At 36.5% G+C, this 60,948-nt stretch overlaps 3 protein-coding genes and 1 pseudogene across 6 annotated transcripts; 2 read left to right on the top strand and 2 right to left on the bottom strand.

Annotated features, from left to right (window-relative positions):
* Positions 1–3,538: 3,538 nt before the first annotated feature.
* On the bottom strand, positions 3,539–16,383 carry NDUFB5 (NADH:ubiquinone oxidoreductase subunit B5). 2 transcript variants are annotated; one of them, XM_016128020.2, is made up of 6 exons: positions 16,220–16,375; positions 10,627–10,715; positions 9,521–9,587; positions 8,666–8,727; positions 7,567–7,673; positions 3,539–4,203 (listed from the first exon to the last, which is right to left on the bottom strand). In XM_016128020.2, the coding sequence occupies exons 1-6, from the start codon at positions 16,341–16,343 to the stop codon at positions 4,083–4,085; spliced, it is 570 nt and encodes a 189-aa protein (XP_015983506.2). In that variant the 5' UTR covers positions 16,344–16,375; the 3' UTR covers positions 3,539–4,082. The 2 variants fall into 2 exon arrangements, with proteins under 2 accessions (XP_015983506.2, XP_015983507.1); XM_016128021.2 differs by lacking the exon at positions 7,567–7,673 and having other exon boundaries at positions 16,220–16,383.
* On the top strand, positions 4,801–4,919 carry LOC118602607 (annotated as a pseudogene).
* A 132-nt stretch (positions 16,384–16,515) lies between the features above and the next one.
* On the top strand, positions 16,516–31,248 carry MRPL47 (mitochondrial ribosomal protein L47). Of its 2 annotated transcripts, XM_016128018.2 has the most exons (7): positions 16,516–16,636; positions 19,307–19,452; positions 19,991–20,051; positions 23,035–23,131; positions 26,066–26,196; positions 27,334–27,429; positions 30,917–31,248. In XM_016128018.2, the coding sequence occupies exons 1-7, from the start codon at positions 16,539–16,541 to the stop codon at positions 31,038–31,040; spliced, it is 753 nt and encodes a 250-aa protein (XP_015983504.1). In that variant the 5' UTR covers positions 16,516–16,538; the 3' UTR covers positions 31,041–31,248. The 2 variants fall into 2 exon arrangements, with proteins under 2 accessions (XP_015983504.1, XP_015983505.1); XM_016128019.2 differs by lacking the exons at positions 16,516–16,636; positions 19,307–19,452 and having other exon boundaries at positions 20,019–20,108.
* A 233-nt stretch (positions 31,249–31,481) lies between these two features.
* On the bottom strand, positions 31,482–49,982 carry ACTL6A (actin like 6A). Of its 2 annotated transcripts, none has more exons than XM_016128017.2 (14): positions 49,796–49,982; positions 44,746–44,822; positions 44,409–44,583; positions 42,573–42,673; positions 41,630–41,727; positions 40,030–40,124; positions 39,641–39,747; positions 39,456–39,545; positions 38,383–38,444; positions 37,982–38,096; positions 37,754–37,834; positions 35,836–35,931; positions 33,269–33,355; positions 31,482–31,961 (listed from the first exon to the last, which is right to left on the bottom strand). In XM_016128017.2, exons 1-14 carry the CDS (start codon positions 49,818–49,820, stop codon positions 31,881–31,883), a joined length of 1,290 nt encoding a protein of 429 aa, XP_015983503.1. In that variant the 5' UTR covers positions 49,821–49,982; the 3' UTR covers positions 31,482–31,880. The 2 variants fall into 2 exon arrangements, with proteins under 2 accessions (XP_015983503.1, XP_036075090.1); XM_036219197.1 differs by lacking the exon at positions 49,796–49,982 and adding an exon at positions 49,221–49,243.
* Positions 49,983–60,948: the final 10,966 nt, after the last annotated feature.

The raw sequence follows: 60,948 nt of genomic DNA, 5'->3' as shown, positions 1-60,948 counted from the left end.
CTCTCCTCAGCTTGCAGATGGCCATCTTCTCCCTGTGTTTCCACATGGTCTCCCCTCTGTACATATCTGTGTCCTAAACTCTTCTTAAAATACCAGTCATATTGGATTAGGGCCCACCCTAGCCACCTTAATTACTTTAAAGGCTTTATCTCAAAATACAGTCAGTCATATTCTGAGGTACTAGGGGTTAGGACATCAACATGTGAATTTTGAAGTGACACAATTCAGCCCATAACACAAGTATCAACACAGAGATCTCTCTATATATGCATATATGTGTACACATAAATAAACACAAATATATATTAGAGATACACACATATACTCATATATGTATATAAACCCACATGTATATAAACATGGAATTTTTTCTGAACCAATTGTGGGTAAGTCACATGTCATAACACATACATCACCATTACCCCTAAATATGTCTATTTTCTACCCTTAAATATGTCTATTTCCTCTCATTGCTACATAATTATTTTTAAAGGCTGTATCATAGTACATCAAACGTTTAGTGTTAATAATTAACAAACCATTTTCCTATTGTTAAGTACATATTGTTTGTTTTTTCATTATTATTTATGATTAAGAGTTTATTATATACAGCTTTTTTGTTGTTGTTGATTAGTTCTTTAAGATAAATCCCTGGATGTGATTATTTAGGTTAAAAATAGAAAAGGGATCATGTCTCTAGGTAGGTTCTGCTCAAATGTTTTCTAAAAAAAAAAAAACTATGGTATGATTCTGATAAGAAATGCTGAATAACTTATGCTTTTATAACGAACTAAATACCATGCTAAGTGCTATCTTTAGCAATATATAATTTGAAAAACAAATAAAAATGTGAATTATTTAAGGAAATTATAATGGATACTTTAGAGGATAGTTTTTCTCACATTTTCCAATGTCAAAATCTTAATAAAATACATAAATATTTTTCCAAAATGTGGGCATGTACCTGGAGGACATGAGATAATTCATCAGCTCATGACTGAGTTTTGCCTTTTCAATTCTCCATTTGATTACATGCAGAAAAGTCCCCATTCAGTACTAGTATGTTATTAAAACCAGTAATCTTTTAAAATTCTCCCTTTTTAAAGAGAGAGCCAGGCCTTAGGCTCAGAGCATTGGGAAAGCAACAGAATCTGGGCAGAATATAATACATAGTTATATTTGTGCTTATCTTTTATGACAAGGGACTAATTTTCTATTTATAGGGACACATTTCTTTTTAAAAATCTAAGTTTAAAAGTGTAAAAGGTCAATTTAAAGAACATTTTAAGCATTCATTATGTGTGAAGGCAAAAACAGATATAGTTAAAACTGAGATGGACTGAAATTTGAGAAAACAATTGCCATAAGGAGACTGAGTCCAGGGAATTTACAGCTATCTCCTTGTGCTCTCCAGCAGAGCGTTTAGAACAGTATGGTGAGTTTACATTGTAGTACGCTTGACTTTTTCCATGATTTGAAAGTTTTAAAAACCTTGCCCATTGGCTCTAGTCTACATCTAACTCCATTACTCCTTGAAATCAGTAAGCCTGAAGCAGATAGTATGAGATATTTAATTTTCTTGAAAAAAGAGTGGACCATTTCAATCTTTATTTGAAAGAGAGACGTCTTTATCACCTATTATTTACCAGTGTAGTAGGCATTTTATATGTTGTCCCAGTGATCTTCACAATAGTACTGCTAGATAAAGAGCATAATCCCGTTTTAGAGATAGGGCTCAAAGTAGTGAAGGATTTTTCTTAAGAGAGAAGGGAAGATTAAATATAAAGTTCCTAGTGTAGTGTCTGACACATGTAGCAGGTACTAAATAAGATGGTAGCCATTATTATTGTCATATAATTGGCAAATTCAGAATTTAGTCTGAAATCTGCTCAATTCAAGCCTATGTTTTTTTATAGCACCATGCTAGATCCTGTACTGTACAACTGTAGAAAAAGACAAGACAAAGATAACCCAAAACAGTGTTAAATCCATGTATCATTCACTAACAGATCTTTACTAGTGTCTACCATGTTTCAGATGTTATGAAATGAACTTAACAGCCATCGCATGTACCTTGAGGCTGGCTTGGGATCCCACAGGTCGCTACACTGATCTGTTCTTCCGTTTTCACACCCAAGGCATATAGTTTCTGATTTAATGTCTATCATCTATGCTAAAGCATAAACTATAAACTCTCTGGGAGGAAACATGTCTACTGACCGCTTTATCTCCAGTATGTATTTTAGTGATCAATATAATGAGCTTAAATATTTCAACTAGAAAAAAAGCTTGCATAACAATCAGTACAATCTAGTGATAGCCAGAGGGGAGGGGAGTGGAAGAAAGGGGTGAAGGGTTATAGAAATACAAATTAGTATAAACATATGTATTTAAACATTAGCTTTATTAACCTTTCCAAGAAACTTTCAAATTAAAAAAAAAAAACAAACCTCAATTTTATACATTTGATCCCAGCTATGTTAAAAAAAAAAAAAAAAGACTGAAGGAAATTTCTCAAATTTCTTTATGGGTGGTGGGATTATCACTATTTCTTATAATACTTTCATATTTTCTACGGTGTTTTTCTTACACTTATAGTAGTAGAAAGCAGAAAATAAAGTTAAATCTACCAATGCCAAAAAAACCCTATAGTCTAAAAAGAATGAATATAAACATCCAGATGTAGCATCACTTGCAATTACCACTTATAAGACCTATCTGCTTCCACTCTCCTTACCTCTCTAAATGGTTTGTGCAAGCAGGGGCTTAGGGACGGCATGCTCGTCTCTCAAATCCTATGGCAGAATTGAGGTAGTTATTAGATTGCACAAGAAATCTTCAGAACAAAATCTGGAGGTAGCTGGGCGAGGCCGCCCTCTCCTGGGGAAATAGGAAAATGTAACCACCCCAAAGGATCTTGTCTGGATCATAAAGGGCACTCAAAAGATATTCGCTGAAAGTAATAAAAGTTTAAAGCTAAAAGGTCATTTTGGAAGTTGAAGTGTAAATGTTTATTTTTGTAAATCTTGCATATGTGTTTAAAAATCTCTGAGCCTCAATTTCTCATCTGCGAAACACAGAGAGTAATATCTCATAAGGTTATTTTGAAAATAATGTGAAAAAATGTAGTTAGTAGTGTTTAGCAGACAGTATTTAATAAATGACAACCATTATTTTAGCTTTTACTCACATTTCATAATCTTTGCAGTAATTACTTTATCAGTGGGACAACTTCTCCAGTGTGTACAAAAAAAGGACTTTAAAGAATCTTAGAGATTGTAGTGCCATGAGGCTACTAGGCTTATTGAAGGGATCAATTCATGAATTATATGAATGTCTAACCAGTATGCTGTACACCTGAAACTAACATGATAATATGGAATGTCAACTATAATTGAAAAATAAAAAATTTTAATTTAATAAAAAAGTAAAAAAAAATCTTAGAGATTGTAAGAAAAATACGTGAGTGTGTGTGCGTGCGTGTGTGTGTGTGTGTGTGTGTTTAAAGAACAAGAGATGGCTAAAAACCAAACTGAGATTTGTTCACTGAAAAACTGTTTATTAAGGTGTTAATATTTTAAATAATTTGTTCAGTATTTGTATAATTTACAATTCTGGGTTGCCCCTGAATAATCCAGATGTCTACTATACAGACATGTATATAAACTGCTTTATTTCCTGATACTTAACATAGACTCCCCTAACTTCCATTTATCAGACAAATAAAACATTAACCTTTCAAAGGAACTCTTTTGAGTTCACAAATTCGTATTTCTCTGAGTTTTTTTACATTTTAAACCTTCTTAAAAGAGGAAGCTGAAACCCCCAAATCAAAAACCTTAATCTGCCTTTCACAATGTACACATATATCAAATCATCATGATGTACACTTTACATATCTTACAATTTTGTCAATTATACCTCATAAAGCTGAAAAAAATTAAAATCACACACAATAAAAGCCTTAATCTGAACCAACTTTGAGAAACGGAGCAATGGAAGAGGATCTTTTATTATCACACTGAGCAAAAATACAGAATATATTTATTAATTCTACACTTTGTATTTAGAGAAATAAAAGATTAGTTGTCAGGACTTGCTTTTGGAGAATAATCAATAAGTTCTTTATCAATGGTTGGATAGTGATACCAGGGACCATCGCCTCTCATACGCATTAATCTTCGTACTTCCAACTCCTTTAAGCTGTAACAAATGAAATAGCAATATTGTGATTCTAGCATTTCCAATGACAAATTTGATGAATTAGCTCTATAGAGAACCACCACTAAAGGGTCTTTTGCTTTATGTAAAATATAATGTCCCTCCACAGATCCATGTGTACACATGTATCTGATATACACTTATAAGCAAAATTTGGGACTTGTTTTTGACTTTTATTATTGTGCTTAAATCGTTAGCCAAAAATATTGTTTTTAATCACCAAAACATTATCTAAATTGTCCCTGCTCTTTATCTGGACAGATCACCTTCACTCCAATAGTGGTAACTGCCTGTCTTCTTGCCTTTTAGATGTTATCAGTCATTTACAGAATGCCCACTATTATGGCCATATGCTGTGCCAAGTGTTAGGAATTAAAAAATGAACAAGCCTTCTTGGAGGAGCTCACATCCCCTTGTTTATACTGGCTGTCCATCACCATTAGAATAGAAAACCCTTGAGAGTAGGAATGGTATCTTATTCACCAGCCACCAGCATCATACTGAGCCTGGTCAACATCGAACAGGCAACATTTATAAAGAAAAGAAGAAATAAAAATCAGGATTAAGAAAAACAGTCTCATCTATGGCCATGCTACCCTGAACAAGCTGGATCTCGTTTGATCTTGGAAGCTAAGCAGGGTCAGGCCTGGTTAGTACTTGGATGGGAGACCACCTAGGAAGACCAGGTGCTGTCGGCATAAAAAAAAAAATTAAAAAATAAGGGATTGTATGCTGACAAGGTCCTTGCAATCTATGAGGTCGACCAAGGTGTGCCTCGCCTAAAATAAAGAAAAACATTCTTCACAACCTAAATAATCTCTAGTCTATAAAGATACTTTCCTCTTCCATATTCAAGCCTCTGTACAAACTATCACATATTCCTAAAATAGTCCCTCTATATCAAACCTTTAACTTTCCATTTTTACATATCATTTTTTTTTTCATATGACTGGAAATTTATCACAGTTAAAGAATTCACTTTATTAACCTTAACCAGCTTACTAGGTCTATCTAGGAGAGATTATATAACTTTGTGATTATATATCTGAGAGAGCATATTTATCTTTTATTTAGGATTAAATATCATCCTTTTCCTTTTCTCTCTTTAGAATGTAATTATCCTAAAATGCAAGTAATTAAAATATTCATCAAAGGGACTGGTTAAATAAATTATGGTTAACCCACATGATGAAATCCTATGCACCTGTTCAAAAGAATGAGGAAAATCTATAAATAGTAACAAGAGATGATATATACTGTTAAGTTAAAAAAGCAAGGTAAAAAATGTGTAGCATCTTCTCATTTCATTAAAAAACAGTAATCATTTGTGACTATATATATGCACAAGGTATTAAAAATCTGGAAGACCAAAAATAATAGTTATCTCTTGGGAAGTCAATTATGGGGGATAGTTCCTTTCTATTTTATATCTTTATTTTATGCTTGTTTTTCAAATACCTAAACATATCCTTTTTAAAAACTGTAAGTACTCCCAATTCCACACTCACACTGGTATCTTTGGGGATAGAAGCCAGAGTTTTGTTTTTGTTTTGGAACTGTTTAGGATCTCTATATGTCTAAGGAATTCTGGGATCCTGTTTTTTAACTGGAACTCAAAGGTATATGTCTGAAGTTCAAAAAAGTCCAATGTTACTAAGTATGAGTCATATTGTTGTCCCATGCTCTTAAATGCTTAATGACAATTCTATATATGGTAACTATAAATACATATAATTACAATCTAGAAAACAAGCCAATCATATGTTCGTTTAATCATTTAAATATTTTTCGATATCATAGCAATTTGCATAAGCTACAAAGACTAAAACAGAATGAATAAACAGCAGATCAATTGTAGTCTGGGATCATGACTAGGGGATGGGGATTGACTGGAAAGAAAGAGGCTCACTAGGTGACTGAGATGATCGTGGCGGTAACACAGCTATATACTTTTGTCAAAAACCCACTGAACTTAATGGGCAGATTTGATTGTATGTAAACCTCATTCCCAACACCAAAATGAACCTCGGATAGGATCAAATTTAAAAGTAGCAAAAGGAAACATGAATGACCATGTAAAAAAATAATTTGGACTTATATATTTACTTATTTAATTACTATCAGAGATCTATGCATAACACAAAATCCCAGAAGCTAGAGAAAGAGACTGACAAACCTGACAATAATTAAATGAGTAAGTACATATAAAGTTAGTTAGGCACTAGTACACAGTAGTGTTCAAAACACATTAGCTGCTACTACAGTTTTGTTATCTAAAACATAAAAATACTTCTACATTGCAAAACATTCTACACTGTCAAAAACAAGTAAGCCAGGAAAACATTTACAAGAAAAACAAACATTAAGTAAACTAATGTACAGATTAGTAGAAAAATGGGCAATTTACAGAAAAAGAAATATAAACAACCAATAGATATATGAAAACACCTTGACCTTCCAAAAATCACAAGATTAAAATAATGAGATAATATTTTTCAAATATCTTATCAGCAACAATGTGTAGGTTTGATAAATTCCATTAGTGGGAAAGGTATGGAGAAATGAAGATTATTATGTATTAATGATAGAAAAGACAAGTGGTACAATTTTTTGGAAGAGTTTAGCAATACTCATCTAAAATTTAAAAAATAGAACAATTGGCTTATCAATGCCACTGCTAGAAATTTATATTCCAGATACATTTAATAAATATGTAAAAATATACGGACAAGATAGTCACCACAGCACTATGCATAATATCAAAAAACTTTGAAAGAACCTAAGTACTGACAAGAAGATGCTGGTTAAAAAATTCAGGCACATTCATGCAATGAAATATATGATGCAACCTTTAAGAAGAATGGAGTATACGGTATTACAGAAAGATCACCAAGATATATTCAAATGAAATGAAGACGAGGTGCAGAAGCATTTATAAGAGGATTCCATTTGTATTAATATATTTAATGACATATAAAACATTTTTAATACACAAAATTTTTTCTGGAAACATATATAAAAAATTGTTAAATAGTAGTCACCTCTAAGGATGAGACTGGGTGCAGAAGGAAAAGACATTGGGGGAGAGGAGGTAGGAAGAAAGGGCTGCCCTGCTCTTAACAGAGAAGCATATTTTTAAAAAGAATTCCTCCTAATCTAATAGATATTATCTCCTAATAGTTTCCTAGTTTCAGCTCAGTCTCTAGTCAAAACAGGCTAATTTTCACCCCATCTTCATTCTTTTACATAGAGCATCCTATAGTGTTGAAATAGTTTCATTAAATTTTTCTTGTGATTTGCGACCATAGTAAAGGATTTTCTTCCCTGCTTTCCTCCCCTTTTTACCGAAAGTCAGCCTTTTCAGCTTCAATTTGAAGAATAGCCATTGTTCTTTCATAATTCTTTTCAGGACTGTCATAGAAAGTTCGAGCAATCCATCTTGATATAGGATGCTACAGGAGGAAATTTGTTTAAAATTAGTTTCTGATTAGTATTTTGCTTTTCCAGTTAACTATTCTTTAAGATGACTATCGCAGGTAAGCCAATAACATTTACTATGTGCCAACTACTTTATATATATTTTAAATAATTTTAATCCATTAGGTGGATACTATTTTTGTCCCCATTTTATAGATGAGCAAATTACACAGTTATACAGTTACTAAGTGGCAACATCTGGACTCAACCAGGTCTGTGACTCTAAAACCTGTGCTCAGTTTCTAAAGCAGCATTTTAGAACCAAACCCAGGGTATGGTAATCCAAAAATGAAGCTCTTTCTAACAGTTAGAAAAGATAAAGTAACTATATGGATTACCTTAAGATTTAATAATGAAGTACCATTTTCCTAAAATATAATTCATTCAGATAATAAAACATGATAGGATATACTCTAATCAGGGCGACTCTCTATATCACTTTGGTAAAGGGTAACAGAATTAATTTTGGGTTTTAGTAGCAGTGACAGTGTAGTAAAATGACTAATTAACAGTGCAGTCTTTGGAGACAAGACTGCCTGGGTTCAAATACTGACCCTATTTCTTGGATAGGTCACTTAATCTCTGTTAATAGTACCTTTTACATAGAATGAGATATCTGCAAAACACCATTGTGCCTGCTACATAGTTGGTTCTCAATAAATGACAGCTAGCACTAGTATTGGTAACATCTTTCCTACAGCATTGAACTTGGAATAAATTCTGACTGTTAGTCTACTAGGTCAAGAACATACTTCAGTCATCCTTTAAAAAAACCATAAAGCTTAAAACAAGAAAAAAATGTAAAAAATTAACAAAAGAAGCTGCATGTTAAAAGTGAACATAAAATGTATTCATCTACTTGACATCAAAAACTGAATATAAAACTATATCTTAATTGCTGAATTAAGACATCCACTGCATAGACAAGATACCTAACAGAAAGTAACTTTTGGTGACTTATACCAACCTTGTAATATTCCCAGTGTTCTGGGATATAGCCTTCTGGAATTTCTGCTAACTCGGCTTCACCTAGTAAGAGAAAATAGTCATGTTCACTTTAGTATCAGGAGTATATAATATTAAGTCTTCACTATTTAAGTAAGAAACCAACTTCTTGTGGTTTTAAAGAAACCTTTTATTTGTATCAGCAAAGATATTTAATATTTAAATTCATCTCATTCTGGTTGAAAATCCATTCATTAGATATTTTTTAGATATCTTCTATATGTAAGGCATTGTCTATAGGTATTATACAACTTTCCTATTTCATTTTTATATAGTATAACAAGACATTAAAAGACATATTATTCCTTCTAGTTTTCCCTATACCAACAAGACAAAAATATTTAGAATTCAAGATGTCAGAAGTACTTTGAGGAGAATCTCCGATGAAACCTAATGTTTACTGTCTGTCATTCACGATCCCATTCTTTGTTAGAAGATTACAATTTATATGTTCTAGGATGGATTTTTAAAAACCCTGCCATCCCTCAGTCTCTCTTCTACCTCTGTTCCTTTTCTTTTTCTGTTTTCCTTATCCTGCCTTGTCAGAGCTGGTTTTTGGAAATGAAGAGGAGTAAGAAGACAAGGCTTTCTGAAGCCTTTTATGTGGCCTCTACAGAATCAGTGACATAAATGTTTTAGGAGATAAAGATGTTTTAAAAAGTATCATTGTACACTATAACAAATTAAGATTTATTTTAAAATAAATTTCCAGCCTTATATTTATTTTTTAAAGAACTTTTCCTTATCCACAATTTTTGTTTTATTAATGTATATAGGTTTTTAAAATTACCAATTTGGTCAGAAGAGAGGGACTTACCAATGAATACATTCACCAGAGTTATGCCAATTGCTACTGGAACTCCAGTCAAGAAAATGTAGAATTTCTGTTAAAATTTTAAAAAAAGTTTTCAGATAGACATTTTGTAACTTTCTTTCCCCACTCTCAAATTGCCCTTATTGTATGATTTCCCCATATTTCTAGTAAAATAAACTTGCCAAATTGGAGATACAGTATCAAATTATTTATTTCTGTGATTTTGTTTCTCTACCTTTTAGATGCCTATCTTTAGCACCAAAAATGAAAGAAAAAAGGATTAATTGTATAATAAAATACAGCGGGCATTTAAATGATTTTTCACTTTTCAGTTAAAGCAATGTAATAAAAGTTAGAAATTTTTGTATTAAGAAGTGTAAAAACATCAGGGTGATTTCAACCACTGTACAGAGTTGGTCATGACTAGAAAAGTAGGAGCTCTATCAAGGAGATAGAGGTAGGCATTAAGCACAATGACAGAGCAAAATCTAGAGGACAGTCCATGCTCATATGGTAGGTGACAGTGTTAGGAACCACAGGTGAGAGTCTAGACAATCTCCCATCTTCTAAGCCTCTACTTTTCGTTATAGAATTGAGTTAAAAATGTACAGTCAGTAAAGTATCCTGCTTCACTCTCTCAAGTCAATGTTCCTGAATATAGAAATTTCAAAAACTCATATCCCAAAATAATGGAGTTCCTTATTTAAAGAAATACTTCAATGAATTCTTTGATAATTTAAAGAATATTTTAATAATACAAATCATTATCCCCAAATGAATCTGTCCTTAAAGTTTTAGAATTTATAGATTTTTAGGGGAGAGGGGGCAGGCAGGGAACATAAATTATATTTCAAAACACCATAATTTTGAAAAGAAAAAAATAGCTCAATTTTGACCTCCAATGAGTATAAATCCCTTTTATGAAGAAGAAAAAAAAAGGCAACTAATTTAAAAAGAAATTCAGTAACAAATCAGACCTTACTACAAAATCTCAGTATCTTCTGAGAAAACAAATATGAATTTATAAAATAAAATCTTTTATAAAATGAAAGGTGTTTTCTAAATAGGCTGAAAATTTCTTCCTATTTACATGAAAATTTCTAACTCACCAGTAAATTCAAAAAACGTTTGTCATAGAATCCAGAAGGTTTGATGACAAACAGTCTTTTCCCATGATCTCCACTGTGTCGCACAGGAGCTGGAATATTAAATTACTCTGTTTTACACAAGTTTCCGATAGGTATATACTATTATATTCTGAGATAAAGTCAAGATTGTAGGAAAATGCACATGCATAAATGTTTAATACGAATTAAGGTAAAAAAAATGCATGCTTTCTTATTTAAGTACTAAAGGCAAGGCAGAGAGATTATCTTTAATACATTGATGTACTGTTCCAAACTTTAGTTTTCCTCACTTTTAGTCAACGTTAAAGTAATATCCAAATAATCATATGAATTTGTTTCGACAGCAGACAGGAAGGTCAGATATTCTTGGTAGGCTACTTTGTTTTCCACTACAACAAATATTTGCTAACGCTGCAAAAGAAATAAATTTAGATTATGCCATTCCATATGAAGCAAAAAACACTAGAACTTGCTGAAAGTAAAGATATTTCTTCAACATATATCCAGCAGGAATTTGACATTGTTACACAAGTAAACACTCTGCATATCTTGGTAAAACCCTTTTGTGAGCCATTTCTGATTACCAATGTTCTCTTTAAATCCTCCCCCAGATGATATTTAATTTAAATGTACTTGAAATAAAGTGAGGCAAAGTTTCCTTTCTGAATCTTATTTCTTACCCTATTTCCCTTCCTTGGAAGTCTGGAAGGATCACACAGGCATTCTGCTACAGGAAAGGCTCTGACTGATACTGAGAAACAGGTTTACTATGTTTCGGCTGTGTTACTACACTCTATCCTTTGTTCACACTTAAGTGACTAGGATGCCTTCTCCGCTCCTGAAATCTGTTCTTTAGGACCAGATGACATCTTATCCTCCAGGAAACCAACATTCTTCCTGACCAGATGAGATCTCTCCTACCTATAAATTGCTGAATATTCTACAAAGGTACACAATTGCTTTCACTCTCTCCAGTGAAATAAAAATGTCTTAAAAGCAGGATCCGTCTTCTTAATTTTGGTATCACCTACAGCAGTTTGTAATGAATTCAGGTGGTTATTCACAAAAGATTTAGAAGCTAGCATGACGTTACTACGTACGACGCATACTACTAAGGCTTTTAAAATAACAAGATAAGAGAATTCAACAAAGTAAATAGGTATTTCAGCAAATCATTTGAAAGACAGGAAATATTTTATAGACTACATGAAAAACTGGGCTGGATAATAGTATAATCCACTCATTAATTCAGTAATATTTAAGTACCTACTATTTGAAGGTCCTATGCTAGGCCTACAGTCTAAGAGGGATATAGATCCTGCTGGAAGGAAGAGAAACTAAACAAATAGATAAACATAATTATAAATCTATAAGAACAATGGAAAGAAACAGGATGCAGTGTCAGAAAAGAATAAGCCCAGAAATAAAGTTCCTATTTAGACAGGATGGTGGGGGTGGAAGCTGAGAGGAAAGGCACATTATAAGCTCAGAGAAATAGTAAGTTAAATTAATTTGAAATGGGTAATTGATTGACTGATTACACCCAAAAGGGGACCATTACTTAATGCAGTAACCTGCCAAAGAGTTTTCTCCATAGCACTGAACCTCTCCATAGGGTCAAGAGTTCTATAAATAGCCTGGATGGTGGCATCCCTGACAAAGACACAGAGCTACTGCTTTAAAAGTGGCTACTACACTGATGATGAAACGGGATACCCCCAAAATTTTCATACACATTTACAAAAGGCTGAATCTAAAAGGATTAAATATAAGTGGAAAGTCCTGCCTGGATCCCCCAACATGGTTACCAAAAAAGGCAAAGGTAATCTGGTCTTAATCTGATGTACTAGAAGTACAGGGTCAAAACTGGAGGAGCCTCTCACCCCTATCTCCAAACTACACCTCCAGAAGTGTGTTTGTCCCACGTACACTGTTAGACAATCTCCAACTTAAGCAACCAGGATGAAAAACAACTTGGAAACTGACATGTTAAAACTGAAAGAATTGAAGCTGATTGGCCCACAAAAAAGACGTCTGGGTAGAGACCAGATGAGAGTCTTTAAATAGCTGGAGGGCTGTCCCATGACAAAGGGTTTACACCGTCCTGTGTTAACCTGAAGGGAAGAACTAGGATTAATAGGTGAAAGTAATTTCAGGCTTAATACAAGGAAGATGTTTTCAACAATTTAATCTTTGAAAATAAAACTGGGCCAACTCCCCAATTCCTCATTACGATGTTATTCAGGTATCCATCTTGGGATATAACAAGGACTAGCATACTATAGGGGTTTGGCCTATAGGATTTCTAAGGTCCTTTACCTCGAAGAATCTGAATATCTGGCCTCTCTTAGAAGAAGGCTACCTTACCACCTCATCAATCTCAATGGTTTCCTCCCAATCTTGCCTTCAGGTTTTTGCATTTACTTTCCCCTTTGCCTGGAAGCTTTTCCCCAGGATCTCTGAATGGCTGCCTCCACACGTGTTCTTCAGGGCTAAGATCAAATGTCACCTATTCAAAGGTGTCTTCTCTGACTATCCTACCTAAACTGACCTCCCACTAACTTACTTTAATACCGTCTTGTTACAGGAACCTTTTCTTGTGCTTCGCTTTCTTGCACTACACAGACATTGCATTGTTTTTACAAATTGAAGGCAAGAGCTTTCATCAGCAGATTGTGACTTGCTTTATTGAGATACTTGCTTTAGTGCGGTAGTCTGAACTGAACCTGCAATCTCTGCAGTACGCCTCTATTTCTTTTAGAACAATGAGCACTAAGCCTAATTATTTTGTTAAAGTCCATCAGGTCAAGGATTGTCTCATTCAGTGCTGTATCTCCACAATCCTTTAGTGTCTGCCACATGGTAGGCGCTCTATAAATATTGTTGAGTTTTCATTTCTCAAGTTAAATTAAATGTTGGTAGATCTTTCCTTAGTCCCCAAAAATAAATCTGAGAAGAGATGGTAAACTTCCAACTTTCCCTTTCAAAAATATAGATGCATGCACAAACACTCATACTGCACACATGCCACATGGAGAGAAAGATATAAAGACTAAACTTGATGTGGTTAGAAACAACTGATTATGAATGGCACTATAAATATGGAAAATGCAACAAACCAAAAAATTATAGAAGACTGATCTAGATGCATTCTAGCAATATTAATGCATTTTGTAATGAGAACTGCTTGTTTTCTTTACATATAATTTCCCTATTGTTAAACAACAATTATTCATGACATTTAATGTGGTAGAAAACTTTTATTACCGCTGTTCTAAAGTACATTTCATACCACTAATGTCTTTTCAAATATGAACGCTCATGACTTGTTGATATAGCAGGGCCACATTGCTTACCAATAGGGGTGACTGTCAGAATTTCTGCAACTCAGACCCTTCTGCCATGAAAATAGGCATCTTCCACCACTCTGTAAAGCCTGGAATTTCTAAGTTTAGTATTCATTAATTACATGGAACGAAGGTTTCAGTAACAATTTTTTAAATGCAAATAATCTCGGGAAAGTTATGTTTTTGGCAATTGTGATCGTTGTGAGGATCAAATCACGTACTGTAGGATTTTTTGTGTCTCCAAGACAACAATCATTTTATTTCACTCATTCTCAGACTATTCCCAATTAAGGGTACCACCAACTAAATTAGCCAGTCTAACAGTCTCAGTCATCTTCTTCGCATCTACCACTCAATCATCACTTGTCAAGGCCTCTTGATTCTAAGTCTCAAACTTTCCACGCCCTCTTTACCTCACTGGTTGAAGTAATCAACATCCCCTATAAACCATGCAAAATTCAGAAGCATCTTCCTAAAACATACTACTGATGTAGCTCTTTTGCTAAAACACTCTGCTGCCTATCCCAAGAGGTCCATATTCAGATATATCAGAAAACACATCTTTTACTTTTCTGTTAATTATACCTGTTAAAACTAGAATCCAGTTAAAATGCCCCATCTTCCATGTCTGAATTAATTCCACACTACTTGTTTATATAATTTTGATATCATTGTTTTTTAAAACGAAAATATCATGCATCAGCCTTGAACAATAAAGTTCCCTGCAGGTGAGAGAAGAACTTAAGCTCATGTCCGGAATCCCTTGATATGAGACATTTAATTAAAAAAATTTAATTAAATAAATACTTTTATCTGCTTGTATTCTGAGAAAGGTTTACACTGAAGTGGATGAAGATAACATGACAGTACTAGACATTTAAGAAAAATGTGGCCACAGGGTTCTGTAAAAGGCCAATGCTAGGTGCTCTAGTTTTTTCCCACTCACTCTTCACAACTATCTTATAAAGTAGGTTAAAATTATTCATTCTTATTCTGTGTGTATGTGTGTGTGCGTGTGTTTATGTTCTTATAGAGATAAGTTCATTTTATTTCAATATGACATTTCTAGAAAGATGCAAAATTGGGTAGAACCCCTAATCCAAGGGTTCTAAATACTCTTCAGTAAGAAAGAGATTATTTTTATTTCCTGGTCAATAGGATATAAGCCCATTTACAATAAACATCCCCTTTTTTACAGATGAAGAAATACAGGTTCCAAGCAATTAAGTGTCACCACTTAGCTTCCAAAATGTGATGAGCCAAGGTCAGGCAGCTACTGAACTCTGAAGCCAGGTTTTGAACCTAGTCGCCTAACTCCAGAGGAAACAAAACAAGTTACTCTGCTGGAGCTCACACTCTGAGGAATAGACAGAAACAATTACAGATTAAAAACTTTCACTGCACAGCGACAGATAGAGCTTCACCTGCAAAACCTCTTTGAAAACAGGTACATAGCTGAAACATAGTAACCCTCAGTACAGCTATTAGATCATTTACTGCTTAGAGGAAACGGCTCAGATTATCTGCAATGATCCTTTAGAAACTCCAAGAATGGAGAACGGTGTATAAAAGGGATCCGGGGGTGAATTTTTACTTCAGTTACTCTCCAGCCATGCATGTTAAATACTATCCCAGGGAGTATTTGAAGAGGATACCTGTAACCAGAAATGGCTTACAAAGGGATTTTATCAAGGAATGTCGGCAAAGCAGTGTTGTAACAGGTTGAAATTCCTGCTGGAAATTTGGTGAATAACACTGATCCTTTCTATCATATTCTCAGCAAGTCCTGATGCATAATGCCTCATCGTGAGCCTTTTCACCTATCTATGCGTTACTGAGCATCACTCGGCTCCTCAGCAACATGACTTCATATTTTGTGGGACTAGAGCCTAGTGCATGTGGGAAGTACAAACTCCGGTACCCAAGAGTAATGGGTCTCAGCTCTTTCCCTTTCCAACCTCAGCTTCATTCTCAAATTAGCACCAGTTGGGTTGGCTGAATTGGTAGTGTTTCACGAATGCTAATTAATAATTTAAACTCGATCGATACGATTACTTCGGGAGAACCCTTAATCCCCTCACACAGCCCATGCTCCAGCTCTCTTCTCAAGCCCCAAGCCCGCAATTTCTCTTGGCTCCCTCCGGGTCCCACCAAGGTCACCGGGGAAGAGTCCTCTATCTCTCACCCCGCTTCCCCTGAGAGCGCTTTCTCCCAAAGCCAGCACCCACCGACAGTCTTCGGAAAGCCTCGCGTGAGGAAGCCCCCTAATCCAAGGCGAGTGCCAAGGCGGCGGCCAGTCAGAGCGGCCACCGCAGTGACCGAAGCCCGCTGCAATAAACTCATGGCCGCCATGGCTACGACGGCAATAGGAAAACCCAGGGCAAGTAACGGGAGCCGAGAGAGCCAATCTACCAATGAAAGCGAAGGCGGAAGCGAGCCATGTTAAGTGAGGGCAGAGGCTGTTCCTGTCCTCTCCTCCCATCGACTGAGACATAGGAAGTGACGCCATTATTGGCGGAAACGCAGTTTCCTTACTTATGCGAAAAGATGGCTGCGGCCAGTTTGGCCGTTCTTTGCAGAAAAGTCTCGGTCGCCCTGAAGGCTTCCAGGTCGTTAATAAGTCATCAGGTCCCCGTTAGCACTGGGTAAGTGATGTGAAGAGTAGGTTTGTCCACCTCTTCAGTGGATCTTGGTTGGTTGTGTAGATGCTGAGAACAGCTCAGGGATGGAAAGACCGCGGGGTTGGCTGAGCCCGAACCCACCTCTGTGAGGCATGAATCAAACGACCTTGGAGAAGTAGCTCACCTGCGACATTTCCGTTCCTTCCTCAAATATATGATTGCCACCTACTGTGGACTAGGCAGTACATGGGGTCTTTGGGTACCCAGTATTGAAGTAAACCTAGAGATAGAAAGCATCTTATTTGGCTAAATCAGTTGGGAAAAACTTGACTGAAGCGCTTTCGGCTATGGAATTGAAAGCTGCATCAGGTTTGGAGGATAAAAAAGAAGGGGCTTTTGTACTTATGGAATCTGTCACGAAGAGATTGTTTGGGAAATATTGCATGAATAAATGAAAGTAGCCAAATGAACGAAGAGTCGCCCTTGCAGTTGTGAGAATGGAACACGCTGCGCACGGTGTTGATCATTTCTGGAAAATTAGCTTGTCTTCTGGACAGACCTACCTTTTATTGGTTTTCACTTTTAATTATTTGAATTTTATAAATAGTTGCATAGGTCAGATATTTTTCCCCAAAAGTAAGTAATCTATGTGCTCCTAAATGCAGCACAATTATTAAACATTTATTTGTCACAGTATTATTAGTTACGCTAACTTCACAGATTAGCAATATTTTTTTTTCATTTTGCAGTCTCAGAGGTTGTAACTTGATCAAGGTGGCAAACTTGGATCAATTGTCTCTTCCATCTCATCTTTATTCCTTAGAAAGTAATTTTAGATTATTATTACAAAATGAATATCTGTTCATTTGTAGACACTTTGGAAAATAGGGTAAAGTATTTTGAAAAAGAAAATAAAAATCAACTGTAATTCTACCACTCAGAGATAAACAGATTTCCTTCCCTTCTTTTTAGCTTTACATATGCACACATACTTGAATTTTAAAAATAAAATCAGGATTATATTTACATATATGCATTCTGTACTCTACTCTTGTTTCCCGAACCTTTTATTTTTAGAAGTTTCAAACCAACAGAAAAGTTATAAGAGTAATTCAAATAGTAAACCATATACTCTCCATCTATATTAATCTTTCTCATTTTGTTACACTTTCTTTATATCTATGCCTTTTTTTCCTGAATGATTTGAGGCATGTCAGAATTGCAAATTTGACACTTTATCATATATTTCCTAAGAACAAGAATATTGTCTTAATAACCACAATACTCTAGTAATCACACTGGGGAATTTAATTTTGTTACACTACTATTATTGCACTACTATTATCCAGCAGAGAGCCCAAATTTAGATGACCTCAATTGTCCTGGTAATTTTTTTCTTTCTTAATATTTTATTCAGGATCCAATCAACAATCATTGCAGTAGTTGTCATGTCTCTTTAGTCCTTTTTTTTTTTTAATTAAGTTTATTGGGGTAACATTGGTTAATGCAATTATATAATTTTCAGGTGTACTCTATCATTTGACATCTGTGTATTCTATTGTGTGTTTACCACCCAAAGTCCAGTTTCCTTCAGCTACCATATATTTGATGCCCTTTACCCACTTCACCCTCCCCTTAAACCCTATATTTGACCCCCTTTACCTTGTCTACTTCCCCTTTCCTCCCTCTCCTTCCTCCTCCCCCGCCCCACTGGTAACTACTACTCTATAGTCCTCTGGTAACCACTAGTCTATAGCCCATATCCTTGAGTCTCTGTTTGTCTTGCTCATTTGTGATATCATGTGATTTTCAACTTTTTTTCAACTTTTTCTGTCTGACTTATTTTGCTTAGCATGATTATTTCGAGTTCCATCCATGTTGTTGCAAATGGCAGTATTTCATCTCTTAGGGCTGAGTAATATTCCATTGTATATATGTACCACAGCTTCTTTAGCCAGTCATCTATCGTGGGACACTTTGGTTGCTTCCATGTCCTGGCCACTGTCTTTAGTCCTTTTAAATACAGAATGGTTCCTTTTTTTTTTTCATGACTAACATTTTTGATAAGATCATCCTTTTTAGAATATCCTTTCATTTGGATTTGTCTGATTATTTTCTCATAATTAGATTCAGGTTAAGTATTTTTGGTAGGAATACGCTTGTGACACACTTCACTATTGTGTTTTAAATTATTTATCCTGGTCATTAAATATTCTTTAAAAACATGAGTTTTAAATTAACTGCATAAAAGATTATCTTACAGATGCACAACAGTTTTTTAAAACATGCCCCAGTAGCATATTTATGTTATCAGTGTTTTTATATCACAGGTAATGCTTTAACAGACAACTTATCAACTCCCATCTATAATTTCATTAGTTGAAATTTCTAAATGCGGAATCAAAATTAACTTTCAGAATGTTTTTAATCTAATCATATACCCACTAGCAGTGTATGAAGGACCTACGGATGTTGCCTTAAAATATAATTATGTAAATATGAAATTGTAGGGTATCAAAATTTACAATGCAAAATTAAAAATAATTTCTAAAGCATTTTGTAAGTTTATTGTTTCTGTGCAGAAACATGAATACTTTTTTTAACACTGTAGATGGGGAAATTATTTCATTTATTGCTTATAAAATCCAAATGTTATGAAACATTAATCACTTGTTTCTTTGTGTTCAATTGTAGGTTTTCTCTTAATCTGTTGCTTAAGGATACACCAAATGGCACATCTTTACACCAGTGTAGACTACTTCATACTACGTTGTCAAGAAAAGGACTGGAAGAATTTTTTGATGACCCAAAGAATTGGGGGGAAGAAAAAGTGAAATCTGGTGAGATATTTGGGTTGATTGATATTAAATACGTTATTGAATTGTCCATCATTTTGGGATTGTTATCCAGTTTAGGAATTACTTGGGCATTTTCTTTTTCAATTTCCTATGGGAATGTCTATTAGCAAAAATTAAAAGAACAATATAATAGTAAATTGTTTCTTAGCAGATTGGCAAAAAATTTAGAAGAGGAGTGGGTTGAAATTATTCACTAAGTTGTTTGGGTTTGTTTTAGATTTCATTTTTTAGAGATAATGAAAATTAATTTATAATGATATAAAGTATTTTGACATTGGACTGTGAAAATACATTCAATAGTAATACTCACATTTTTTAATGTTATTGCCAGTTTCATTATTTATATTTTCATGTATTCTCTAATTTATGCAAACTTAATCCTAATTATATATTATACTATAATAAAATAAAGCTATTACACATTTTACAGATAAGGAAACAGGTTTAGAGAGGTTAAGTAATTTGCCATAGGGCACATAGCTAGAAAATACTTCATATTATCAATTTATCATTTTAATAGGTGCTTCATGGACCTGTCAGCAATTAAGGAACAAAAGTAATGAAGATTTACATAAACTTTGGTAAATATACTGAGTACATTAACATCTAGTTCGAAGCAGTTACAGTATTACAATGAGGTATAAACCTTATATTTATGTGATATAAGAAATTGAGTAAAGCAATTTGTTTTATAGTATTGTAGATGATGTATAAGATCATTGAAGATTTTACAAATATGACAGGTCAAATTACACTAAGACAGATGTATTAGAATTCTCAAGTAGTTGGGGGTTTAGAAATTTTTATTGTAACTACTACCAGTCATACTAGCACCTTTAAACAAACAATTTCAGTATCCTAATGAAATGAGGAAAAGTTGGTCACGTTTAGGCCTTTCTTTTTATTACCTTTTGCATTGTCTGAAATCTTTGTCTTCTTTGCTTTGGGGAAGTGTGTTAGAGGATGCATTAACTGGGAATTTAGGTTGACTTTTCTGGCAGTTTCTCCTGATGAATTAGAGAGGGTCAAAAGGATTTAAGGCAAGATTGTATTTTTAATTGGCTGTATATGTATATTTTTTATTAACATATAATTGATATGACATTAGTTTCAGGTATACAGTGTAATGAATAAATATTTGTATATATCGCAAAATGATCATCACTGTGAGTCCAGGTAACATCCACCACCATACACCGTTACAAATTTTTTTTCCCTTTGATGATAACTTTTAAGAACTACTCTCCTAATTACTTTCAAATATGCAATATAGTATTATTAACTGCAGTCACCATGCTGTAAATTACATCCTTGTCACTTACTCAATTTATAACTGGAAATTTGTGTTTTGACCTCCTTCACCCATTTCACCCATCCCCCCACCCCACCCCCATATTAACTGACTATATTTAGCCCAAAGATATGTTATGTTTGGACTTTACTATGTTTTTCAAATTGGGAAATTTCACACAAAAATAAGGATTTCTGGCTCCTCTTAATCAGACCTCTGATCTGGCAGCACTGGACCTGCATTCATACATGGCACAAACTGGCTGGGCTTTGTAACCACTTTCCCATCCAGAAAAGAGCAGCACATACCACTTCTTACCCTTCCTGTTCTTTCACCAAGCCCACTTCACTCATAATTGTTATCTGGCTATACTCTGTAGTGAGCATTTAAAGTTTTAGCCACTTATTTAAAGGATTATTTATCTTTCATGGCAGATTAAAGAATTGTAAAATGTTTATAAAAACCACTAATATTATAGGTTTATCATGCGATACAATAAGAAATATATATTTAGTCTTTGTCTCCATTTACTGATACATAGTTCCTAAATCCCTTGTTATTTCCTGAGTGATAGGAATGTTTTAAGTTCTAATTAGGCAGCTCTTGGAAGATGCTGGATAGCTGCAGAATGGAGACTGTCCACCGGAAAGATCAAGACATGATTCAAGGGTGGTACTTTCACCCTCACTACCACCCTCACCTCTGGAGAGGGAAGAGAGATTAGGGATTGAGTTCACCAGCAATCGGTGATTTAATCAATCATGCCTGCATAGGGAAGCCTCCACACACACACAAAAAAACCTAAACAATTGGGTTTGGAGATCTTCCAAGTTGGTGAACACATGGAGGTGCTAAGAGGGTGGTGTGCCCTGAGAAGGCATGGGAGCCCTGCACCCCTGCACACATACCTTGCCCTATGCATCTCTTCCCTTTGGCTGTTCCTGAGTTGTAGCCTTTGTAATAAACCAGTAATAGCAAGTAAAATGCACTCCTGAGTTCTGTGAGTTGTTCTATCAAATTATTGAGCCCAAACAGGAGGTCATTGGAACCCCTACTTTTGAGCTGGTCAGTCAGATGTATGGGAGCCCCAGAACTTGCTATTCATGTCAGAAGTGAGGGACGGTCTTGTGGGACTGAACCCTTAAATCTGTTTAATCTGGTGCTAATTCTAGGGAGTTAGTGTCAGAGAGTTGAAGAAGTGATGTTGGAAAAGACAACACATACTTGGTGTCAGGAGGGAAAAAACCTTTCATTTGATGTCAGGTGTTACATGCAAAACAGCACATATTCATTATAGAAAAATAAGTTGTATTAAAAATAGATTGTATAAGTTGTACCTAAAGCACCGTTACTATGAGTTATTGGTAAAAGTATAGTTAGGGCTGTTTCAATATTCATCGTGGCAAAAACCAAACAATTTATCTTCTGCCACTGCTTTACCCCCAAATTGTCTTCTTCAATAGCATAAAGCACCCTAATTCCTTTGTCTCCTTTTCAGTGCCCTCTTCATTCATTTCCTTTCTTTCAACTCTAATTTTTAGTCAAATAGTTACTCACAAAACTTACCCCCAGTTCAGCTTTGCCCCTCAGTACCTTGGATTACGTTTGCTTTGCTTTCCTTTCCAGCCTAATAAATCCCATCTCTGGGAAGCTTTCTTTGATCATGTTAGCTAGAAGAGATGGCTCCTCTCCCACCTAATTCTTCTGGCACTAGTTTCCAACCATTCAGTACACCGCATCACATTGCGGTGTCAGAGGCAGCACAGTAGAGTAAAAGTAGAATGGGTTTTGCATACAGGGAGTCCAGGATTTGAATCTTAAATTAGCTATGTGTGCCAGGATATTCTACTTCTCTCAGCCTTAGTTTCCTTATGTAGAAAGTGACAACAATACCAGCTTCAAAGGATTGTTCCCAGAATTAAATGAAATAATGTACATAAAGTATTTAACACATTGCCTGGCACATAACAGGCACTAAATAAATGTTATTTATGATCTATCTTCTCTCTCCACTTGGAATACAAGAACTATATTTTATGCTTTTTTATGTCTCCTGGCACTTCATACAATATATGGCACATGGAAAATTTATTGAACAAATGAATAAAAATAGATATAGCTCTTTTTGAAGGATTATTCTTTGTAAGGATATTATGTATTTTGAGATTTCTAAAGGACTTTTGAGAACAGATCATTAATTTCGATGTCAAGAATCACAACTTTATCATTGTTATCACAGAATAGCATCACAAGCTTTGTGTTCTTTGATACAGGTATGTCCTACTGAAAGAAAGAAACATGCTTCTAACTCTAGAGCAGGAGGCCAAGCGACAGGTATTGCCAATGCCAAGTCCTGAACGGTTAGAAAAGGTAAGGCTTGTGGTTGGCCTGGGACTGTTGTGTGGGATAAAGTTTGCAGGAGTGAGTGTATGGTTCCTGTATTTCTTGTCAAGTAAGTTTCTTTTTTTTCCTTTTTTTTTCTATTTTTGCTTGATTTTTAGTAAATTTAAAGAGTTGTGTAACCATCACTACTATATAATTTTAGAACATTTTCATCACTTCAAAAAGGAATCTCATACCCATCTGCAGTCACTCCCCATTCCTACCTGTGACCCCAACATATGTATAGACATATGTTTTTATTTCTCTGGGTAGATATATAAGAGTGATATTGCTGGGTTGGCTGTTTTAGGAAATAGCCAACTTGTTTTCTAAAGTAGCTGTATTATTTTACAGTTCTGTTTACAGTTTAGCCACTTCCTTGCCAACTAGGTCAAATTTTATTTATGCATTTTTTTATTATGATAAAACACATAATGTAAAATTCACCATCTTAATCATTATTAAATGTATAGTTCAGTAATGTTAAGTATATTTGCATTGTTGTGAAAAGGTCAACTATTTTTTAAATTTGGTTTTCTTCATCACTAAAAAGAAAAATCCCTTGGGTTCCTTATTTCAACTTTAAGAGGTAACCAGTTGTATATATTTCCTGTTTATTCATCAGAATTTTTCTCTGCATGTAGAAATGTGCCTAATTATTTTCACAAGTTTGGTTGTACTTCGTATACTTTTCTGAAACTTGCATTTTCCACGTATCTAGTAAATCCTGGATATCTTTTCATATCAATATATGTAGGTCTGCCTTTTCTTCATGACTGTACATGTTTAACATACTTCTTCCATGTGGGAAGTTTTATGTTTTATTTAGTTATATTTATCAGTTTTTTTTTTACATTGCTTTTGAGATCAACTCTTTATTGATTTTTCTGTGCCATAGTTAGTAATCAGTGAGAAATGATCTCAGCTTTTTGTAGTAGCTTTAAGTCTTACTTCCTAACCTCAGCTGTGTTAGTTTCCTTTCCCCACACCACTCACAACCATTATTCCCACATTGCCGCTAAGAAAAGACAATGTCCCTAGAGAGAATCAAAAAGTACAGAATAAAATCTCATTTACTCTAATTGCGAAGAAGGTTGTTCTCTTAGTGAAAATTGAATTACATAACATTTTTTTTTAAATGTTATTTCGATATAACATGAGACTGACAGAAAAGCTATGAGAATAGTACAAAGAGATGCCTTTTACCCATATTCCTCATAAGACTTTTTTACCACATTTGCTTTATCTTTCTCTGCTTCCTTCTCTACATAAACATATTTTTTTCTCAGCCATTTGAGAGTAATTTATCTACATGTTTCTTTTTCTGTAAATATTTCAGTGTATATTGCCCAGAAAACAAGGATATTTCCTTACATAACCACCGTACAATTTTCAAAGCAGGAATTTAATATTGATATAATACTATGATCTAATCCCACAGATCTTATTCAGATGTCATCAGTTATCCCAACAATGTCCTTTATACCAAAAGAAAATCCTGAATCATGTATTTTCAGCTGTTGTGTCTCTTTAGTTTCTTTTAGGCTAGATATTCAGTGTTTCTTTGTGTTTCACGACTTTGACATTTTTGAAAGGTATAGGCCAAATTAGATTTGTATGAAGTGTCTCGTGATAATCATGATGATTGGCAGAAATATCATAGAAATGATATTTTATTCTTCACAGTGCTTCATATCTGGAGGCATGGGGTGTTGATTTGTTTGTTACCGATGTTAGCATTGACAGTTTGGTTAGTGTGGTGTCTGTCAGGTTTCCCAACTATGTAGTTATTGGTTTTTCTTTGTATCGAGATCATGTAAATATCCTGTAACTCCTCAAACTTGCACTCACCTGATTTAGCATCCATTGATGATTCTTGCCTGAATCAATTATTAGTATATTTGCTAAATGTTAATTTTTTAATCCCATGATTCATTTAACATTTATTGGTTAGCTTTCTTCTATAAGGAAGGGCTTTCTCCTTTCCCTATTTATTTATGTATTTATTTATTTATTTATTTATTTATTTATCTATCTGTCTATTTCTCTCTCTCTCTCTCTCTTTTTCTTTATTTCTTTTCTCCTTTCCTTTCTTTCCTTCATTCCATCCCTCCTTCCTTCCTGCCGTTGTGGACTCATGGATTCCAATTTTAAAGAATTAAAATCCTTTAATATCGTTTTTAATTCGCCACTGTGGGTTCCTCCAAGTTGGCCCCTGTGTACTTACCATTTTACAGAGGAACCCTGGTTCCTTTTAATGGATAATGGTATATTTAGAAACTAAGATCTGAGTGGTAGTTATCTTATTGCTACATAACATTTGTAAAGTAATATGATTTTATTTCATGTATACTTGTTAACTCTGCTGTTAAGAAGAGTTATGTTTTATAGACTCTCAAGTGTATTGGTTGTTTATAAAGAGCACATTGTTTATTTAATGAAAAGGCTTTTGCTAGAACAGTGCTGTTAAAAGTTTTAAATTTCAATAATAGATTTATCCCCTCTCCCTGTTTTAAAATATATATTTAAGAGGTGAACTTCAGCACAATAGATCATATGTCGTACTTTTTGAATTAGCAGAATCCAAAACATTAAAAATTTTCTCCAGATAAAGTGACCATAATTTTTTTAAAATATATGTAGTTTTCTTGATGTTTTCTGACATACTACTAAGGAAAATTTATTAAGAAAAAATTTTTTAAAGAATTATTTTCAATTTGATAGCAATTAAACTTTTTAAAAATTACTAAAAGCGGTACTACAGACACCTATATATGCATACCTGTGCCAAAAAGATTTTTAGGAAATATTTGACAGAATGATTCTTTTACAGAAATATTAATCATAGGTTTTCTGTAGCATGGTCTTTACATGTTTTCTGTTGCAGGTGATCGTTGAAATTATATCTTTCTGTTCTCTTAGGTAATAGAATCTATGGATGCATTAGATAAAGTTGTCCAGGAAAGAGAAGATGCCCTAAGACTTCTTCAGACTGGTCAAGAAAAAGCTAGACCTGGTGCTTGGAGAAGAGACATCTTTGGGAGAGTCATCTGGTACCTAGCTTATATTGTGGCTTTTCTGAGATGAGAGTGGTAATCCTGTGCCTCTTCCCCTATCCCATATCTTTTAATAAAACTCTCACTGTAGATGTATTAGATATATTAGAGATGTATCTAATATAAGCAGAGGTCCCCAAACCCCTTTGGAACTCCAGGATATGAATGAAGGCATTGCTTCTCCATGATTCAATTGTGTATAGGTTCTTTATAACAGTGGTCCTTAATCTTATGTCCTTTATCCTCTTAATGTCCTTTATGTCTTCTTAATCATATGACCTTTGGAGAGTTTAATGAAAGTTATAGATCCTTTTCCTAGAAAAATGTATATGTATACATGTAATTCAGAGAGTTATAAATGCTATGAGGCTAATTTTAGGACACATACCTGTCTTCTATGTCCATTAAGAACCTGGGACTGTTGAAAAGAAGTTTTCAAGGGATAAGGCCACATAAACCAGGCTTAGTTTGCTCTCACTGCCATCAGGATAAGCCCTAGTCCAACTTAGGAGACAGTTTAATCTTGTCTTCTATGTCCAGTTCCCAAAGTCCTGTCAGACCTAGGGAAAAGATCTGATAATAAACATTATACTGAGGTATAAATAATAGAGAAGACCCAGTATATTCTGTCTCTGCCAGCGATTTATTTACATTTGGGTTGAGCTGCCAAAAGGAAACATCATTAACAGAATTTTAAACATTGGTCAGCAAAAGGGGGAAGACATTTCGGGTGGTTGGAGACCTTCCTTATGCTCTTGAAATTATATCGCATAATAGTGCTTACCATTTGATGGGTTTTTTTCATGGAGTTTGAGGTGGCGGGGCTGCTTGGAGCCACATTTAGGGGAGTAACTGCTGTCTTTAACCATTGTAATCCAATACAGAAAACAGAAGACTTGCCAAAACATCTGACTAAATACTTTGGACTGTTTTATTTTCTACTAATTATTATTTGGATTAATACTGTTGAAGTCAGTTAGGAAAGGGATGGGATGAGGGAGAAAATCTTTCAGTTTTAGACTCTCTTATAGGGTTTTTGTTATGCTTTTGATTTATCGAAGATATATTTAGGCCAAAGAAGGTTAAAACTGTATCTGTGTAAAAATGTACTAAAAGTATTTACTTTCTTGGCAGGCACAAGTTCAAGCAGTGGCCTATACCTTGGTACTTAAATAAAAAGTACAATAGGAAACGATTCTTTGCAATGCCCTATGTGGAACATTTTGACAGGTGAGCAAAAGTACCCTGGCTAATAATGAAACATCTTTACATTGGATGACATACAATAAGCTTTTACAATAAGTAAATATATATTCATTGTAGAAAAATTAAAGAAAGAAAATTAAAGTCTTATATAATCTCACCATCCAGAAATAGCTTTTTATTAACATTCTAGTGTAGATCCTTTCACAAGTTTTACTGTCTTTCCATTCATCAGTCTATATGTAAGTAGGTGATAAAATCGTTTATAATGTTAAAAAGAAGGTCCAAAACTTAAGTTGTATAAAATGTGAGCTCATCTTATTGCAGGGTTGATGAAATCAAAAGGGGCTAGAGTGAGAAGAGCCTGTTGCATTATATCTGAACTCATGTTGTCCTTCGGAATGGTGATCTCCAAATATTTTCTATGGCAAATTATTCCCTGTATTAAGTATATTACGGAATAGAAAACATAGGTCTTCTATTAAAGTAGAGAAGTGAAGTGGTCCCATGAACCCAAACTAATTCTAAAAACTAAATTTAAAAAAATTGAATGGCTATTTTAAAACACTGGATCCACATCTAGAAGCAGACAGAAGCCAAGGGAGAGTTTGTTCCCCAAAACTGCAATTAGAAGGGAAAAGAATTGCAAGTTTGTGGTTTCCAGGGCAAAGGTGCCATTTAGCTCCATGGCTGTGGCTTCCTCCCTCTTCCCCACCCCCCACCCCCCTCAAAACAACAACAACAACAACAAAAAACCAGGGACTGGGAAACTGCAGGGTTGCTACCTAAAGGTGCTACAGGTCAGAATTCAAGGCAGGAAAGCAGCTGGACATTTAAAGGGAAAATCCCAGCAGGACCAGCACCACAGCTTTTAACAACTGCTTTGGATAATATGTTCCACTTTCAGCAAGAGTTTAACAAAAACTAATATTCTCCTCCAGAAACATGTATCTATACCAAAAAATCAAGAACACTTTTAAAAAGCAATTTAAACAGAAATGAACTATATCTTTACACTGAGCTTTAAGATATTTTAGCATGTTTTAGAATCACACTTAAAATTTTTTATCTACCCCACCAGACCAGCTGCCTCTCCTCATTTACTGTTCTAGCTAGTGTAATGTTGTGATTTATAATTAATATATATTCGATCTTTGTCCCCGTTTCTGTCATTAAGCTCCTAAAACTCTTGATTCTTAAGTGATGAGAGCGAAACAAAGGTATCTTTTCTTATATTAATTATAAGAGTTTGGAAAAGCACTTAAAGAATAGTGGCTGATTGCCAGGGGAACCAACTTTGAATAGCTGATTGAAACTTTCAGTCCCACCCTGTTTTCTGGGCAGGGGAAAGGGACTAGAGGTTGAATGAGTTACCAATGGCCAGGATTTCATCGGCTGTGTCTATACGATTGAGCTTCCACAAAATGAAAAACCCAGCAGGACAAGTCTTAGAGAGCTTCTGGGTTGGGGAACACCTGAAGATTTGGGGAGAGTGGTGTGCCTGAAGAGGGCTTGGGAGCTCCACATCCTTTCCCCATACCTTGCCTTCTGCATCTCTTTCATCTAGGTTTTCCTGAGTTGTATCCTTTTATAACAAATCTGTAATGTAGTGAGTAAACACGTCTCCTGAGTTCTGTGAGCCACATAGTAAATTATTTGAACCCAAAAGGGGGTCGTGAGAACCTTTGATTTATAACCAGTTGGTCAAAGTCCAGGTAAAAACCTGGACTCGTGACTGGTGTCTGAAGTCCAAGGAGGGAGTATGTCAGAAGCTCAAGTGACAGCCTCCGAACTATCTCTGGGCAGTGGTAAGAATTGCCTTGAATTATCGGACACCCTAGTTGTGTGGGATTGCTTATGGGATTGGATCCAGAACACTTTTAGCTGCAATATTTCCATCCTAAGTTGATACTAAATGTCATTTTTTCATCACCTGTACCCCAAATCAGTGAGTCCATGATTTCATTCTTTCTGCAAAATGTCTCTAGGAGCTGTCCTTCCTACTTCCACTCTCTGCCCTTGTGCAGTCCCTCTTCATCTAATTGAATTGTTGAACATCTTCCTTAGTGAGTTCATTCACATATTGCTTTCTGACCAATTTTCCTCAAACCTTTTTATCACATCAGTGCTATTCAAAGCTTAAAGCAGTAGCTTCTTACCTATAGGTTAAAATCCAAACTCCTTCCCACCCACTGTTCTCACAATTTACTCTTAGCTACTTATCCATCATCAAAGTCAAACCTTTCTCCTTGTTTCCTAAACATAACTTGTTCATTTTCTCCTCTTTTGCAGCTCTTGTTGCTAGAGCTGTGAAATCACCTACACACATTTTAAGACCCAGTTCAGATGCTTAAACAACTGAAGAACTCTTAACTGCACTGGCTGCTTCTCTCCAAGCCTAATTTGACCCTTCTTCCTCTTAGTAAGGTGAAGCTATAAGTAACATCCTTTAAAATAATGTATGAGAACTTATGAATCAATTGTTACTTACAGGTCTTATGCATATTCTCGTTATTTGATATTTGAAACCACCATTTTAGCCTTACCTTCAAAGCATGCAGCACAATCTTCTGAACATCCTTTGGAATAGCAAACCTTTATTCTTTGAGATAAGCTATTTCTTGTAAATGGCTAAAATTAAGTTGGAGCAAAGATTGATGAATAGAGTGGGTAATCTGATTGCAACTTTGTTTCGTCTTAATTTATACTTAATTCACAAAGTCGTTTGTTTTTTGTGTATACACGTATTACTGTTCTCACCCCAAAATAACCCCTTTCTCAAACTTCCGTGACGTCCCCCATGGCACTGGCATATTATTGTTATTCAGTATGTCTCTCGTATTGTTAAATTTTATATACACTTATGCCCACTGATCAATAAACTATCCTTCAAAACATCAGCTTCAGCACTGTAGAGGCTTCACATCCATGAATTATTTATTATTCAGTTTCGACAATTCCTGCATGACCCCAGAGGTCAACATAACATAGCTGAGGCAAAATGCCTCACGTCCTGGAATGCTGATGGGTAGAAGCAAACTCACTTGAGCGAGTGTGAGTCTAACTAGCACCTAAGCAGCATCTTTAACCATGGCTTCATTGCCTCTGTTGTAGGGGAAATAATATGCTAGACTCAGTGCTATTTGAAATTAGGGAATTTCCCAAAGTCTCAGGATATATCTCAGGATGTCAGACATCTCACGTTCAGTAAGATTACCACTTCTACCATAAGGTAGAAAGACCAGTCTGTTACAGGTTTCCAAGATCTGTTCATTCTTTCCAGTCAGGAAATACAAAGGAAAATTGGTGCAGGGTTACATATGCTTTGGATTTCACGTTTATCTTTGACTTGTTCAGGCTTACAGTGATTATTCGGGTTTACTATACATGACACACCGAAGACGGAGACTGGCATGATTGAGGCCTTTAAGTCATTGATTTGGACATATTCTGATAGTATTTGTAAGAGAGAAATACTGCTGTATAAATCGCTGTTCTGCTTTTATTATTCTAGACTGAGACGGGAGAAACAAGCCCGCATTGAAGCAAGGAAGAAAACTTTAGAGAAAAAGAAAGCAAGACTTCTTCAGGAAAAGTTCCCACATCTTTCTCAAGCTCAGAAGTCAAGTCTTGGCTGAGATGTCTGAACTCTTAATTTACCAAACATTTGGTTTTTCTTAGATAACAGTCTGCATGTGATAGGAACTATGTATTCAGTGGTTTATAAAGAAACTGTTTTTAGTCAAACGTCTGTTTTAAGTGTTAATGTGGCATGCTAATTCTGGAAGTGGTCCTGCTTCTACCAGATTTTTTAAAATCAAGTATAAACCTTAGATTAAATCCCCATTTTATAAACTCTGATGTTTAAGCTGACTTTAAAGCACCTGCATCTTAGAGTGGGAAAGTAAGGTCAACTGCTAGAGCAAAGACAATTCAAGTAACATTTCACTACTATTATTAATAGGGTATAAAAGTGGTGTGGATACTGCTGTTAATAAACAGTGAGCACTTTCACTGAAAATAATGATAAATACATTTAATACTTGAAATTAAGTCATGACACAGTAATCCAGAAAACATATTTCTGGAATGGCTACTAATTTTTATTTAATTTTGCAAGCCTAAGGTAAAAGGCATAGGCAGTAAGTTTTACTTGTCAATAAAAAGCAATTTTACCAATCCACTGGTAATTAATATACTAAACAGAGTTGGAAAGCATCTGAATAAAAAGCAAAATATTTAGACAAAATAGACATTTATACAAAATTATAAAATGCTTATAATACGAATAAGTACATTTCGAGGAGAGCACAAACTTAATTTATAGAGCCAGTTAAAGCCTTAAAAAATTTAAGTGGAAATTGAATTATGCAAAAATGTATAAACATTCTACAAAAGATGGTCATTCTTTTCCTGAGTATACTAAAGCTATGACACGTAAGGTGACACAGGAAGGCAGAGAGGTGTGGGGACTCTGTTCAGGGGCATTTCCTTTCTACGCACTGCTTCCCTCCTTCTTCATATTCTTGTTTGGAAATCCACATCTGTTGAAAGGTGCCCTGTAAAATGGAATGAAAAACTATATATATTGTGCCTTTTTATTAGAAAATACTTTTTCTTTAGGATCTCTATTTTCACCTCTCCTACCCTTTGAAGAAATCTTAAACCCTCCCCCAAAATAATTTTCCATTACTCCCTTATGACGGCTGTCCTCCAGAACCCACACGCTATTTAGGATTAGAAAGAATATTATCTTTCTATACCTGTTACTCTGTCATGAGGATAGAAAATCACTGTGAAAGGAAGACAGAGGGTTTAGCTAGGCTGACTTGGTGCCAGTCTAAAGCAACAATAGAAATTGTTGGAAGGTGTGATCCTAACACAGTTGAGGAGATTCTAGAACTTGATTAATGGTAACACATAGAACTCAAAAGAACTCATCAGAACCAGGATGAACATTTGCAGGCGCTCATACAACAGCACACAAGCACTTTACCAAATAAACACAGAGCGTGAAAGGAGAAAAGTGACCAAAGGAGGAAGGAGCCAGGGCTACCTTCATAAGACATGCAGGAGAAATCCACTCCCTATGAGTAACTGTGCTCAGGTGGGTTCATACATGTGATCTAGTTTTGACCTAAGATCTGATAAAAGATTTAAATAGGTAATATATAAATATTACACACACACACAGAGATACACAGAGTTACCAACATTTCATGGCTTTAATAAAAGTTTTAGCATAAGTACTTGGTAACATTTACTTTGGTTACTCTGAGGTGAAGGGAAAATTCTCCAGTCGAGAGTACAGATAAGTACAAGGACTTTTTCTACTGATTCAGGGCATGCGCCAATCTAAGCAACATGCAAAACCCAGAACCGTGATTTCGTCATTTGCCAGAACCACCAATTCCTGACTTCATCTACTTCAACAGAACCTGAGAATGAATAGTTTAATTTTCAAGTGTGCTGTAGGGTAAGTCCAGTGCGAAGGAGAGTACTAACAGAAGAGGCATGAGTGAGTTAACAGATTCCCACCGTGTTTAAGAGTGGATACTGAAATTAGGCTGAAAATATCCAGTAATAAGGTAATGACGCATTTTGTTATGTTAGAACATGTAAAACTGGTATTAGTCATTTGAAAGGTACAAAATACAAAGACGAATGATACACTGGAATTGCTTTTAGTCTTTTTAGAAATGCAGAGTTTTCAGTGGTACATATTTTTCAAATGTCCTAAATTTACTTACATATGAAATGTAATTTATACCATTATAATGGATGTAGTACATAACATTCTATGGTACACTGAAGTTAAATCAGTCAATAGGAATCTTTTAACTATTCTGCAAAGTCCTTTACTCACCAAAGAAGCTAGAATGGAGCCACCAATCCATGAACTAAACCTCCGTTCTACTGTTGTATTATTTGCAATCAGTTTCAACCGCATACTCTAAAATAAGGAAGAATATCTATTATTTGTATGATCAAATAAAACAGGTGATGCAACTTAGAAGTCAACTGTGACAACTTAATGCCTCTGGTTTAAACACTGATTATGATATTTTGCAATAGCTAGGCTAATTGCAGACATAAGTTGAACTGTATAGAAATACTTTTTAAAATACTTTATGGTCTTAATGTGTAATATTTAATTAAAAAAAAATTATATAAACCTTACAAAACTGCATACCAATGAGAATGGCATTCACAATCTATATCCTGTAACAGCAAACACACTACATATGGTAAGTCAGGTATGGTGCTAAGTGCTTCAGATACAACTTCATTTCCTCCAGAAGCAAGTACAGTTATGATCCCAACCTGCCACCCATTCAGGTGTCCTCCTCAGCTTCTGACTTCTCCTTTTTTAGGCCTTCATGCGATCCTAACTCCTCCCCATCCTCCAATCCCTCTCCAACTTAAAAAATAAAACACAGACATCAGATGTAAACTAAGTTTTTTATTCATAGTGCTTTCCTTCGAAATCAAAGTTGTCTTGAATTCACACTCTCCTGATAAACGTTTTTTGTTTTGTTTTGTTTTGTTTTGCCTCAGTAATATTCCTTTACCACTTTCTGTATCAGATTTTCCCCCCAACCTAGGAATTTCCTTCTGGGGATAGTTCTCGATTTGCTTGATACCTTCCAATTATTCTATATATAAACATATAGTTTGTGTCTTTTTCACAGTGAAAAAAATGTGTGTGGCAGGTGGTGCTGGGAACAAGAGGGATGAACATGGGTTTTTGTAGGAAACTGGTTGGTATCTATTACAATGGATTCATTTCCCTGTTATATCATTAATTTTTTACTGCCTCCTAAAGGACACAGATAGTAGCTAACTGGTCTTGACCAGACCTTTGACAGCCCATGTCTATATTCAGTATTCTGGAACTTCCTATGAACTCTAATGATTCATGCTACAACTAAAGTATACTCATGCTACAACTAAAGTATCTCCAAGAATGTAGTAAACACAAGGCAGGTGTCAATCTTGTGCCTGTATCAATATTTAAATAATATGATAATAAGAATGAGGCATATTTATAAAACACAATTACAAGAATGTGGCATATGTAAAATATTTCTTTATGTGAGAAACCAAAGAACTACCAAATATACAAACTATTAGGGCCTATGTAACTCCTAATAAGTTTTTTACATGTAACATTTAGTGCAGAATACCCTGAAAGTCATTACTTGTTAGAAGTTTTAAAATCCAAAGATTATGGCTCTTACTCTGTTATCAATGTCACATGTAAACTACCTGCCCCCAAACCAGGTTCTTCTAACCTTTTAAAAGTTATTACAACACACCTGTGATCTTTTCAAAACAAACATAGCTCTTCGGTTCTGTCAAATTTGATCCTGTAACTTCACTATTAATAAGCAACATGACGTACTGATTTGTGAGCTGTACGCACTGTGTTCCCCAAAGATACACCTGAAGTTCTAACCCTGGTTCCTGTGAACATGACCTAATTTAAAAAAAGGGTCTTTACAGATGTAACAGATATAAATTAAAACGAGATCACAGTGGAGCAGGGTAGGCCCTTAGTCCAATGACTGGAGCTAGTATGAGAACAGACCCATGAAGGAAGAATGTCACATGACGACAGAGACAGAAACTGAGTGTTACAGCTGCAATCTAAGAAATGCCAAGGATCGCTGGCAAACCCTCAGATGCCTGGAGGAAAGGAGGGAGGATTCTCTTCTGTAGGTTACAGAGAGAGCATGTCAGACTTCTAGCTTCCAGAAATAAGAATAAATTTCTGTTGTTTGGAGGTGCCCACTTTGGGATACTTTGTAACGGTGACCCTAGGAAACTAACATTCATCCATCCAACCAGCGTCATCACTCTCCCCACTTCCGGACATGATATGCCAACCACTTTGAGATATCAGAATATGACATCTTCACTTCAAATTTTGCATGTGGTTCTCCCTCCACCTAGATGTCCTATTGTGGATTACCAAACAGTGGAACTCCTATTCAGACAGCTTTGTGAAGCTTTCCTGTGATTCTCCTAGGGAGTTAAGTGCTTACTCCTCAGTGTCCCCACAAGGACCTGGATCAGACATGCTGAACCATTTTGCACATTAGTCATATCTTTTACATGTCTGTCAATCCTAACAGACTGAGCCCTTGGTGGGCAGGGACTATATTCTATATCCCAAGTGCCTAGAGGACTATTAAGTACTTAAATATAGAATCAATGAATAAAATGAAATTCAAATAGTACAAGAGTATCTAGTAAGATGTTATATGTGAAATGTGATAAAAAGGGATATTAACTTTACTGAAGTGATACTGTACCAGCACACTCAACACATTATCAATTTACTGAAAAGCGAATCTTATCTATAAAATGACACCAGTGGCGAGGATTCATGTGACTGAAGAATACGACCAGAGAACAAATAAAACTTACAGGGGGAGTTTTCTGAGACAGCTCTCTATTCAACCTGTCAGTAAAGCTCTGAATTAGCGTGTTTCCTCCGGCCACTATCACGCTGCCATAGAGACCCTGGGATGAAAACAAAAATGAATGAGTTCCAAATGTTGCCTCCAAGTTTTGAACACACACACCTACACAACAAACCATGTCCAACACTGCAATTTAACCTTCTTTCTTCATTGTTTTACTTCTATGTAGACCTAGGAGCTTAGCCCAGTGTTTCTCCATCTTGGCTGCAGATGACGGTCATTTAGGCAGCTTCTAAAACACCATTGCCTGGGACAACTAAATAACAACTCCAGAAATGTGGCCCAGCAAAATCTGTTTCTTTACAACTCTCCAGATGATTCTAATAGGTATTTAAGTTCAAGAACCACAAACCTGAAGCAATTACTTTAAAACCCAGCATAAATTCTGGGCAGATAGCTGTCAGTATTTATGATGACTTTGGCTTAGAATGCTTATCTAGAAGTTCTGGTATTAAAATTAGACAACAAGATTATTCCATGATTGTGATGAATGACGCACACTCTGACAACATTCCTGCAAATTACGGCTGCCTTTCTCTTTTGCACAGGTGTGCATCAGAACCACACAGAGAGCTTTTTCAAACCCATATGCTGAGGCCTCTCCAGACAAATTCCTACTTATGCAGTATATGCCACCTCCAAAATGCACGTATGCATCAGAAAGTTAAACCTTAGGCTGCTTTTTCAGTGGCTACGTTCATATTTTTAAAATCTATTTTCCTTCTTTTTCAAGTGGTTCCTTTTGTTTTATTTGTACATATTTTTTAATATAAAATTATTGGTGTGACATTAGTTTTAAAATTTATAGGTTTCAAGTGCACAATTAAATATATCGTATGTGTATTGCATTGTGTGTTCACCACTTAAATATCCATTGTCTGTCACCATATATTTGATCCCATTTGCCCTCAAAAATTTCTTTCAAAGCTATGTCATCTAACTTTTGAAGGAGAAACTGAAATACAGAAGCGTCTCCTCTGCAATTTGCATTAGTTAAAAGGAGAAACCTAGCTAAAAGCAAAGGCATCAGTCTCTTACAGTAAATGTACTTCAATTCTATTGCATTCTCCCAAAAATGGCCTTGAGTTTGCACTAAAAAAGTCCACACTTGTATCTCAATCATCCTAGAAGTATCACATGCATCCTAATGACCAGCTGAAATGAGAAATATTTTCATAGTCACACAAAGTCTTTTTTAACAGCATGGTTTTTCAATCTACCCTTAGCTATTGGCCCTATGTTCTAACCTAAGGAATGAATTTTGGCTACAAATTAAATTTGGAGTTTAAATATGATATAATAAATAGACCAATCAGTGTAATATATAATATGTAGTACTAAAACTTAGAAAAGCATGAAAAAATATGAAGCTAAGATCATTTAAACAGCACTCCATGTAACTTACATGATTTAAGCCTCATCTTCTTGAAAAATAAGAGAAAAAGTAAAGCTACTACATACAAGAGAAGTCAATAATACATATTTTATATTTTGGTTTGTCACATTTTAGGAAATCTCTAGAACAGCGCTGCCCCAAAGAACTCTGTGATGATGAAATGTTCTCTACGTGCACTGTAATGCAGTAGCAGCACTTATAATGCGACTATTGCAACTCAAGAAGTAAATTTAAAATGTTTCTTTTAATTTAAATGACCGGATGTGGCAGCAGCTTCAACGTTGGACACCACAGCTCTAGAGTTTTGCATTTTTCCTCTCCTAGTACTTCATCTTTTACACATTGTTACAAAAGGGACTTCAAAGTCGATGCCCAAACCTGCCAACTTTAACTTAAAAATGGTTTTGGAGCACTCCACTGTGCTAAAAGAGACCTTTATACCATCAAACAGGAGACTGGCACTTACTGGTCTGATGTCAATGTCGCACATTCCAACACTCGTAGTGACAACGTGACTGACTCCCAGCATCGTGTTTCCTGATAATCCCTACAACAAAATGAGTAGTGACACAGAAGAATATCAAACAATAAAGTACATATAAAAAAATTAGGTCAGCATTATTTAGGCTTTAAATGACACAAGTACCTTGCATAGACAGGAAAGGCCGGGCTTTTATGAAAGAAGCTTTCATACCTTTACATTGGAAGGGTCAAATAATCCTTCCGGAATCTTTAACCGTTCTGCTCCAAAATCACAGTTGTAGCCATTAGGGAATTCGTAATGAACGGTGGGCATCTGTGCAGCCACCCTGAAAACATATTAAATGCAAGAAAAAAAACAATCCTCTTCAAAATTTAAACTACTAAGGAATCAAATTGTAAGAAAATAGAGTGAGAATGTTTTACTTCCTTTTAAAATGTTACTAGGTATTTCTAAACATACCTTTTTTCCTTTAGACTAGATAAGCGTATTCTGATATTTTCTAACAAATCGATTTCTTTATTTATGAAGTATACCGTTTTGTAAGTGATTGCTATGAAGGTTTTAATGTGCTATTAAATTATAACTCTCATAGACAAAATAAAAAGACATACTGTTCATCATAAGTTGAATCTGACACTTGAAGTACTGAAGCTTGAAAATCCTGAATCACACACTATGGATAAAAAAATGAAACAAAACAGTTTAAGAAACAAGGTTATTGAGATGTGTCTTTGCAATATATACTTTCATAACATTAAATATCGAATACTTTTCTTAATGCAACTGGACCATGTTCCTAGATGTGCAAATCATTCAACAGTGTAAATCAGTCTAGCAAAGACTCTGGAAAATCAAAAAACCCATCTCCAAACATCTGCATTAGAAGCTAAATGACAGAATACTAAATGATATCACCTATGGAACACTGATGGGAGAAAAACGACCAGGAACCCTTGTACCACAGTCATTCATATATATACATATATATATGCAATATATATAGCATTTTAAGTAAAGTAAAAATCTGCTCTGAAAAATATATAACCTCTGGGCAGCTAAGGAAAAATCCTGTCTAACATCTTTGAAAATTATTAATCATCTTCACAATGTTTCCTTGTACTGAACACCCATAAAAAAAAATCTTTATACTTAGTTACGAAACACTGTTAGATAAGAGATACCCCTACCATGGTTAACTATGGCTTTCATATTCTTTTACTGTGAGAAATGAATGTATCCTTGTGATGTAAGAGGTCGTTTTAGTAACCTCTCCTCCGTCACTAAGTCGTATGTTCAGAATTGGGTTTTTAGTAAAGGAACTCTCATGAGCACCTAGCTACGAACAACACATATTTTCACATGACTGACCAATGTTAGGGAGAGAACATGACTGAGCAATACCGCAGATCTCCACAGCTGAAAACCACTTTCTCCGCCAAAAAATGTGCACAAAAATAATGCTATATTTACCTCCAAAACAAAGTCAGTTCTACGCCTCACCACAGTAGTTTGTTGAATTATTTGTTTGGCATGTATGAAAAGCAACCCCGACCTCCACCCATGAAAAACCTATTAAATTTTTACAAAGTATCATGAAAAAGGTAACATTTGAAACTAGTGCTCATATTCCATTCAAAGAGTTACAGCCTATGACTCTTTCATATGGAGAATAAGGGTAACTTACGTTACACATATAATTATGCCAAGACCTTGTCACCTGAGGCAACTTCTCTTTTCTTTTCCAGTTTGCCGGAGATCCTTCCCGCACAGGTTCCTGAGGACCAAATGCATGTGCTAAGTTAACAGAGCTCACAACATGAGGTGAAGAGGCAGTATAACTTCCAAGAAGAAAATCCCATCATCGCTTACTTTGGATGCAATCATATACGGAGGAATCAGTTCTATGTTCATTTCTTGGAAGAGTTCTCTGCATTGCATAGTAATAAAGTCTCCAGCAAGAGGCGATTTTACAATACCTAAGAAACAGATTAAACAAGCCTAAGAAAGCATTAAATCCAAACTCCTTGGGACAGAGTCCCTCTGTGAATTTGAACATCAATAATTTTTTCAAGTAGAATTGACTCTACTACCTCTCAAAGCATGCGTGAAGCCATGCAATGGTTTGAAATATAATGTGCATTATATTTCAAAGACTTTTTTAAAAGACATATGTGGAAAGTGATCTCTTTTGATAGTCCAGTATCTGTGTGCTCACGACAGCTCCCATCGTCTCATGCACTCTGGGTAAACACACGTACCTTGCTGAAGGACATAGCCATCGTGAACAGGAATCGCAGTGGTATGAGTGGCTCCACTGTCCAAAATGAGCCCAGTAGAACGACCATTGGCAAATCTGGTTTCAATCGTTAAGGAAAAGGAAGAATCAAGGATCCTAAAAGAATCAAGGTTCCTCAGTGTTTATTGTAAAGGGCAGGTTTTATTAAGGTATTTGCAATCACGTGTATTATGATTTAAAATGTACTCAGGGAAATCTAGGGATGAAAACTAGTATCAAAACTGACTCTGGTTTATAAACAAATGACGATAAGCAGGATGAACTTCCAGAGTGGAGGTGTGAGGAACCTGGGAAAACCTCTCCCAGAGTGAGACATCTGTCAAGGGGATCAAGATTAGCATAATCGCTCAGTCTCTGCAGACTGATCAAAGGGCTTACTACAACCTGGGAAGCATTTATTTAACAAAATCTACCCACACTTGGTAAGGACAGTGGGAAGCTGTGCACTCTGAGCCTGGAACTAAAACCATTCTCGCAGCATTTAGAAGAATCATTTCAGCAGTGTAGCAGCTGAGTGGCGGTTCCCAACTCCCCCAACTCAATGGGAATGGCCATTCCAGATGGATTCATCAGCCAGTGAATGTCAGCAGGCCCCGTTTTCCACAGCTCTGTGCCGCAGAAGGCCTACACTCTATGAACATCATAAACCACTGTTTAGGAATGGGGCCATTCACTCAGGCATCAAATATTTACAGAGCATCCAGGATATGCCTAGTGATGAGTGTGAGGTTTAATAAGGGAGAGTAGGAGAGAAGTCTGGCCCCAGCACTCCCTAAGCACAGAAGACACGTAAAGGTGACCGGACTGTCTCTGCCCCAAAGCATATCCTGCTTAGTAAGTACAGGTCAGTAAGCAAAGCTGTAAACAGTTCCCAGGGCTAAGTACAGATCAGTTAAGTAAAGCTATAAACATTTTCCAACTCCTGGACACTTCCAAGAATAAGCTAGGGAGTGGGACAAGGGGAAGAGGAGGAACCTAGAAGGCGGCCAGGAGGCAAGACAGCAGGTGACGTCAGGGCAGCACAAGTGGTTCGGTGCAGCCTGAGAGAAGAAGGAAGGAGAGAATGTGTGAGAGATGATTTGGGCTTAAAACAGGCTGGCCATTAACAAAGATTATTAGAGCTGCAGTGTGGAGAATGGGCCACCTAAGAGGAAGAGTGGCAGGAATTCCAAACATCTCCTACCTAATACAGTGGTAGGTAAATTTAGAGCCAACATCTACTTGTCTATGGTGGTGGAGGGAGGAAGGAAATGAACTCAATTAAGTCAACTGACCTAGACACTGCCTTCTATACACAATCCCCTTCTCAAAACAAAATTTTAAAATACCTGTTAACAAGCAGGATTTGAGGGTTCTTTCCCACTACCCGCTCATATCTTCTGGCATGTCAGTTCCAATAAGAAATACTAAAAGACAGATAGCTAAAATGCAAAAGAGAAAAACACCCAAAACTTCTGAACAAGCGACAGCTGGCTCATGTCTTCCTGGGAGGGCATGCATCATCTTCAGTAGCATCACACCGACTTCTAGACAAAAGCTCAGCATTACTCTTTCAAGGATACGCTGTCAAAACTGCAGTTTTGCAAAGGAAGAATGCGGGGATGTTGTAGTGTTCAAACATTAATTCAGTCAGTTTCTCTCTCTTTGCTCTGGTGTTCCACTTGATAATGGGAAAAAAGAAATGCGAGTTATTTATTGTTTAAAAACTAAACTGCTGACTGATCAACATTCATTACAACACTATATTAACAAAGAGGTAAAACATTAAAAACAGAATACCATGGAAAATAATCTTCATAATATTTACTTCTATTTATCTATACATAGATTTAATAAATAAGTGAAACAAATTAAAATTTAGTTATCATCTAATAATAAGTAAAGTTGTGTGCCACTATGAATTCAAGACATCACAGATTGTTCGATTAAGGAAAATTACGATTCTTATAATGATAAAGTATTATTAAATCTTATCAGTGAATCTAGAAATCAAAATCCTAAGTATGACTTTTAAATCACCAAATTCTCCCACCTATAACTCGTACTCATAAAGGACACTAAATGTTAGAAACAATAACCGAATATTGGTAATTTATGTATTTCACAAGAGACTGCAGGTCTAGCAATTTCCAACCCTAGTTTAACTTTTGACGTCTCTCTTGGAAACCTGAGGCTCAAGGAAGATACACACTGCCCTTGGATCATGAGGGTCAACAGATTAACCAAAATAGGAAGCAGCTTAAGGATGTCAAATGTAAACTAAATCTCTGGAACAACAGATAAATAGCCCAAGAACCCATTAGGGTATTTATTATTAGTCTTTCAATATTTTCATAATTGAAATAATAAAATAAGAGCTGTTAATATTTTTCTTTAAAATTAATCCCTCTCTTGCTAATTTTCAAAATTCAAAATATAAATGTCTATGCTTCTTTAAAGAAAAAGAAAACATTCTTCAAATGAATGGGGACAAAAACAGAAAAACTTGGAAATCATTTGTCCTACCGGTGCTTCTGACATGAGAACAGGATGCAGGCTTGGTTCTGATTTGACATGCATTTTGTAGGTATGATCCAATATAGCCTGGAAACTATCCCAGTCTTCAACTAGAATATAAAATTGAAAACAATGCTCAATTGAAGATCAACACAGCATCCCTTGAGAGACAGTCTCTATGATTGAGCACTAAATACTTTAAAATACCTACTCGTGATACAGATCCACTTCGATAACGTACTACTTTATATAGACATCCTCTTTCTCTTCCTCATATAAAACCTCTTTTTGGTTCCTCCAGCCCCAAGAGTATCATGACCCCAAGACTTGTTCCAAATGTAATGAATGTATCTAATACACATAAAATACTAAGTACATATTTTTCAATAAGTACTTGGTAGAGGCCCAGTATGTTATCGGAATGGTAAGAGGAAAGAACTGTATGATCTAAGGGAACCTGCCTGGTAAACAGTTCTCGACGCTGACATAACTTTCTCTAAATGATAAGAGTAGCTCACTGTGCCCAAACTGTTTGTACGAACCATGCGGCTTATGATGAACACCTTTCCCGCTGAGAGTCTGGGACGTGGGTACATCCTAGGTGCAGGGTACCTACATGACCAGCCTCTATCAGAAACTTCAGGTACTGAATCCATAAGGAGCTCCCCCAGGAGAAAACACACAAGCTGTTACAACTCCATGCTGGAGGAATTAAGCACATCCTGCAGGACTCCACTGTGAGAACACTCTTGGAAGCTATGCACTGGTTTCCTCCGGACTTCACTCCAGGACCTCTTTTCCCTTGGCCAGTTTTGCTCTGTATCATTTCAGTGTAAAAATCTTAGCCATGAGTACAATGATATGCTGAGTCCTGTGACTCCTTCTAGTGAATAACTGAACCTGAGGGTGATCTTGGGTATAAGTAATTCAATGACCTTTGGTCTTCGTAAAACTTGTTCCTTCACCTCTATTCCTACTCCACGACTGGTACCCTCTATGCAGCCACCCCTATCAAAAATCTAGAAAACTTCCTCAACTCTTCTCCGTTTGTCTCCCAGATGTTTCTGAAAGCCACCGCTGAATCTCTGCCATCAGTGTTATCATTTAAATCCTCTACATTTCTCAACTGGACTCTCACCTCCCTACCTGACCTTCCTGTCTCTAGTATCTCCCTCCACTCTAGCCTACATAGCGTTGTTAGAATGCGAGCATTTCCAACTGGCAAATGAGAGCATTTCGCACCATTGTTTAAATTCCTTTCGGTTTACCTTTCAGTTGCCAGCTTAATACGCCCTGGCATGGTTCACAAGCCTTTCTGTGACTGCTGTCCGCCTAGCCTCCTGCGACGGCCCTAAAGCACCTGATGTTACAGCCATACTTAACTGATGACGTTTCTCAACATTAACTTTCTTCTACAGCTCCGTCTCTTTACACGTGCTGGTTGCTCTGCTTTACTCCATCCTGTCATTCAGGCTAATTCTTATTCATCGATCAACATTCTTTACCAAAGTTACCTCCTCCTTTGGGAAAACCATCACCGACCTCCAGTGATAGAGTTTAACACCTCTCTTCTCTACCCCAGTGCTTATCAGACATAGCTATATTACACCACTCATCCTACACATTTGTATACACACCTCTATCTCCCCTACCTATGAGTTTCCTAAAGAAAAGAAACGTGTTTTACACATCCTCAGAGTCTCAGTACCTGTAACGTCAGCTTGTGGAATAAAAACTAACGAAAAATACCTCATGTTCAACTTGTAAGAAGCCAGGGCTTTGTATCTAAAATACACCATGCCTACTCTCTATTTACGATCAAGGCAACAGAAAAAGACATCGTACCCATCCCGTTTTTGAGTGGTGAAATGGCCTCCGTATTCTCCCTTGGAACACGCAGCGCATTGGTGTCTATGTAATAGGTGGGTCCGCCTTGTTTGCCTTTATCGCCATCTATTTCCATCAGTGTGCTTCCGTCATCTCTTTCTACCACCATTCCGATAGCTGTGGGGAAATCCACCTGTAAGGATCGAAAACATGGCATACAAGTTTTGCCTGCTTTTCTCAACAAGTCATTTTTATCCCAACTAATGTTTTTATCATATAGGAGTGAGAATTCTGCATGAATTTAATTCTGCATGAATGGCTTTACATATCCAGTTAACTCTAACGTAACACTTACCTTGGGACAGTCCTCACCAGCATAACCAGCTCTCACAGTATAGGATCCAATGTCAAAAACAAGGGCTCCAACTTCATCTGAAAAACACGAAATGATAATTAGCATCGACATCTCACAACTTATATTTCAAAATTAAGAGCGCTTAACATGCTTAAAATGATAACATGTGAAAGCTCTATAAAAATTGAAACAGGCATTACACTCATAGCGTTAGTACCTTGAACCTAGTTTTAATGTATATACGTTTTAAACTAACGATTTATTTAATTTAAAAATCCACTGTCATACATGGTGTATCAGTAGAGGTTCACTCAGGAAACAGGTGGTACACTAAAATTTAGTAATTTGAGGAGAGTTTACTCATTCAAAGGACTATTTACAAAGACAAGGGACAATTTAGGAAAACCAGGAAAGACAGTGGGCTACCCAAGGACTAATAGTAACAGACATATATTGCCACCCGTAGAATTGAAGAAACAGGGAAGGAACTTCTTCCAGAACCTGCAGAGAACTGAGCTGGGAGGGCTACCTGACAGAACCTGCGACTTTCAGTTGAGGAACACAGTCGGTCTTGGCTGACCCTGAGGAGAAGGACCCAAACTAATAAATATGCCAACTTCTCTCTTCCCCCTCCCCATGGGCTAGGGGGATCTTGTGATTTCTCATCCAAACTGGGCAACTTGTGAATGTGAAAGGGGTCCCTATTAAGAATGGTACCAGGACAAGAGGCAAAGCAGGAAGTATGGTTACCCTACCATTGCCATACCAGAGGTCAAGAGAGCCCACTGATGCAGTCTACACGAGTCAGTCTTCTAGGGCACACATAGAAGATGGAGGTGGGTGGAAAATGGATCTGGAGGGCAAACGGAAGAAACCCAGTACACTTACGTAGTACCTTTTTTCATACATTAAAGGAAACTATTCCATGCTATGAGGAAAAAAACTGAGCTGGGCAAAAGCCGCTAGAGAAACAGGGACCCTAAAGAATAACAAGCCATGTGAAAATCATTAAAATGAAGGTATCATCGAATGTGCACAGTTAAAAGATTTTTAGGAGATAAAGTTATATGCTGAGGGAGAAAGCTGGTAATTTTTTTTCACATCCAATTTCAGAGGACAGGCTCTAATTATACTTTAAAATTACTTCACCTAATACAGCACACCTCCTAAAACAAAGCACTTGGGTTTTCCAGGCACTGGTTTTTGAAAGATAATTTTTTCAATCATTGCAAATAATAAAAAAAAATACTATGTATTCACACTAAAGTGGTAAAAATTAGTAACTCTGGTAAGACCGAGTGCTATCAAAGAAATAAGGAAAGAGATTTTACACGTCTGCTTATAAAAGCTGTAAATTGGTACAACTACTTTGGGCAATTCATCCACATTTACTAAAGTTGAAAAAGTGTGTACATAGAAATTACACATATCTTTTCTAGAGAAATTCTCTTACGTATATATAAAAAGAAACCAGCCAGAATGTTCACTACCTATGTGACCTTGGGCAATTTACTAACCTCTCTGTCTCATAGGGAAAAAGTGAATAATGATGCTTCCTATCTCACAAGATGCTGTAATGATTAAATGTGTTAAAAGCTTTAATGTATATAAGCAGTTAAAACAGTACCCCAAACATAGTAAGTGCAATAAGTGGTAGCTGTTCTGATAATTATTACTGTCACATTGTTTGCAGTGGGAAAATGTCTGATTGTCTCTCATTATGGAAACATAAATCACAGTTTCTTATTACAGTGTAATACTATATACCACTTAAAATGAATGGTCCAGACCTACACGTATCAACAAGGATAAATTTCAAAAGATGATCACTTAAAAAGCTAGTTACTATATATATGTCTGTGTGCATGTATACACATTATGATACAATTTAATTCATTATGGATCCATATATACTTAGTAAAAGTATAAAAGTATGTATGGAGTTTGAGAATGCTACATGCTAACAGCCAGTGGTTACCACTAAGGAAGGGGAGAGAGGGACTCCATATAAACAGCATTTTATTTCTCCATATATCTGAGAAAAATATAACAAAGTATTACATCTGTTTAAGAAGAACTATCACATGCAAATTTATGTATATATTTTATTTTTTAGTATGTTTAAACTATTTCAAAAATTTTTTAAATAAAATTAAAAATAAATAAAATCAATTGTTGTACTACAAATATTCATGGTTGAGAAATGGTGTCTTTACAGAATAATGATATTGTTATTTAAACAAAATAAAGATTCACTTATTTTTATTTCTTTGTTGAAAGAAAGTTTCTGCATTTGCTACATTTCCTAAAGTAATTAACTTTCTCTATACAAGTCTCTGGTCCAAATTATATTGTCTGACTGTAGCGGTCCTTAAAAGTAGGTCACTGCATTTATTTCCACCATGTGTAAACTCAAATACAAACAGTAATTAAAGTATACCAATGAACATGAATTAGTAAACTTTAACATTTTGAATAACCAGAATGCTGGGGAAAGAAATATCCTAACTAATTAAATTTCAATTCCTTGCCTGTAGAACCAATATTTGCCCAGCACCAGAGGTTCTGGGCATAACTATTTCCCCATAAAATGCATATGCTGATCTATGGCCATGACACCTTGAATGTGCCTGAGCTAGTCTGATATCGGAACCCAAGCGGGGTCGGGCCTAGTTAGTACTTGGATCAGAGACCACCTAGGAATACCAGGTGCTGAAGGCATTAAAATGAATGAATGAATGGATGAATGAATGAATGAATATGCTAATGTCTTAGCCCCTAGTACCTTAGAATGTGACTGTATTTGGAGATAAGATCTTTAAATATGTGATTAAATTAAAATGAGATCATTAGGGTGGGCTCTAATCCAATATGACTGATGTCCATCCTTAAAGAGGATATTTGGACACATATGACATAGGAAAGACCATGTGAAGATATAGAGAGAAGACAACCATTTAAACCAAAAAGAAAGGCCTCTGATGAATACAACCCTGCAGACAGCTTGACCTCAGATTTCTAGCCTCCAAGACTGTAAGAAAATTCATTTCTCTTGTTTAAGCCACTCAGTCTGTGGTACTGTGTTATCACAGCCTTAGCAAACTAATAGAGACAGCTTTGGAAATTTATGCATCTCTTCTTAGAATGTCTTAAAATAGATTACACAAGAAATCAGTTATAATAAAATACAGGTCTATCCATGGACTCTTTGGGAAGGCCAGGGACTCCATCTTAGGAGCCCTTCCCCTAATTTACCTTTTCTTAGATAATCTGCTCCACTCCTACAGCCTCAGCTTCTACCTAAATGCTAATAATTCCAATGTCAGGTCTCTCTTTCAAGCCTTCGACTCTGTCTAGATCCAGAACTCAAATTTCTTACTGTACATCAACATCATTTCCACCTGATGTCCCATGAGTAAGTACCTCAAATTCAACATTTCTGAAGCACTGTCTTTTCCCCATCTGGCCTAACCTAATCCCAGCATTGCTTAATAGGTTAGCAGCCCCAGCCATCAGAGTCAAAAACCTCTGAACTTTTTCCGAATCATAAACACCTTCATATTTCTCATCACTCATCAACTGCTGCCAAATAATTCTGTTCAATGTTTCACAAATCCCTTCTTTAATACCATTGCCACAGTCTTCAGTCAGGCTCTTATCCCAACTAACTACTACAATCTCCTACAGGTATGACACTTTTGCATCTCTTAACCTTCTCAATCCTCCTTTTAAATTGCTGCACTGTGACCTTTCAAAATTGTAACTGTGAACATTAACTCATTCAATAAAAACAAAAGGAAGAATCATTCAATAGTTTCTCATCGTCTACAAGATATAATTCAAATCATTCTACCTAGTTCCCATTCAAGGCCCAGCATATTAAGGCAGCAGTCTCAATTCCCATCTCAAAAGCTACCATTACTGAATAATATCTGGTCCCTGAAAACACCATATACTCTCTCGGCTAAACTTTGCATATGCTGCCCCTGGCCACTCCTCTTCCACCATCCCAGGGCCTCCTCTGTAATGTCCTCTGATGGCCCCACACATAATAACTTTGTCTGTCTCTGTATCTTCAATATATATTGTCATTACTGAATACACTTCTTTAAATGAGTTACCCTTTCTCATCTATATAAAACGCTATGAGATACACCGTTATTTCATGCACCACTACTGTGAGTTAGCAAGTACAGCATTATCTCATTTAAACTTCACAACTAGCCACTGTGTAGGAACAACCACTACACACATGAAGAGCCTGAAGCTGGGAAAAGTCAAGTCACCTGCCCAAGGCCAAAACACTATAAATGAATGGTGAGGCTGATATCACAACTCACGTCTGCAAAACTCCCAGGCCATTTTTACCACACCGCAATCTACTCAAGGAAAACATCCTTAATTTACTTGTGTTCTTAAATAAAGCCCGAACAGATCCGAGCACGACTAACTTGGAGAACCCCCAGTCAACCAACCATTAGGCAGGAGTTACTGAAAGGTGAGGCAGCACGAGCCCTGAGCGCGGACGGAGAGGAGGCTGCGTCCAGAGTGGCCCCACTCTTCCAATCGGTTCCACCTCTCGCGCTCGCTCTGCCGTCTACAGGACTTTGCAGAAACCCTTCACCCACGCTTGCAAACTGCTGGGACCTCCCAAGTTTAAACACGCGCGCGCACGCCCCGGCAGAGCCGACTTATGGAGACACTGGGAGAGATGCGACCCTGCGGCCGGTCACTGCAGCCGGGCTCGGCGGGCCGGCCCCCTGCACGGAGCTGCCCTCCCAGCCCCGAGGCCGGCGCGCTCCTCCGGGGACCCGGGCTGGACGGGGCCGCAGGGGGCGGCGACTCCCGGCGCCCGAGGCGCTCTGAGAGCCGGGTGGGCGCCGGCGGCCGGCACAGCGCGGGGCGGGGATGGGGCGGGGAGGCGGGCGCGCGGAGAGGGGGAGACCGGAAGGGACCGCCGTGCAGGGGAGGGACGAGGAGGGCTGCGGGCGGCGGTTACAGACCCCGCACGCCGCGACGGCGCGCGCCTTCGCCCTCCGCACTCACTCACCTCCCCCGTACACGCCGCCGCTCATGGCTGCTGTCGGCGCGATTCCCACGATGAAGACTACTGGGCGACGTGACTGTGACGGCTGCGACTGGGGGTCCCGAGAAGCGCTAGCCTCTGACCCCCTCAACTTCCACTGCCACCTGCCTCGGGCAACAAAGCGGCGCCCACACGCCCCGGTGCGCAGTCACACTTGCTGTCTGCTCCTACCAGCCAATCGCGGGGGGCCCGGCCCCACTGCACCCAATCACAGCGAGGCTGTGTTGCATCCCGGCCGCGGCGCAGCCAGCTCAGCCAATCGAAGGCAGCCGTGGGGGCGGGGAGAGGGGAAAGGGACGGAAGAAAGGAAGGAGTTGGGACCCCGCGCTGGAGGGGGCGGAGCCGCCCGAGTGGGCGGGAGATCGGGGCGTCGGGAGCCGGACCGGGAGGGGGAAAGTGTCGGGGGCGTGTCCCGGGGTGTTGCGGGACGTGGAGGAGCCTTGGGAAACAGCTAGAACAGGCTAAACCTCTGGAAACAGTCTGGAAATTGAAAGAAGTGTCTTCACGTGGCGATTTCCAGTTACGGAGCGTAGTAAATGCAGATTTTTAAAAAAAATTATTGTTCAGAAAAAGTATTTCCAACTAACATTTTGTTGAAAAAATTAAAATGTGCCCCCACTTTGGAGTAGGGGACTCAGTAAATCAGACAAACCGACAAGATCCAGAATGTTTTTTAAATGGTTATTAATAATTAAAAAGTTATCTATTCCAACCAAATTTAGGTGGCACTTTAAAATGTTATCGATCCTTTTTACCCTGTTGTCAGCTGAAAAATAATATCGACTAGGTGTTTTGTCATCAAAAGTATTCATCAAAAAAAAAAAGAATTGCAACCCTGGTCATGGAGACATGGCAAGCCATGTGCACACTCTGGCCACTGTGTCAAGATAAAGCGGTCTTTATATAAAGGAAAAGGAAGTTTAACCATATAACTTTGTTTTAAACATGGAGTTCTTCCTGACTGATAATGTTTGCTTAAAGTTCCATGTTCTCTTTATCACTGTGAAATAGGTATAAAACAATGTGATGAATCCTCATCTCATAGAGTACCTAATTCTCATATATATCTCCAGTCTGTCCACTCTTTTTAGTCCCCTGTTTCTGCCAACTCAATGGAGATGTCCATTTTCTTTACCTTGGATTACTGCAACAACCTGTAGCTTTCTTTACCTCTTGGCCATGCTCTAGGCAGTTAGATCTATTAAAACACGCAATTCTGTCATATCTCTTCAACTCAAGCCCTCAAGATCAGTTGTATATCCTTGTAGTTGACAGTTCTTAAGTTGGTTTGTCTAGAGTCTAGACATATAGGAGTGGCTCTTAACCTTAAGCACAACTGAATGAAGCACCATCAGGCCCAGTTCCAAGAGTGTGGCAGAAAGTAATTGATAGTAGAGTGAGCACCGAGGCTACTGAGAAAACTATCCCATTTGCTTGACAGTATAATCTCCATATATATGGTCATTTAGGAAAGCCCCCCTAACCCAAAGAAATAATACAGAAGTCAGCAAATTATAGGCCCAGGGCCAAATTCAACCATTTTGTTTTTGTATGGTCTGTGAGCTAAGAATGACTATTGTTTTTCTGGATGGTTTTTAAAAATATTTTTAAGAATAATACTTTATGACATGTGAAAATTATATGGAATTCACATTTTAGTGACCATAAATTCAGTTTCATTAGAACACAGACAAGCTTATTCATTTGTGGCTACTTTCGCTCTGTAAGAGCAGTGATGAGTAGTTAACACAGAGACTGTGTGCCCACTAAGATGGACAACATATTTAGTATCAGATCCCTTTATAGAAAGAATTTTCTGACCCCTAAGATAATGTATGTAATGTATCTAGTACAGTCCCCCTAGTACTTTATGTCAGCTGCTGTCCTTTTAATACAGCTGTTGTTACCAGACCAAAGTTTGTGTGCCTGATGCGTTGAAAGGCCAAAACTCAAAATGTCAGATTTTGGAGTAAGGAAAGTTTTATTGATTGAGAAGACACCAGCTGAGAAGATGGGAGACCTAGTGTTGCCTCAAATCCATCTTAAGTACAGAAGTTCAGACTTCTTTTATGTCAAGAGAAGGGGAAATGGGAGGGGCAAGAGGTGATTAGTGCCTGCAGGGATCCATGAAAATTGTGAAACTTCTTTGTTCTTATTTTGTTGACTCTGATTGTGAGTCCCTAGAGGTTCCTGCAAATTTTTGATAAACATCCATTATTTTTGCACATACTTTCCTTATCTCCTTAAGGGAGGCTCCTAATGCTAAAGGGCTGTTTTTGTAAAACTCAAAACAAGCCTCAAATAGACTTCCTCTAATGATTAGCCTGTCTGTATGCAATACTAAACAGAGTTATTAGCTTGAAGGCCATGAGAACAAAGCAAGCTTGAACAAGATGGAGTCAGAGAGGCCGAGCATGTCACTTTGTTACATTGTCATTGTAGATACTGTTTTTTTAAAACAAAAACAAAAATAAACAACTGTATTCAACCAATTAAAAATGAAGATTAATTGGCTTTGTTAAGTGATTCATAAATCGGGCAGTATCCCATCTAGCAACTAGAAGGGTGCTCCAAGGAGTTGTTCAAATGGAAGAATTTTATAGGAGGGAGAGGGTAGCAAAAGAAAATAAAGGATTATTTTTGGCCCAGGGAATCTTTTCTTTGAGGAAAGAAAAAGGAAAGGGGTTTTTATTATGTCAATTGCCTCTTCTTTCTATGGAAAATTGGAGGGGGCACACATGACAGATTACCTTACTAGTTCTTGACCGGAAAATTTCATGCTGATTGATATATATTATGTTTTTGGGAGATATTGAAACTGCAATTAGATCAGCTATTAAATCTACTTTTGGCATCATGTTCTTTTAGCAGCAAATGACGCCATTTTGGACCTGTGGTTTTTTTTTTCTTTTAACGGCACTAAACTCTGTTGATATAAAAAACGTCCAAACCTGTAGAGAATTTTTATGAGTTTATTTGGACCAAACTGATGACAATTGCCAAGAAGCAAAATTTCAATGCGTTGATAAAATTCTCTGGAGAATGGCAATTCCACAGCTTATTGTATACATTAGAATCAAAGGAGGGTTACATGAAATCCATTGGTGGTAAATTAAGGGGGCAGGAGAAAGCAAAGCAGGCGAATCTCTGGGATTGGATAAAAAGTAAAACTGAGAGACACATAGTTTAACATTTACAGCATGTAGAGATGTTATGTGAAAAACAAGATAACTATGAGGGGTTCTGTGGTCTCCTGCTCTGGTACAGGCAGTTGTGTTCTGAGGATTCTGGAAAAGGAAATTACTATGACATTTCAAAGGTATGCAATTTTAGATGCAAAAAGACAATAGATAGGCTCACTTAAAGATTGACCCTTGTCACAGAAGCTACAGACCTGGAGATTTAACTACCCGCCATGACCTGCTTTTAGTTAGAAATTTTTTATTTTCCGACCATCTTTTGTGGTTACTTTTGGCCTCTGAAGTTGTAAGGCTCACCATGCTGGCCTCCTCTGAGCTTGTCAGGTTTAGTATGTGGCCCCTTCTTTGTTCACAACTCTTTTCAAATATTCTGAGCCTTCACGATTGGCTATCTGCTTATAATCTAAAAATAATAGGATGAACATGGCCTGTTAACAGGTGACTGCCAGGATTTCTGGAACTCAGACTCTCCTGCCATGAAAATATACATCTTCTTCCATCACTCTCTAAAGCCTGGAATTTCTGAATTAGGTATTCATTAATTACGTGAAGCTCAGGTTTCATTAAACAATTTTTAAAATGCAAATGACCTCGGGAAAGTTATGTTTTTGGCAATTGTGATCTTTGTAAGAATCAAATAAGATACTGTAGGATTTTTTTGTGTCTCCAAGACAATAGTCGAAAACTAGTCATTTTCTTTCCCTCATTTCTTTCACCCAGTTAATGGCACCACCAACTCAACTGGCCAATCTAAAAATCTTAATCCTTTCTTGAACCTGTTCCCCATTCATTACTTGTCAAGGCCTCTTAATTCTAAGTCTCAAACTTTGCATTTCTTTCCATGCCCTCTTTACGTCACTGGTTTAAGTAACCAAAATTCCTTCTAAGCCCTGCGATATTCATAAACATTTTCTTAAAACATACTACTGATACTGCTTTTTTGCAAAATGAAACACTCTATGATGCCTACAAAATAGTTAAGATACTTTTGACTATGTATTCTGCCCCTCCTCTCTAATTTGGTCCAAACTTCCCTTTCTCATCCTTTTAAATATCCCAAGACCCCCATTTTCAGATATCTCAGAAAACATGCTTTATTTTTCTGTCTATAATTTTACCCATTTAAACTATCCCCAGAATCCATTTAAAATGCTCCCTCTTTTCATGTCTGAATTAACTCCTCTCCACTTGGTTTATATAATAATTTTAATATTCTTCTTAGTTTTTTAAAACCAAGCTATGCACACATCAGTCTTCAGCATTAAAATTCCTTACAGTTGGGGGTTGGATTTAATCTCATTTCTGGAATCCCTTGGTGTTTAACATTTAATAAATAATTAAATAGAGAAAAATACTTTTATTTGCTTGTATTCTGAGAAAGATATTCCCTAAAGGTGAATGAAAATAACATGAACGTACAAGATATTTAAGAAAGGTGTGGCAACAGAGCCCTGTAAAAGGTTGATACTAGTTTCTATAGATTTTTACCACTCAATCTTCACAACTACTTTATGAGATAAGTTAAAGTTATCATTTATTATTATTATTTATGCCTGCAGCACCTGGTCTTCCTAGGTGGTCTCCCATCCAAGTACTAACCAGGCCTGACCCTGCTTAGCTTCTGAGATCAGACATCAGGCTTCTTCAGAGTGGCACAGCCATAGACCATGGACCATGACCCCACTGGAACCTGAACCCAGGACCTTCTACATGTAAAGCAGATGTGCTAACTGCTACACTATGGAACCACATCCTTTTTTTTTTTTTTTTTTTTTTTTTTTTTGAGTTCTTTTGGTAAGAGACAACTTCGTTTCAAAACGACATTTCTAGAGGGATGAAAGTTGTGTAGAAATACATTGCCGGGTTCTAAATGCTCATCAATAGGAGAGAAATTCATTCTATTTTCCTGTCAAGTCAATAGAATATAAGCACACTTGTAATAAACATCCTCATTTTTAAAGATAAAAAAATACAGGTTTCAAAAAATTAAGTGCCTTCTACTTAGCTTCCAAGATATGATGACCCAAGGTAACACAGCTACTAAACTAGAGCTATGATTTGAATCTAGTTCTCTAACTCCAAAGGAAGCAAATCAAGACAAGTTTCTCTGCTCTACTGGAGCTCATATTCTTATAGGGACAGACATAATAATATGAGGGATTAAAACCTTTCATTGCACAATGACAGATAAGGCTTTACATGCAAAATACTTTTGAAATCAGATGTACAGCTGAAACACAGTGTGGGAGAGAAACAAACTTTACCCTCAAGGTTCTTTTGGCTGGTCTAATAATCAAATAGACATGAGACAGATTAGCAAGAGAAATAACCAAATTTAATACACACATCTATATGGGAACCCTGCATACTTGAGAGAGTGTGAGACTCCACATGCAGGAGAGATTCAGAGACAGAATGGAAGAATGGGTATATAAGACATTTAGAGTTGGGGATGAAGTGAGATTTCTTGGGGGCTTCAAGGAGTCATTGCAGGATGGTAAGAGGAGAGGATGTTTAGTAAATAGAAATTTGCCTTGCTCTATAGATAGTCAAATGAGGTTATCTCTGATCATTTCTTTATAGGAAAGGCCCCTAATTTGAGTTCTTCTAGGTAGTTAAGAGAAGGGCGGAAGCTTCTTTGGAGCCTGCAGATAAAGTTGCCTTTAGCTCAGAACAATTAGCATACCACAGAGGCACATTTTGGGGTGATGGTTGTGAACCCCCACAGTTGTAAAAATTAAATGGGTCAGTAGCATATGAAGTCCTTAAAACAGTGTCGGGTGTATAATAAGAGCTGGATTAATTAATATTGTTATTCTGTTGGAACAGATGAATATCAATAAGCAAATGCAATAAATTGGATCATTTCAGACAGTGCTTACTACTCTGAAGAAGAAAAATGGCCCTGGGGTAGATTATCTGAAGAAAAATAAGAAAAACTGAGCCACACAGGGTGGTCCTTTCTGAGGAGGTAATATTAACTTGCTTTTTCAAGGAAGCTAATCCTTGGAATATGGGAGGAAGAGTGCCTAAAATAGGGGAACATAGAAGTCCAAAGGTCCATGCAAAGGAGAGTGATATGGTTGATGAAAAGAAAGAAGGCCAGTATGTCTGGGATGTAGAGAGGAAAAGGGAGAATGGGGAAAATAAGTTCAGAGCAGTAGGCAGGTGTAATATTATATAGGCCAAGATCAGAGGCTTACTTTTTATTTTACGTGCAATGGCTAGCTATCTTAAGCATGGAGGTTAATATGATTTACATTTTGAAAGGTCAGTTTGGTTGATTTGTGGGTGTTGAACTGTACAGAGATTTCACACAATATTTATTAAAGGGCTCAGTCCATTGGCTGGAATTAGAGGCATTCCATTAAAAATAGCTTTAATGTTAGTAACATACTAAAATTCTTAGGCATAATTGCCAAATAAGCTGGGTTCATTTGACTTCACAGTGTTTTATGCTTTTTATTCTCTTATCCCTTCTCCCAATCCTTTCCGCACCATAAACAGAAATATAGTATGCTAATCATTTCTGCTAGGAATCCTTAGAATTGTAATCTGTCAAAATTTATCTATTTATCTAAAAAAAACCTCACATTATGATGCACATGACCAAGGGCAGTCACATATTTTGCTGGCAGGAGGGTTAGAGTGTGTATCAGTCAGCGGGTTATAGCATTAGAAATTTATTGCAAAGAATCAGCTTATGAGATTGTGAGGGCTGGCTAGGGAAATTCAGAATATGTCGGGCAAGCCATCAGTAACAGAGGAATGGGAATTCTTGGCCAGACACTGCAGCCCATGGCAGCATTCCTCTTAAAGTCTTTTTGACTGATTGGATCAAGCCACCCACATTACCCAAATCCTCTCCTTCACATAAAGTCAACTGATTGCAGACGTTAATCACAAACATTTTCTCAGCAACAGCGAGGTTAGTGTTTAATTGAATAACTAGGTTCTATTGCCTCCCAAGTTGACATATAAAACTGTAATGTTGTTGTAAGCTATTTGGCAAAATGATTCAGAATTTATAATATGAAGGCCTTTTGACCCAATAACTCTAGGGAAATAAACATGTAGACAGACATTTAGCTCTAATATATATCCAAATATAAATATATTCAAATATAAATATATCCAAAAATACAAATAAATATATAATAATCAAATATTTAAAATCATGAAAAATTTTAAAAGGCTGAATCTAAAAGGATTAAATATAAGTGAAAAGTCCTGTCTGGATTCTCCAAAAGTTTAGTGGCTCCCAAACTTAATAAGAGTTATTTACATGGTTACCGAAAAAAGCAAAGGTAATTTGATTTTAATCTGATGTACTAGAAGTACAGGGTCAAAACTGGAGGAGTCCCTCACCCCTATCTCCTAATTATACCTCCAGAAGTGTGTGTGTCCCAGGTATACTGTTTTAAAGAGACAATATCAAGCATGCCCCAACTTAAGCAACCAGGATGGAAAACCTGGAAACTGACATGTTGAAACTGGAAGAATTGAAGCTGATTGGCCCACAAAAAAGAAGTATGGGTAGAGACCAGATGAGAGTCTTTAAATAGCTGGAGGGCTGTCCCATGACAAAGGGCTTACACTGTCCCATGTTGACCTGAAGGGAAGAACTAGGATCAATGGGTGAAAGTAATTTCAGACTTAATAAAAGGAAGACACTTCCAGCAATGTATTTAATCATTGAAAGTAAAATCAGGCCAACTCCCCAATTCCTCATTACGATGTTATTCAGGTATCAATCATGGGATATAACAAGGACTAGCATACTGTAGGGGTTTGGCCTATAGGATTTCTAAGGTCCTTTACCTCGAAGAATCTGAATATCTGGCCTCTCTTAGAAGAAGGCTACCTTACCACCTCATCAATCTCAATGGTTTCCTCCCAATCTTGCCTTCAGGTTTTTGCATTTACTTTCCCCTTTTCCTGGAAGCTTTTCCCCAGGATCTCTAAATGGTTGCCTCCACACGTGTCCTTCAGGGCTAAGATCAAATATCACCTATTCAGAGATGTCTTCTCTGACTATCCTACCTAAGCTGGCCTCCCACTAACTCGCTTTAATACCATCTGGTTACAAGCAACTCTATTTTATTGTGTTTCACTTTATTGCACTTCACATACATTGCATCGTATTTACAAATCGAAGGCAAGAGCTTTCATCAGCAAAGATTGTGACTCACTTTACTGAGATACTCACTAGAACCGAACCTGCCATCTCTGAGGTACGCCTCTGAGGTATTTCTTTTAGGACAATGAGCACTAAGCCTAATTATTTTGTTTTAAAGTCCATCAGGTCAGGGATTGTCTCATTCAGTACTGTATCTTCACTACCCTTTAGTGTCTGCCACATGGTAGGCACTCTATAAATATTGTTGAATTTCCATTTATTTTTTCCATTTATTTTTTATTAAATTTATTGGGATAGCATTCATTAATAATATGATATAAATTTCAAGTGTACAGCTTAATAATACTACATCTGTATACTCTATTGTGTGCTCACCACCCAAAGCTTAGTGTCCTTCCATCACCATATATCTGATTCCCTTTACACTCTTCGTCCTCCCCTGACTCCCTTACCCCTCTGATAACTAACTACCAATCTGTTGTCTCTATCTGTGAATTCGTGTGTGTGTATCTGTTCATTTGTTGCTTTTTGTTTTATGTTGCACAAGTGAAATCATACTATTTTTGTCCTTGTCTGTCTGGCTTATTTCACTTAGCATAGTACTCTCAAAATCTATCCATGTTGTCCAAAATGTCAATATTTCATCTTTTTTATGGCCGTGTAGTATTCCATTGTACATATGTACCACATCTTCTTTATCAAGTCATCCATTGGTTATTTTCATGTCTTCATGATTGTGAATAATGCTGCAGTAAATGTAGGGATACACATATTTTTACAAATAAGTATTTTCTTCAAATTTTTCAAGTAGATACCCAGAGATGGATTGCCGGGTCATATGGTAGCTCTATTCTTAATTAAGGAAACTTCGTACTGTGTTCTGTAGTGGCTGTACCAGTTTACATTGCCACCAGCAGTGTGCGAGGATTTCCTTTTCTCCACATCCTCTCTAACACTTATTTCTTGTCTTATTGGTAATAGCTTTCTACCAGATGTGAGATATTATCTCATGGTTTTGATTTGCAATTTCGTTATAACTATTGATGTTGAACATCTCTTCATATATCTGTTGGTCGTTTCTGTGTCTTCCTCAGGGAAGTGTCTATTCAGATGCTCTGCTCATTCTTAATTGGATTGCTTTTTGTTGAATTGTATGAATTCTTTGTATATTTTGGATATTAGTTCCTAATTAGATGTATTTTCAAATATCTTCCTTTATATTTTGGATATTAGTTCCTAATTAGATGTATTTTCAAATATCTTCTCCTATTTGGTTGGTTGCCTTTTTGTTTTGTTGGTTTCTTTTGCTGTGCAGAAGCTTTTTAGTTTAACGTAGTCCCATTCATTTACTTTTACTTCTCTTGCTTCTGAGACCAAGCACCATAAGTTTAGTACCTATCTCTTCTATATATTTCATGTCTTATAGTTAAGTCTTTCATGCATTTTGAGTTAATTTTTGTGTACGGTGTCAGCAGTTTGGTTTTATTCTTTTGCACATGGCTTTTTAGTTTTCCCAAAACCATTTACTGAAGAGGCTTTCCTTTCTTCATTGTATGTTTTTGCCTCCTTCGTTAAAAATTAGTTGCCTATATATATTTGTGGGTTTATTTATGGGCTCTTAATTCTGTTCCATTGGTCTATATCTCTCTTTTTTTATGCCAGTACCACACTGTTCTGATTATTGTAGCTTCGTATTCTAGTTTGAACTCAGGGAGTGTGACTATTCTGGTTTTGTTCCTTTTTTATCAAGATTATTTTTAATATTTGGGGTCATTTGTGGTTTCATACAAATTTGGGGATATTTTATTCTATTTCTTTGAAAAATGCCATTGAGACTTGGATGGTGATTGCATTAAATCTGTATATTGTTTTAGATAATATGGTCTTTTCAATCCTGTTAATTCTTCAAATCCATGAACGTAGAATAACTTTCTATTTCTTTGTGTCTTCTTCAATTTTTTTCAACAATGTCTTGCAGTTTTCAGTATACAGGTCCATCACTTCCTTTGTTAAATTTATTTCTAGATATTTTATCCTTTTTGTTGCAAATGTAAATGATTGTTTTCTTCATTTCTCTTTTTGATATTGTATTGTTAGTATACAGGAACACAACAGATTTTTGTATATTGATTGTGTATCCTGCAACTGCGCTGTATTTGTTTATTGTTTCTCATAATGTCTTGGTGGAGTCTTTAGGGTTTTCTACATATAGAATCATGTCATCTACAAAGTTTTACTTCTTCATTCCCAATTTGGATGCCTATTATTTCTTGCCTGATTGCTCTCGCTAGGACTTGTAGTACTATGCTGAGTAACAATGGTAAGAATAGGTATCCTTGTCTTGTTTTTGATCTTAGAGAAAAAGCTTGAAGTTCTTCACCATTACTCAATGATATTAGCTGAAATTTCGTCATATATGGCTTTCATTATGTGGAGGTACTTTTCTCCTTTACTCATCTTGAGTGTTTTAGTCATAAATGGATGCCATATCTTGTCTAATGCTTTTTCTGCATTTATTGATATGATCATATGATTTTTATCTTTTATTGTGTTAATGTGGTGTATCACATGGATTGATTAGTGGATGCTGAACCACACTTGCATCCTTGGAATGACCCCACTTGATCATTATGTATGATCCTTTTAATATATTGTCATATTTGATTTGCTAGGATTTTGTTTCTGATTTTTGCATCTATTTTCATCAGAGATAAGAACTTATTATTTTCTTTTTTGTGTGGTGTTTTTGCCTGGTTTTGGTATCCGGGTAATGCTGG

Source organism: Rousettus aegyptiacus, unplaced genomic scaffold, assembly GCF_014176215.1.
Source record: "Rousettus aegyptiacus isolate mRouAeg1 unplaced genomic scaffold, mRouAeg1.p scaffold_m13_p_4, whole genome shotgun sequence".
NCBI classification, from domain to species: domain Eukaryota; kingdom Metazoa; phylum Chordata; class Mammalia; order Chiroptera; family Pteropodidae; genus Rousettus; species Rousettus aegyptiacus.
The sequence above is the reverse complement of the archived record's forward strand: the minus strand, read 5'-3'. Positions and strand labels throughout refer to the sequence as shown.

Coding starts and splice junctions, on each gene's coding strand:
- NDUFB5 (XM_016128020.2), bottom strand. CDS start 16,343: ATGGCGGCCATGAGTTTATTGCAGCGGGCTTCGGTCACTGCGGTGGCC. Junction 10,716..16,219: donor AGGCTTTCCGAAGACTGTCG/GTGGGTGCTGGC, acceptor TTAATATTCCAG/CTCCTGTGCGACACAGTGGA. Junction 7,674..8,665: donor AACACTGGGAATATTACAAG/GTTGGTATAAGT, acceptor TTCCTCCTGTAG/CATCCTATATCAAGATGGAT.
- MRPL47 (XM_016128018.2), top strand. CDS start 16,539: ATGGCTGCGGCCAGTTTGGCCGTTCTTTGCAGAAAAGTCTCGGTCGCC. Junction 20,052..23,034: donor GAAGATTTACATAAACTTTG/GTAAATATACTG, acceptor TCTTTGATACAG/GTATGTCCTACTGAAAGAAA. Junction 26,197..27,333: donor ATCTTTGGGAGAGTCATCTG/GTACCTAGCTTA, acceptor CTTTCTTGGCAG/GCACAAGTTCAAGCAGTGGC.
- ACTL6A (XM_016128017.2), bottom strand. CDS start 49,820: ATGAGCGGCGGCGTGTACGGGGGAG. Junction 40,125..41,629: donor AAAACTGCAGTTTTGACAGC/GTATCCTTGAAA, acceptor GATTGAAACCAG/ATTTGCCAATGGTCGTTCTA. Junction 33,356..35,835: donor TGTCTCAGAAAACTCCCCCT/GTAAGTTTTATT, acceptor TCCTTATTTTAG/AGTATGCGGTTGAAACTGAT.